At 64.1% G+C, this 65,769-nt stretch overlaps 2 protein-coding genes across 6 annotated transcripts; both read right to left on the bottom strand.

Moving 5' to 3' along the window:
- Positions 1 to 5,267: 5,267 nt before the first annotated feature.
- CEP170B (centrosomal protein 170B) lies at positions 5,268 to 31,925 on the bottom strand. 5 transcript variants are annotated; one of them, XM_042990715.1, is made up of 19 exons: positions 31,872 to 31,925; positions 28,444 to 28,575; positions 21,782 to 21,871; positions 19,549 to 19,627; positions 18,646 to 18,704; positions 17,429 to 17,567; positions 16,683 to 16,787; positions 16,077 to 16,559; positions 15,118 to 15,839; positions 14,856 to 15,026; positions 14,253 to 14,343; positions 12,375 to 14,057; positions 11,080 to 11,311; positions 8,621 to 8,780; positions 8,176 to 8,319; positions 7,961 to 8,049; positions 7,535 to 7,628; positions 7,359 to 7,410; positions 5,268 to 7,186 (listed from the first exon to the last, which is right to left on the bottom strand). In XM_042990715.1, exons 2-19 carry the CDS (start codon positions 28,546 to 28,548, stop codon positions 6,951 to 6,953), a joined length of 4,734 nt encoding a protein of 1,577 aa, XP_042846649.1. In that variant the 5' UTR covers positions 28,549 to 28,575; positions 31,872 to 31,925; the 3' UTR covers positions 5,268 to 6,950. The 5 variants fall into 5 exon arrangements, 3 of the variants coding, with proteins under 3 accessions (XP_042846649.1, XP_042846650.1, XP_042846651.1); XM_042990716.1 differs by lacking the exon at positions 31,872 to 31,925 and adding an exon at positions 31,091 to 31,156; XR_006219139.1 differs by having other exon boundaries at positions 7,152 to 7,186; positions 7,535 to 7,615.
- A 26,264-nt stretch (positions 31,926 to 58,189) lies between these two features.
- ZBTB42 (zinc finger and BTB domain containing 42) lies at positions 58,190 to 61,434 on the bottom strand. Its single transcript, XM_042990714.1, has one exon. It carries the CDS (start codon positions 61,429 to 61,431, stop codon positions 60,211 to 60,213), a length of 1,221 nt encoding a protein of 406 aa, XP_042846648.1. The 5' UTR covers positions 61,432 to 61,434; the 3' UTR covers positions 58,190 to 60,210.
- Between the last annotated feature and the right edge of the window lie 4,335 nt (positions 61,435 to 65,769).

Below are 65,769 nucleotides of genomic sequence, written 5' to 3'. Positions count from 1 at the left end.
TCCAAACACTCCCCACTCGAGAAGTAGAGAGATTTCGTCACGGCAAACCTATATACCAAAACCAAAAATCTCAGTGACGGTCTATTGGAAAATGACCCCAGGTGGAAACATGGAAATGCCAGCTGAAAAGAGGAGTGCAAATATGTCAGTGCCTTTAGGGCATGTTGACTGCAGAAATCAATAAGACAATTCATTGTAGGGTTCATAATATTTGCAGAGTTAAAATGCTTGCTCGTAACAGTACAAAGATGGGAGAGGAAGACGGATTTAAAGAGCTGGAAGGTCTGTATGTGGTCTAGGAAGTAGCAAAACTGCAAACTCACACTGGGTCCTAATAAGTGAAAGATAAATTTTATAAATTAATTTTAGAGTTGTGAATTATTTTGTAATTGCCAGGAAGCAGTGAAAAGAACAATTCACATTAGACCATAATAAGTGAAAGATGGGTTTTATAATTGTTTGGGTACCTACTAAGAGTATAACGAAAGTATTACTAACAAGCAAATGGGAAAACAAGCAAATGAGGAAGAAGAAGAGGAGGAGGAGAAGGGAGGGAGAGGGAGGAGGAGGAGAAGGAGAAGGAAAAGAATACTTGATTAATCCTAACACAAAAAGGGAAGAAAAATGGAATAATAGATATAATATAGCAGATTTAAAGTTAAGTACGTTGGTAATTGCCAGGAATCTACTAAAAACACTCCAACTAAAAAATAGATATTGTCAGACTGAGTTTTGTAAAACAAAATCTACAAAAGTTTAAATAAAAGGATGAAAAAGGATGTTATGATAACACCAACCAGAGAAAAGCAAGATATACGGATATCATACCAAGTAGACTTTAATTAAGGCAAGGAAAATAACCCGGGATAAAGAAGACTTCATGATAATAAAAGGGCTCATCAACCAGGAATATAGCAACTAAATTGTACGCAACTAATAACATAGCTTCAAAACACGTAAAGAAATACTGATGGCACTGAAAGGAGAAATAGATAAATCCACAATCACAACGGCAGACTATAACACAGCCCTTGGAGCAACTGGTGAAATAAGTAGACAAAACATTAATGGATATATTTGAAAATAAAGCTGATCAAACTGGTAAAAGACGGAAAATATATGGAAGTATATATATTCTTTTCAAAGGCACACGAAACATTGATCACAACTGTCCATATTCTGGACGAAAAAGCATACTCTATACCTTTCCAATGATCGAAATAATTCAAAATATATATTCAGACCACAGTGGAAATAGGTTAGAAATCAATTACAAAAGAATAATGGAAAATCCTCAAATGTTTGATAATTTAGCAACACATATCTGAATAACTCACGGGCCAAGGAAGAAATCTTAATGAACACTAAAAATTGTTTCACCCACATGACAATGAAAATACAATATATCCAACTTCATGGGATCAGCTAAAGTTGTCTTTTGAAGGAAATTTGTAGCCTTAAATCCATATATCGGAAAAGAAGGAAAGCTGAAAATCAATGATGATCCATCTCACAAAATAAAGAAAGAAAGGAAAAGGGGAGGAAAGAAAGCTTAAAATAGGGAAGGGGGGGAGACTAACAATAAGCATAAAATACAGAATAAGAGCAAAATTGATGCAACAGAAAACAAATGTATCATAGAGAAAATTGACAAATCCACCCAAGCAGTTGGCTCTACAGAAAGAAAAATAAAGTGGGTAGACCCCAGCAAGACTGAGCAGGAGAGAGAGAAGGTGTGAATCACCACTCTTTGGGGTGAAAATGAAAAAGCACAGAAACAGACCCTCAGACCCTAAAAAGATGACAAGCAAATATTATGAGCAATTTTGTGTCAATACATTCACTTTCCATCATCACTTTTTTGAATCCTTATTGCATTATAAGGTAGCCGTATGGAGGGCATAGATATTCAGGTGCGCGACTCAATGGATTTTTTTGTATACATACATGCACCTGTGTAACCACCACAGAACTCAGGACGGAGGACGTTACCTCAAGCCCTCCTTGGCCAATACCTCCCTCCCAGAGTACTGGTGTTGACTTCCACGGCCATGGCTTAGTTTTCCTTATTTTCAAAACGACGCAGCGCATAGATTTGGCACCTGGCTTCCTTTGTCTTGGTTGTGTGTGCGGATTCATCACAACGTGTGAGGTTCCGTTTCGTCGCAGCGTACTATTCAGCGCGTGAACATACCAGAAGTTACCGATCCATTCCATTCCTGATGGCCACGGAGGTCGCTTTTAGCTGCTTATGAGTGAGGCTGCTGTGGGCGTTCTCATGGTGTCTTTTGGGGATCACCGCACTGTTTCCCTTGGGTGTAGACCCAGGAGAGCTGCTGGGTCATGGGTAGGCATTGGGTAGCTTTAGTAACTAGTGCTGAGCTTTTTCCAAGATTGTCAAGCTGTTCCACTCTCCCCAGCCTTGACAGGGACCCTCGCTTCAGCTCTGCTGGTCGTGCTGTGCTGTCTCATCATGGTTTTACCTTGCGCTTCTCTGATGACAGACGGGGTGGCACCTCTTATCACACAGTTCTCCGACCCCCTGGGCTCCTCACATACAGCACCCGCTCAGCTCTTTTGACCATTTTTTATTGCGTTGTCTGTCTTGTTCTCTCTACTTATAGGACCCATGTATTTTGGATATGGATTACTTGCTGAATCTAGTTATAGGTAATATCGTTCCTTTTCACACTCTTAGAGGGATCTTTGGATGAATAAGTGTTCTTAGCCGAGCTAGCCCAGTTTAAGAAAAACTTCCCTTGGGGGGTGGCGCCTGGGGGGCTTAGTCAGGTAAGTGTCTGACTCTTGATTTCTGCTCAGGTCATGGTCTCACGGTTCATGGGATCGAGCCCTACGTTAGGCTTTGCGCTGACAGAGCAGAACCTGCTTAGGACTCTCTCTCTCTCTCCGTCTCCCTCTCTGCCCCTCTGCTGCTTGCGCTGTCTCTCAAAACTAATAAATAAGTATTTTTTTAAAAACTTCCTGTAGCTACTGATTCTTGTGTCCTATTTAAGAAATCTTTGGGGGCGCCTGGGTGGCTCAGTCGGTTAAGCGTCCGACTTCAGCTCAGGTCACGATCTCGCGGTCCGTGAGTTCGAGCCCCGCGTCGGGCTCTGGGTTGATGGCTCGGAGCCTGGAGCCTGCTTCTGATTCTGTGTCTCCCTCTCTCTCTGCCCCTCCCCCGTTCATGCTCTGTCTCTCTCTGTCTCAAAAATAAATAAACGTTTAAAAAAAAAATCTTTGTAACCCCAAAGTCACAATTTTATTTCACCTTCTAGATGTTATGTTGTACCTTTGACATTTGGATTAGAAGTCTGATGACATCCTTATCTTTGTTCCTCTACATGTAATACATCTTTTTTTAACTGATTTTAAGTTTGTTTTTTTAGAGAGAGACAAAGTGGGGGTGGGGGGAGGGACGGAGGGAGGGAGAGAGAGAATCCTGAGAAGGCTCTGCGCCGTCCTCCCAGAGCCCAATTCGGGGCTCGAACCCACGAACCATGAGATCATGACCTGAACCGAAGACGGACGCTTAACTGACTGAGCCCCCCGAGTGCCCCTGTAATAAATCTCTTAAAATTTAATTTTTTATTAAGACTTTACTTCTTTGAGCAGTGTTAGGCTCACGGTAAAACAGTGGGGAGAGGACAGTGATTTCCCACCTGCACTACGCAAGCCCCCTGTGCCGTCGGCGTCCCCACCACAGTGGGACGTGAGTGCCCTGGAGGAAGCTACGGTGACCTGTCATCATCGCCGGGGCCTGTGTTTACAGGAGGGCTCAGTCCGCGCGCACGCTCTGGGTCTGGGCCAGGGGACGACATGCACCCATCTGCTATCAGGGCCCGCACTGGCCGCGCCCGGTCCCTCCCTTCGCAGCGCCAGCCCCCGGAAACCACGGAGCCTCTTACTGTCTTCGTAGTCCTGCCTTTCCGGAACGAGTCACTGCCTGCTTTTCAGTCCTTCCCTGTCACTGAGTCTCAGCTGTTGACTTGCGATGCGCTTTGCTGATCACCTTCGTTTGCCCCTGCCTTGGGGTTCTCATCACATCCATCAATCTATAGCTTGTATCCAGTCTAGGCATCTTTTGCTGTCATTTCTTTGGACATTTTCTTCTCCACACTTTTTCTGGGACCCCAACTACATGTGTTGGACTTCTTGATATTGTGCCATTTATCAGTGCTGCTGTTTATTTTTTTAACGTAATTTTTTCATTTTTGTTAAAGCCTTTTCTCTGTGCTTCATTTTGGGTAATTTCTCCTGTTTATATTTTCTAGATGAACAGTCTTTTCTTCTGCAGTGTCTCCCGGCTATTAATACCATTCAATGTATTATTCATTTCAGATCTGTGTGGGGAACAGAGCTGGTGGGGGGAACAGAGCTAACGTGGGGAACAGAGCTGGTGTGGGAACAGAGCTAATGTGGGGAAGAGAGCTGGTGGGGGGAACAGAGCTGTGTGGGGAACAGAGCTGGTGTGGGAACAGAGCTAATGTGGGGAAGAGAGCTGGTGGGGGGAACAGAGCTGTGTGGGGAACAGAGCTGGTGTGGGAACAGAGCTAACGTGGGGAGCAGGGCTGGTGGGGGGAACAGAGCTGTGCGGGGAACAGAGCTGGTGTGGGGAACAGAGCTAATAGGGGAACAGAGCTGACGCGGGGAACAGCGCTGGTGGGGGAGCAGTGGGGTACAAGTGGTTCCTGTGCCGTGGTCGAGCGACCTGGTGATCGGTCTCTGTTGCAGCCAGCAGTGTGGGCTGACAGCAGGCTGGACGCTCTCCAGCCCAACTGCCCATCTCCTCTGGGTCCACCCTGCGGCAGAGTTGGGGGATGTGATCCCCCGGGTGGGCAGACCCAGGGCTCCAGGCACCGGGTGGCACGACACCACCACAGCTGCAGCGTGAGGTCAGCGATCGCTCCAAAGCCACAGAAAGGGTGAAGGAATTGGGAGAAACCGAGGCTCAGTACTCAGCGCCGTGCCCCTCCTGCTACTTGTCCACAGCAGGACTATTTTAGAGCGCTACTGGTCCACCAGTCCTTCAACGGCTGGGATAAAATTAGAACTCTTCTCTCCAGGAGCAAACGCGACATTTCTAGGCTTTGCTTTCTCGCCTACACCGCCCCCTGCTGGCAATGTCTCTGCCCTGCCGCATCCCTGGTCTTGGGGGTCAAATGGGATTTTCGGGCCAATGAAGGGAGACCCCTGGGGCCAGGCATCCCCAGGCCAGACTCCAACGGCGGAGAGAGGAGGCCGAGGCAAGGGACGCCGGGACCTCGCCATGTGATAGAATGATTTATTAGAACAAATTCCATGACAACTCATATAAAATAATCGTTTTCCGAAAGACAGCCATAAGACCACCTGAGGACAGACAGACAGAAGTACCTCCGAGAAGCCAGACAAATAAGTTACCGATCCCGAGTCGAAGGCTGGAAGGGGGAGGAACAGGAATTTGTGAATAAAAAAAAGTGTACAACGATCACTGAGGGTGGGTGTGGATGGAGAACGGCCACTGTTTGCTTCCAGGGGACGGGCTGCGGGCGACTGTGTGGGGCATGCAGGAGACAGCGGGCCGGCACCTCCTCCATGTGGACCAGCAGGCTCGAGGGGCGGGGTCCTGGCAGGGACCCCGCCACCACTCGCACACAGAAACGGGGGGGGGGGGGCGTACAGGACCCATGCACACGAGTCCACATCAGCTAAATGTAAACACAGACACACACGTCACCCATGGGGCCCGGACTCACACCCACTGGCCTCCGGGCCCCGTCCCGCAACCGCCACTCACACAGGCGCCAGGCAGGGTGCACGGCGACCCCGCGCCACCACGGCGGCCAGGGTGGGCCAGCCCCGCCCCCACCTGCCACAGCCCGCGGGCTCTTTGGCTTAGAGGCTCCAGAAACGGGCCCCCCTGGGGGGGCGTGCTCTGCCCCCCCTCCCCCGGCGTGTTCCCAGCTGAAAGAACCCTGAGAAGGCAAACTGTCCCGGGGGGGGGGGGGGGTCTCTCCCTGCTCTCCCCGCCCCGCCCCTGCACCGGGACCGGAGCACAGCAGCCTTGGGGGCCCCGAGCCAGACACCCAGGTAATGCCCACAGCATCAGGGAGGACGGGGGTGAGGGTGGGGGAGGGCATGCGGCCCAGGGAGGCTCTGGTTTCCAGCCACTTGGGTCTAGTGCTCACCACCCACCCCCCCGGCCCCACCCCGGCCTAGAACCGCAGGAAGCCGAGTGCGGCCAGCGTCCCGAGCTGGGACCTATCGCCCTGCAGTGTGGACACGTGCCTGGGCTGGCCGGGAGCGCGGGCGCGTGTCTGGCATGCGTGTGTGCCCGTGTGCACGGCCGGCGTGGCAGCAGCCACACACTCGGTGGGCTTGGCAGTTGCGTTGGCACCAAAGAAGTGGGGTTCCCGCCCCGAACGTCTCCGCGGGCCACGTCCCCACCCCAGGCCACCGGGCCGCCCGTGAGGGCCCCGGCCGGGTGCGCCCCGGCCTCCGGTCCCGGGGCACCGCCGGCCCCTCCCGGCTCTGTGTTTGGCACTGAATGGCACCCCCCCGGCCCAGCCGCGGCCGGCGCCCGGGGCCTCCGACAGAACAGCAGCCCCCGGCGCCAGAGGCGGGGGAGGGGCCTCCCGGGCCCAGGGAGCCGCGGCGATGGCACAGACGACTCTTTCCTCAAAAGCTAAAGACGAAAAGGACAGCGTGGAGAGGAGGCAGGGGACACACCTGTGACGCGGGCCGCGGCGGTGGCCGCAACGGGAGCCGGGCCAGGCCGGCCCGTCCAGCTGGGGTGCTGCTGGGAGCTAGGGAGGGGCCCGGGGAACCGAGGCCCCTGCCCAGGGGTTATGGCACGTGCGGGGGGCTCCGCGTGAACCGTCCGCAGCCGGGAAGGGCGGCAGTGGCGGATAAGGGGGGCTGGCGGCGCCGGCCCCGGGGCACAGGGGGACCGCCGCGGCCCCCACCGCCTAGATCAGGAACCTCTCCGCGTCAGGGAGGAAGTCGGGGAGGAAGGCGGGGTCCGGGAGGCCGGGGGACCCGCAGTTCGCCCGCGGCGGGCAGCTCCTCAGAGGCAGGGCCAAGGGGGGCGACGCTGGGCTCTGGGCGGCCGGCCGGCCTTTCCCAAGCTGGGCCGAGCCCGCAGCGCCCCGGTTTCCGGTCAGCAGGTCCAGATTCCCGCTGGGGTCCACGATGGCGTTGATGACTGCGGGGGCGGGAGCGTTAGGCCAGCCCGAGGGACCCACCCCGGGGCCTCCCAGCCGGCTAACGGTGGGCAATGCATCTGGTCTCCCACCAAGGACCCTGCGTGGGGGTGGGGGGCAGCAGCACCAGTGTGGGTCCCCCCCCACCGCCCGCCCGCGTCTGGCCACACCCACCTTCCAGCTGCTTCTGTACCCGCCTCAGTTCTTTCAGGATGGAGCTGATTTCCTGGAAGCGAGCGAGCAGGGGGAGATGGGACAGGACCGCCAAGGGGTCACCTCTCCCCCAGGTCTGTGGCCAGAGCCCCCCACTCCCTGGAGCCAGGTGGCTGGGGGACGGGGCCGGCGCCCACCTTGTTGGACGTCTTCAGGATGGGCACCTCGTTCTCTGAGTTGATCCTGGCTTCCAGCTCCTCCCAGGCACGCCCTGTGTTCTGAAAAAGGATCCTGCCGCCCAGGGGTGGGAGCGGGACGGGCAGAGGACAGTGAGGACCGAGGCCTAGTCCCACAGGCTCCCAGGCCACCCCACCCACCACGCCCCTCCCGTGCCCGAGGGGAAACTGAGGCCCGGAGGAGGGCCTGGGCCTGGCTGGTGCCAGAGCCCCCGTCCCCGCCTCACGTAGGGAGGGCTGGGGGTCACCCTGGGGGCTCTGGCTGCCACAAGCTCGGGGCCTGGCGGCCGGGTGTGTGTGTGTGTGTGTGTGTGGCCCCGGCAGGCCCTGGCTGACACGTGCGTGTGTGTGTCCGAGGGGCCTGTGGAGCCCGCTGGCCCTACTCACTTCATCTTCTCGGCGAGGTGCTCCGTGTTCTCTCGGATGGCGTGGGACAGCTGGGACACGGGGTTGAGCATCAGGTTGTCAAAGATCACCTGCGAGGACCAGGTGTCAGTGCGGCGCCCGGGAGCCCTGGGCACACCCCACCCCTGGCCAGAGGGACCCCTGTGTGCAGCCAGGCCAGCTGTCTGCAGGGGAGGGAGGGGGGGGGGGGCGCCTGCCTCCTCACGGTTCCAAGGCCGCATCTTGTTGGCGAGGGGGTCCTCACAGCGGTCGTTCATATTCTGGTCCAAGTCCCGAGAGCTCAGGGGGCCAGGTGGCACCTTCTGGAAGTTGAGGCTGGCCTCAGGGATTCGTTGCACCAGCTGCAGACAGGGCAGGGCTGCGTCAGCGCACCTCGGGGGCCGCCCGCCAGCAGGTGCGGGCACCCACGCCCCGCTGCTACGACAGCGAGGAGACAGCCGACCCCACGCCCTGGGCGCTCAGGACTCCTGGACGCCCCTGCCCCCAAGGCAGCTGTTCGGGGAGCCGAGCGGAGGACGCACAGCCTTGGTGCCTGTCCGCCCTCTGCCAAGGTGTGCCAGAAGCTGCCGCAGGGCGGGGGGAGGCCAGACACGGCCTGACCGGACCTCACGGCTCGGGGAGTGGGGGCGGGGCTGGGCTCACCTCCTCACGGGCGGAGATGGTTGAGGCAGGGGTGCTGGGCACGTTGCTGAGGGAGGGGCTACAGGTGGGCCCCGGTGAGCCCAACGAGTCGCCGTCCCCGGCCACGTCATGGATCTCCCGGGCCAGGATGGCCACGTCCTTCACTAGCGTCTGGCTCAGCCTGCGGGAGCAGGGAAGAAGGCAGGTGCCGTGGGGTCCGCCGGGCTGGGGCCGGTGTTGGCAGGTCGGAGAGCAGGAGGCTGACAGAACCCGGTGCCCGTCCCCAGGCAGACCTCCCCCTCTCAGGTGCAGGCAGGAGCCCCTCCCAAGGGACAAGTGCCGGTGAGGGGCAGGCGGCCCGCAGCCTGGCCCAGACTGTGCCCCAGCGGCCGTCGGCAACGTCAGAGCTGGCAGGGCCCCGTCCGGAGGCTCAAGGCCCCAGTGCCCCCTGAGGGGTGGCCGGAGCTGGACCGGGCAGGGCCAGGTGGGAAGGGCTCCAGAACGAGCCACACACACCCTCTCCTCCTCCGGCCACCAGGGCCGGGCATCAGGGCTGCCACAGAACGTGTGGCCACACGAGCCCTCCTCCGCAGGCAGGGACACCAAGGTGGGGGAGGGGTCACAGACCACGATCAGAATCAGGCAAAGGCTGACAGAGGCAGGCAGAGACCGGGCACCTGCCCGCAGGGGAGGCGGGGAGGCTGAGGGAGGCTAAGCCCCCAGCATCAGCCTGGCCTCACCCGCGCCCTGCACAGGCGATGACGTGCGTCCCCTCGAGCCCCCGAGGACCGGGGACGGCTTCTGCCCCTACTGCCTGCGAGGTCCCCGGGCCCAGCCTGCAGCCTCTGTTCCCTGTCCCCGAAGCTCATCGGGTTCCACAGCCAGCAGATCCTGTGCCACCGGAGCCCCCTGCCCAGGCTTGAGGCACTGGAGCCCCTTGTCACTGTCCGCCACCATCCCCCCTCACCGCAGGGGCACGAGGCCCACCCCGCCCAGCTTCCTCCCGTCAACGCCTGCGGTCGCCCCAGGGACGGGGACAGAGCTTCCAAGGCCACCGAGGACCAGGTCTCTGCCCTCGGCAGTCTCAGCACCACCCAGGGCACCTCCCAGCCGGCCCCCAGGGCCCATCCACTCCCAGCGGTACCGCAGCCCCTGCCTGGCGGGGCCACCGGAGCCCAGCCCCCAGAAATGCTAGTCACAGCTGGAGGAAACCATCCTGGCCGGCCCCTCCCTCCCTGGCAAGGCTGACCTAGGTCCCCTCAAGATGAGGCTCCCCCACTGGGCCCCACCCTCCCTACGTCCAGAAAACACAGAAGAAGCCCCTCAAATTCACAACAGCACCAAACCAGCCTGTGCCCCTGCCTCAGTGCCCGACTTCCCCCCCCACCCCACGTGCCCCTGCCTCAGTGCCTGCGGCCCCCCCCACCCCGCATGCCCCTACCTCAGGGCCCGACCCTCCCCCCCGCGCTGTGTGTCCCTACCTCAGGGCCCGACTCCCCCCCCCCCCGCCCCACATGCCCCTGCCTCAGTGCCTGCGGCCACCCCCCACCCCACGTGCCCCTGCCTCAGTGCCCGACTCCCCCCCCCCGCCCCACGTGCCCCTGCCTCAGTGCCTGCGGCTCCACCCACCCCACATGCCCCTGCCTCAGGGCCCGACACCCCCCCCCCACGCTGCATGTCCCTGCCTCAGTCCCCGACTCCCCCCGCCCTGCATGCCCGACTCAGTGCCCGCAGCCCCCTGCCCCAGACCCGTCTCCTCTCTCTGGCCCCCAGCATATCAGATGCTCAAGCTTGCTCACTCTGGAAGCAGAGGCCTCCAAAGCCCCCAGGGGCCCTCCACTCCCCGTCCTCTCTCCTCTGCACCCTGCTCACCTCCCTCCTCCGGGTGAAGTATCTCCTTCCAAAACCCTCACTCACCACCCCAGCGCACAGGCACCGCCCCCTCCCCCAGTGTCTTGGGAGCTCAGTTCCTGGTCCCCTTCTCTCCATGCCTGGCAGGTCCTCTCTGCTCCACCTCGAGTCTCCACGGCCTCCGTCACCAGCCCTGTGTCTCCACGCCCACACGGGCTGTTCTCCGGGGAACCACCTGCCTCTGGTCACTTCTTTCTAGGAGCCTCACGGGCTCAAGCTTAGCATCCTCAGCACCGAACACTCACCATTAGCCCAGGCCCAGGCTCCTGCCCTGCCGTGAGCCCTGCAGTGCTCAGCCAACGGCCGCTCCCCAGCACCCCCCACCCCATGTCTGCACTGTCCTTCCCAGCACCCGGCCAGAGGTGACCCAGCAAATGACCACACAAGAGAGTTCATCTTTAACAACCACAGCAGAGTCCTTTCTCAGCCCGGAGGTCCCACACCCACCCACCCGTGAACCATCCGTCCGACAAGCGTCCACGGAGCCCGTCTGGGAAGAGAACCCGAAGCCCAGGCCTGCCCTGCCCTGCCCTGCCAGGGCGGGGGCGCCCTCTGGATGGACGGCTCACCTGGCAATCTCCGCGATCTCTGCCGTCTGCACAATGAAACCGTAGGGGTCGGGATCCTCCTCCTCGTCGTCCGTGTCCCGGAGGCCGGGGACCCGGGGTCGGGTCCGGCCGGAGCTGCCGGCCCGTGGGGTCTGCGTGGCTGCCGAGGTGCGGGCGCGTGCGTGTTTGGGGGAGCCGTACTCCTCCTCGGACGTGGACGTGCAGTCTGAGCCCTGCTGCCGCCGGCGTGTGCCTGGGCGCGTGCATTCGTTCCAGGAGCAAGAACAGAACAGAGCAGCACTCAGCACGCTGCAGCAGCCCAGGCCCCTCTGGGCGAGGGCCCGGCACCGCGGGACAGGCCACCGCCGGCCGAGAAGCCGACAGCGGGGCGGGCAGCCCGGCGCCTCCACGGCTGGAGCTGATCGGCCCCGGGCAGCCACACGTCCCGTGGGGAGGTCAGCGCCCTTAGCGGCAGGAAATGGGACCCACAGAGACCCCAAATCAGGGCGAAACTCTCCACGTGGATCAGCCCCAGCCCCTCCCTGGTCTCAGACCTGACTCCTCACAGCGGCGGCAAACACACTCAGAGGGAAAACACGAGGACGGGCAGTGGGTCCCCGACCCCGGACCACACTGCCCCTGCTTTGTCCTCCAGTGGAGCCCGGACCTCGGCACCCCTTGCCCCCAGCGGGGGTGGAGGCCCCCATGGCCGCCGCCCCCTCCCCCCCCCCCCCCCCAGGACCAGAAAGCAGGGGCGCCCTGCTTCTGCAGTTGCGGGAGGCACAGGCCAGAGAGCCCACCCTTCAGTTCGCTCGGGGGACGGGCTCCCCAGCGGGCAAGACATCGGGCCACCCCCGGACAGGAGACCGGCGCCAGCCGCCACGGCCCCGTCTGTCCTCGCCGTGCGTGTGCACAGACCGCGGGCGGCCCGGGGCCTCTGCCCAGGGGTGCGTGGGAGACGGACACGGCCCTCCCCCACCGCGGGCTTTGTGGGCGTCCAGGGAAGACACCCTCCCCGGGCCCCAGGGCACGGCTCGGGCCTCTGCCTGTACCTCGTGAGCTGGATGCCAGCCCAGAGCGCCAGGGAAGAGTGTGCAGCCCGGCCCGCTGTCCGCAGCCACGTGGGTCCCCCCCTGGGGTCAGCGAGAGCCCCGCCCCCCTGCGGCCTGGGCCTCCCGCGGCACTTGCGCGTGCCTGTGGAGACACGCCTGCTTGCGGGAGCGGGGGCTCCCCGCGGGCTGGAACCGGGACCCCGCAGCCCTGCGCCAGGCCAGCACAGGAACCCACCGCCCAGGCTGGCTGCCCCCGGCACTCACTGGGCGAGGAGTATCGGGCGCTGCCCGGGCGGGCCCTGCTGAAGGGCTGGCGGGGCACCGTGGTGGAACTGGCGGCCTTCCTGGCAGCGGCCCGCGCCTCGGCCATGACGGGCTTGCGGCCAGCGCAGTACAGCTCGACGCTGCGGCCGGAGAAGCCGGCCCGGGCGGGGGCCGCCTCCGAGTCGCCGGGCCCCGTGAAGGACCCGGCCCGCTTCCGCGGCATGGCCAGGATGTCCAGGCGTGACAACTTCTTGGCCTGCTCGGCAGCCGGCCGGCCCACCGGCTCCAGGTTGGCTGGGGGTCCCCGTTCCCCGTCTGCAGCCTCCGTGTCCGAGGCATCCCCCAGCCGGGCCCGCCTCAGCCGGGAGGCCCGCGTGGGCCGGGGGGTGGACAGGCTGTTGGAGCGGGTCAGCACCTGCTGTGCCTTCTGGGAGCCCGTGGGGCCTCGGCCCGGCTCCTCCCGGGTGGCTGGAGACGGCGGTGGGGCCGCAGGCTTCCGGCGAGGCCCTGGCCGCCCTGCCCCGCTGGCCGCGGGGGGCTCGTGGTCACAGGTGACCGTGTCCGTGCCAGGCGGGTGGGCCGGGCCCGAGCCTCGTTCTTCATCAGGCCAGTCCGAGGGCACCCGGGGCCCAGGGCCACGCCGCGCAGCCACGCGCCTCGCGTCGGTAGGGCCCGGTGGGCGACGCTTCTCTGACAGCCGGTCCCGGGCGCTGTTCAAGGAGACGGTCCCCGGGTCCTGTGTTGCCGGCGGGGATGGCGGCTTGTCCTTCTGCAGCCCCGTGGGCTGGGTGCCGGTCGGGCTGGGCCCGTTCTTACCGCTGAGCAAGCTCACAGTGCTAGCCGTGTCCACGTCAGAGTCCCCGGACAGGGAGTCGTCCGGCGGCCCGGGGGCACTGCCCATCTGGCCCTCAGTCTCATCCGTGGGCTTGGAGAGCAGTCGGGCCTCCAGGGCTGCCAGGGCCGTCTCCGTCTCCTTCAGAATCAGGTGGGTGTCCTGAGGGTGGAGGTCCGTGCGTGAGGCCCGGGCCGCAGCCAGGTCCTGCAGGAGGGGGTGGCTGGAGATGTGTGGAAGCTGGCCAGGCGCCGGGGGGCCAGTGGCCGGCTCCTTGCTGAAGCTCTCCTGCCGCACCAAGGCCGGGGCAGAGCCCTCGGGCTCCGGGGACCGCCCTGTCCGCAGCTGGATGACCATCCTCCCGCTGGTGCTCACGTAGACGCCGTCCCTCACCGGGGGGCTGGCCTGGGCCACCCGTCCTGGGCCCTCCGCCTCCCCCGGAGCCACAGACGGTTTCCTAGGGAAGGCCGCCTCCCCGTTCTGGTCCCCAATGAAGAAAGAGGTGGGGGCTGGCTCCCCGGGGGCCCTTGGCGAGCGCCGGCCCTTCGTCCACGCCGGTCCCTCCCGGGGGCTCCTGCGTCTCTCCTCACGCGGGGCCCCGCCCAGCTCGGAGCCCCGCCCACCATCTGACCCACTGGCATCGCTGAGGCTGTCGGGCTCCAAGTCCTCCTGGCCCAAGAGGCAGCTGGCCTGCTCACTGCCCGGCTCCGGAGGCCCGGGGCCGCTCCTCCTGGTGGCCTCAAGGCCCCCAGGGCTGTCTGCCCTGTCGCCGGGCAGCTGTGGGAGTAGCCGTCGCTGGCGCACGGGCAGAGCCCCCTCGAGCTCCCCGGCTCTGCGCCCAGGGCCCTCTTCTGCAAAGACAGGGGCGACCTGGTTGGAGCGGCCACAGGCCTGTAGGCCCTCAGGCAGGCCGGAAGCCCGGCCTTCCTCCAGACAGCCGGCGCACACGCGCACCCGAGTGTCCAGCGCGAGGGCCTGAGGCCACCCCTTCCCCCCTCCCCCTCCCCCTCAGTCCCCCACCCCTCTGCCGGGCCGGAACCACTTACCTGCCAGGCCTGGGTCTGAGTAGCTATCAGCCAGGCTGGCCCAGCGGGACACCCACTTCTGACCCCCGGGGGAGCCCGGCACCGTGAGGCCCTGCGGAGCGAAGGGCAAGCCGTGTCTGCGGCAAGGAGGGGCGGGGGCAGCAGGGCAGCTCCCCCCACACCTGGCCCAAACGCGCCATCCCTGCACCTGCGGCACACCCCTCCGTCAGAGGCAGCCAGGCGACCCCTCGCGCTCCCCTGGGCTTGCGGGAGCCCCACGCAACTGCCAACGTAACTACCTGGTCCGAGCCCAGTTTGGCGGCCCGGAGGTCAGCAGCTGTGACTCAGGCCAGCCCCGCCCGTGGGCACAGGCGTACCCGGGGGCCCCACCCGACTCAGAGCCCCAGGGCCTGCCCTTGAGCCCTCCACACAGGGGCCCCCACCCAGCCGCCAGGCGGGCACGCTACTCACGGAAGGTTCCACGCGGCCTCGCAGAGGGGCTGGAACGCCGCGCAGGCCAGGCCACAACCCTCGAGTGCGTACAGGACCCGAGGGCGGGGCCCCGGCCTGGCTGCCGTCCTCCCTCGCCCGGCCCCTCCCCGGAGCAGTGTGTGTCCCACATACCTGGAGCCCCCCTTGGGGGTCTATGCCCACTGGCCGGGAGGCAAACTCCTGCAGGAGGGCCATGCGCTGGGCCACCCCGTCACCGGCCGCGTCTCTGTCCCCTCGGATGACCGGACGAAAGGTGGCCGAGGACACCCTGGAGAGCTCGGGAGACTCAAGTACCCCAAAGACCTGCCGGGAGGGATGGCCAGGCCCGGGTCAGCGCCAACCCACCGACCGCGCCCCCCTCCCGGCCGGGCCCCCACGCCCCTGCCACGCAGACCTGGTCGATCATCTGGCGGGCCTCCTCCACCTCCGGATCCTGCACGTCCGTCTCGATGGTGTAAGTCCCCGCGTCGCTCAGGCTGTCGTCCTCGTCCTGCTTCCGAGCCTTGGTCAGCTGGGGGTCAGCGGGGGGTGGCGGCGGGGTCGCAGGGGCCACGGGGCTGGCCCCACGGGGGGTCTCAGGGGCAGGCGACTCCGGGGATGCCTTGTCAGGGCCGGGCCGGGCGGCAGGGGAGCCGTCCCACGGGCACTGAGCCATGAAGTCCTGGGCCAGACGGGAACGGCGCCCCACACTGCCAAAGGGCCGCGGGGAGGCCCGGGGGGCGGGCGAGGACCCCCCCAGCCGCTCCTCTGTCCTCTCCCGCTTGAGCGAGCTGGCCCGCTGTGGCCCCGAGCTGCCGCCCGTCCCCCGCGCCGGGGCCGGGGCCAGGGCGCCGGGGCGGTCCCTGTCGGCCGGCCCGGGGCCTCGGCGCTTGTCGGCCTTGGGGTCCCCGGCAGGGGTGTGCGTGAAAGACTGGGAGCGCTTCTTGCGGGGCGCGTCCTGGTCGAAGAACTCGATGACAAAGGCCTGCTGGTTGTGCAGCAGCTCCTGGGGGTCCCGCTTCAGCTGCCTCTGCAGCCGCACCTGCGCCCCGCCGCCCTCCGCGGGGACCCCGGCCGCCGCCGCCTTGGCCGTGGGGTCCTCCGAGTCGCTCTGTGTGCCGTCCTCGTGCTTGTGGCCTGGGAGTGGGGGATCCCCAGCTGTCACAGGTGCTTGGGGACACAGCGCCCCACACCCCGCCCCACACGGCCGAGACGGGCAGCCGAAACGCGCTGGATGGCCCCGAGTGCGAGGCGAGTCCAGAACAATCGCCTGCACACGGGACATCAACCAACCTGACCGGGGCGCCGCCAGGGAGGCGAGGGGGCCGCGGGGCAGTCCCGGGGCCCGTGGTGGGCCAGCCGGTCGGCACTCACCCTTGAGGGTGCGGGTGTGCACGGGCAGGTCACTCTTGGTGCTGTGGCGGTCGTCACCGGGGCCGGCCCGGCACAGCAGGCTGGGGTCATTGTGCACCAGCCAGTCGGCCACCTTGGTCTCCGCAGAGACGGCCTCCGCAGGCGTGGCCTCCCTGCCGGGCGGCCTCCTCTGGCGCAGGGAGAACTTGGTGACGTGGTCCTTGATCTTAACCTTGCCGGGGCTGCCGTCGTCAAACTCGATAGTGAAGGAGGCGTGGCTCTGTACCACGGGGGCTGCACCGGCCACGCCGGGCTCCACGTCCTTGGTGGGGGCCTCCTGCACCGGCGCCTCGGGGGGCCGTGGCGGCGGGGCCTCCTTCGTGGGGATCTCGAAGTAACTGGGCTCCCGCCTGAACGCGTAGCTGGGAGGCTCCGCTGCAGCCCGGAAGCCGGCCATTGTCCCGGCCAGCTCCCTGTCCTGCTGCGACGGCTCCTTGGGCCGCTCTACGTCGGTGGGGGGAGAAAACACGTCCTTGGGGCTGCAGGGTAGCACCCTCACCCCACCCGTGTCTGCCAAGACCGCCGTCTCCCCCAGCGCAGGCACCTCCGGGGGTTCTGGGGACCCACCTGGGTCGGGCTCCTCTGGGCGCCGGTCCTCACACGGACTGTCGCCCTCATCCTCGCCCCACCAGGAGGGCTGTCCGTACAGAGGGGTCCGGTAGGCTGCTGCCTCTGCAGAGGGAGGACAGTCCCACCCCGAGTCACTGTGGCACCGACACAGACAAGGAGGGAGACCCGGAGCCGGGGGAGACACTGGCCTCTGGAGGGGTCCCAGCATCAGCTCCCGTCTCAGACCTGCGGCTGCCCAGGACCCTGCCTTAACTGCTTCAACGTGACCGCTCTGAGCCCTGTTCTGCATCCGCAGTGGGGGACGGTCGCAGGGAGTCCAGGACACTGGCTTCCCCCAGCCCCGCCCGGGCCTCCCTGAGGGGCAGGCACCCCCTCCGGCCCAGCCCCGGGCTCCCCAGGGCCTGCCTGTCAGAAGGTCAGGAGGACAGGAGTCCATACCCAGGGACAGTCTCTCCGAGGCTCTGGAAGTGACTCAGGCCACAAAGGGGGCCCTGAAGGCTGGGCCCACTACAGACTGACCGGACCACACGGGGCACGGGGGGTGCAGTGTACCCAGGTGGGCGCGGGTGGGGGACACACAGGTGCCTGAGCTCACACAGAGCAGGACTGTGCCATGGCTGCTGCTGGTGGAGTGGGCCCAGGAGGCTGGGAGATGGGGCAAGGGTCCGTGCTGGTAGGAGAGAGTCATCTAGATGGGGCAGACCCGTGGGGGGGCCGGCCTGTGCGCCTTGGGGCTGCCCTACCTGCTCCCGGCCTCCGGTCCGCCCTCTCCGGCCTGGGGCTCGAGGACTCGCAGTAGGGGGTGTGCTGGGGCAGTGCCTCGCCCTTCCTGGGTGCCGGGCTCTTGACGCTCACCTGCAGCTGGCTAGTGTACTTCTCGTGCTGCGGGCAGCGAGGCAGGGATGATGGGATGAGGGGGGGAGGGGGGGAGGGTGGGGTCCAGCTCTGGAGACGCCCAGGGCAGCCTGCCTTCCTCTCAGTCCAGAGGGGGCAGGAACTGGCCCCACGAACCAGCTCTCCTTACCGACCCCCATGGAGTTGACAGCCTGAGGTGGAAACCGGGGGTCCTTGCCCAAGTCTGGGGGGTCCTCGAGACCAGGAAGCTTTCGGGAAGGGGGTGGGGGAGGCAGGGGCGGGCGGCAATCATCAGAGGTGACACCCCGCCCAGGACCCACCAGAGAGAGGGGAGGGATGGGCCCCAGGGCACGGGAGGTGGGGAGCAGCGGTCTACCCCAAGAGACCGTGCACGTGAATGTTGGTTTGCACGCGTGCGTCTGTGTATGTCTGTGTGAGTGCGTGTGTGCGTGCCGGGCTCCCCTGGTCGAGCCCTGCGGTTGTAGAAGTCGGCCTCACGCTGGCCAGTGACTCCAGGCAGACTGCCCACAGGCCCGGTGCTGCCCACAGCTCACTCCAAAGATGGGGCTAGGGCTAGTCTCCCCCACACGGAGCTCCTGGGTAAAGCTATGGGCAGGGTCCCCCAAGTCAGGGCTCCAAGACTCCCACACAAACGAGCAAGGGGAGAGGACATGGCCGTCCTGCCAGGGCCCCCCCACCCGGGCCCCTCAAGCCCTGACCGAGAGTACCCCAGGACCCCCTACAGGGCTGTCCCCAAATACTGACCGCTCCTGCCTGTTCCTGGCCACCACCTGCGGTAGACCGCTTGGGGTCCTCCTTGGTACCCAGGATGCCTCTCTGCGCCCCCACCCCCCCAGCTGGTACAGGCACACAGCAGCCCCTTCTCCGTGCCCAGCACCCGCGGCTGCATCAGCCTCGGGGGAGTGACCGTCTTCCCCACCCGCTAGACTGGCCAGTCTGGCAGGACAGGCCCCACCAGGCTGGGCTGACTCATGGCACCAGCACCAGGCCACGGGAGCCAAGAGGCTGAGGGTGCTGGCCCGGGAGGGCTGTGGGGCGCAGGGGCCTCGTGGGGGGAGCCCCTGGGCTGCGCGCCGGCACTGACCCTGAGCGCCTCCTCGGGGACCCGGTGCTGCACACGCTCCAGCACGTACATGTTGGAATGTGGCAGCGAGTTAAGGCAAACCCAGAGCAGAGGAGCCAGGATAAGGGCGCAGGGCAGCGGGGGAGCAGACGGCCCAGAGGAGAGGCGTGTGCTGCCCCCCAACAGCCGCTTGTGCACCAGGCCCGTGCCCACGCTGCACCAACGGCCTGCGTGCCAGGCTGCCCAACTCAGAGACGCAGGACACAGCCCGTTCCAGAACCCAGCACACCCCTCTCCCCGCCCACCACTAGGGCCATGAACATGCCCTCTACACGCCCCCCACAAGGGCAGGGCGGGCAGGTGATGCGCCCAGGAGCCAGGCCACACAGTTAGCTCCTGGCTCCCATCCCAGACCACCCCTCGGCCCTGGCCTCCCTATGTTCTAGAGGTGGGGAGGGGAGGGCTCAGCCAGGGGCTGTGTCCATACCCCCTGGGGGGTATGCCCACACAAGTGCAGGCTGCGGTGGGCAGAGGAGAAGACAGGGTGAGCTCCAGCTGCGTGCGGGTCCCCAGAGCAACCAGGCTGCTCAGGGCGGAGGCCCAGCCCTCACTCACACATGCTCTGAGCACAGAACGCCACGCCTGGGCAGCCCCCGGCTCGCCCCTGGGTCCCAGGTCGGCGCACTGGTTCCTGGAGCCCTGTGTCAGCTCAGACCAGGAGGTGGGAAGCAGTTCCCTGAGACTGGGGCCTCCGTCTGGGGAAGAGCGGGTACAGGTCAGGCCGGAGCCCAGGCTAATGGCCGTGGGCCGTGAGCACAGAGCAGCTGTGCCCACTGGGGCCCCTACCACCGCCAGGACAACCTGGGCCAGGACAACCTAGGGCGACCTGGGCCAGAAAGAGGGGGCACGGCCCGGAAAGGATATCATAGCCGAACCGGATGACGTCATGGAGCTTCAGCGTGACGTACTTCTGGTCCGGGATGCGCACATCATTCACGAACGTCTGCAGAGGAAGCAGGTGGCGGGGCCCGGTCGGCAGCAAGCAGGACAACAACTCAGGAGTCCACTCCTTCCGCACTGCTCTGGGCCAGGCAGTGTGCTGCCCCCCAACAGCCGCTTGTGCACCAGGCCCGTGCCCACGCTGCACCAACGACCTGCGTGCCTGTGACACATGTGCACCCAGCCTCAACCCTGAAGGGACCCCAGGACAGGCAGCCGCTGAAGGACCGGCGTCACCTGGACTCCCAGGACCCTCAGGTAGCCCCACAGTGTCCTTGGCAGTGGCCACGTGGCGAGGCTGGTCTGGTTGTGCAAAGCCACCCGCTCCCCGGAACCCTCTTCCCCCACCCAGGGACTTCTAATTGTCTGGTCGCCGGATACCGCGCTGTGGCCAGATGGGTGGGAGAGCCCCGCACACCCTGAGGGCCCCTGGGTGACAGAGGGACAACAGACGTGGGGGCCAGAGTCTGGTAGGAGCAACACGAGGCCTGGAGGACGTGGTACAGGGCGGAGGCGGGCAGAGCAGGCCCGAGAGGGCTCCATGCGCACACTTTGTATGCAGGGGAGGAGTCCTCGGCCCCGAGCAGGGAGCGGAGGACGCAGGGCTGGCAGGGGGGCAGCCGGGAGGCTCTGCAGACACGCCCTGCCCGCCCGTGTCCTTGGCTGCGCTCGGTGTCACGCGGGCAGGCAAGAGCTGACCCCAGCTACACGGACATCCCAGGCCTCTGAGGATGGGGGAGCACCAACCAGGCCAGCGGCCCCAGGGACCCTCTCAGCACCGCATGGTCCGGGGGTCGGCGTCTCGGTGCGGCCCACACAGGCGGAGGGAGCGCTCTCCCCCCTTGCAGCCCCATCCGGTAGGGCCAAGAGAGGAGGGGTTCGGGGGCCCGAGAGCCCTGGACGGAAGTGCTGGGTGGGAGGCGGTCCGGGGTGCCCAGCACTCGCCAGCCGGAGGCTACTGTGGGACCCCTGACTCAGGGTGGAGGGCAGGCTGCACGAGCCGGAGGGACAGGGTGAGAGGCCCCTGGGGCAGGCAGAAACAACACACCCAGGCGGACACTGGACCCAGACGGACACTGGACCCTGGACAGAGCCTTCACCGGACCCCTCCCTGCTGCGCCCTGCTCACGAGAGGCCACGTGGCCCCCGGGACAGGGTGTCCTGAGCAGACCCACTTCCAGCCTGCAGGTGGTCCAAGGCCTCCACTGCCCACACTAGGGCTCCTTTCCCCAGAACGGCCCTGCCCAGGGGAGGAGGCCAAGGGGCCACGGCACCTGCGGGTGGCTTCCTCCCCACAGGAGCAGGAGTTTCAGGAGGAGGCCAGGTGGGAACAGAGCAGAGGGATGTGGTCACCGAGGGGAAGTGACCACAAGGGGTGGCAGGGGGGGTGGGCTGAGGGTGGTGGGGTGAGGCCAGGGGAGAGGGGCGGGGCCAACACAGGGGGAGGTCACGAAGAGCCAAGGCTGAGGGATAGGCCATGATGGGGGGCGGGGTGGGTAAGAGGGGTGCTGCCACCAGGAGGAGGGGTCATGAGAGGGGGTGATCATCACAAAGGGAGGGTGGGGCCAGCAGAGGTAGGGGTCCTGAAGAGGGGTGGGGCCAGCAGTCAGAGGGGGTGGAGCCAACACAGGAGGAGGGGTCATGAAGAGGTGGGGGGGCAGCACTGACAGAGGGGTCCTGAAGGGGGAAGGGCCAGCACAGAAGAAAGGGTCATGAAGAAGGGCGGAGCCAGCACAGAGGGAGGGGTCATGAAGGGGGAGGGGAGGGGGCAGCTCAGAGGGAGGGGTCATGAAGGGGGAGGGGTGATGGCAGCTCAGAGGGAGGGGTCGTGAAGGGGGCGGGGCGGGCAGCTCAGAGGGAGGAGTCGTGAAGGGGGAGGGGTGGTCAGCTCAGAGGGAGGGGTCGTGAAGGGGGAGGGGTGGTCAGCTCAGAGGGAGGGGTCGTGAAGGGGGAGGGGTCGTGAAGGGGGAGGGGTGAGGGCAGCTCAGAGGGAGGGGTTGTGAAGGGGGAGGGGTGGGCAGCTCAGAGGGAGGGGTCGTGAAGGGGGAGGGGTGGGCAGCTCAGAGGGAGGAGTTGTGAAGGGGGAGGGGCGGGCAGCTCAGAGGGAGGGGTCTTGAAGGGGGAGGGGCGGGGCAGCTCAGAGGCCCCTAGCACTCACCCCGTTCAGGCTGCCCAAGTCCTTCACCCAGTGTTCGTCCCTGTCCTGGTCGTAGTTGATGACGGCATGCTGCTTGTCCACGCTGCGGGACTGGGGACACACAGACTGCCCTCAGCCCACCTTCCCGGTTAGGTGTGGGCCGCGGAGGCAGAGGAACCCCCAGTGGGAGCCCCATCCTCTCCAACCACCCCCCCCCCACCACCACCAGACCAACACCAGCCACCTGGGCCTGGGAGCCCCCGAGGCCCCACCCACACCCCCATCTTGAGTGCGTGTGTCCCAGAAAGCCCACCCGGCCTGACTCCACTAGCTGTGCCAGCCACGGGAGCGGGCCACAGGGAATTGGCGAGGTGCCAAGGCCGGGTCCTCCCGCCCCCTGCTGCCCCCCCACCCCCTGGGGCCCTCCCCCCATCCCCGAGGCTGCCCCTGCTCAGCCGGGGGGAGGGCTGGGAACCCCCTGGTCATCTGGCACATGCTGCTGTCCACCCCCAAGGGCAGTTGGGGGCAGGCAGAGCCCACAGAGAGGATGGACGGGCGGGGGGGCTCAGGGAGAGGCCTCCCCCCCACTCCCAGTCAGCCCCACAGGGGCCCGCGCAGCCTCTGCCAATGACGGCCACACACAGACACGGTGCGTCTATGTGCCCTCACACACGGGGCTCACACCCGGCCACACAGGTGCACACGTACATCAGTGCTCCCACACCGAGCGCTTCTAACCTTTCCCTGGTCGCCACCCCCTCAGGACCCCTCCGAGGATGGTCACCCAACCCCTCCCCCAGCCACGAGGCCGGCGGTCCCGGCACAAGGCACACGGCCACTGCCCACCCCACCCCCACCCTGCTGGAGGCCCTGGGCGGCCAGGCGGCCCCTGCATCCCTCTCTGAGGGATGCATCTCTGCATCTCCACCTGAGGAGACCCAGGCCTGGGACCAGCCCCCGGAGAGGCCAGCAGAACCGGCCAACCTAGGAGGTGTCCAGACCCACCTGGATGGCAATATATGGCCCCGTGCACCTGCCGGGCAGTGCCTCCACAAGACACCCGGACCTATCTGCAAGGGCCCGGGATGGTCCCTGGCCCAGGACCCGAGTGCCCGTGTGACTATGCCACTCGAGGGTCGTCAGCTCTCACAGGTGAGTGCCCAGACCTTCCCTCCCCGAGACAGCCGGACCCACAGAGCCCACTTCCTCTCCGATACTCTCCACCTGCTCAGCCCCTCTGGCACCACCAGGCTAGGGCCCAGCACCTCCCACAGACTAGAAGCCCCTAGGGCAGGGCCTCCTGCCTCACCCAGAGACCCAAGGGCACAGCAAGGTGCGGGTGGGGGTGGACACGGGTTCTGGCCCCGCTCTGCCCTGCCCAGGTCACTCTGCTCGGCAGATGGGCCGAATGCTCTGGAGAACAGACCATAGTGGGTGGGCAGGGCCCCAGCAGCAGCCTCCAGCCCTGCCTGCCCATCAGAGGCCCCATGCGGCCAGACCCACAAGGCTGCTGCTGCAGTGGGGGGCCTGGGGGGAGAGGCATTAGGAGGGGAGGGGGCGCAGGCCACAGGCCTCCGGTCCTCTGGAAGGAAGCAGGGCTGCAGGGGCGATCCAGAGGGCAGAGCAGCCTGTGGGGCCGTCCCAGCACTGTCGAGGGGGCCAGGGAGGCAGGGGTCAGCCCTGCTGCGAGCATGTGCCCTGGTCAGCCCCCAGGACCGAGACTGCTGAGGCTCCCGGTGCCAACACATCTGCCTCCCAGAGCAGCAGGCCTCTGACCGGGTGAGTCTCACCTTGAAACCCACGCCTCACCCCCCAGGCCTCACCTCTGCCCCCATCCTGGATCCCTCATCCAAAGTGGGCACCCACGCCAGCCAGGTCCTGGCCACCCTGGCCGCAGCCTCCTCCCTGGATGCTGGGCACCACCTCCTCCATCAGACTCTCCTGCTGGTCCCCGAGGCAGGCCCGCCCAGCACTCACCCACCCCCACAGCCGGCCCTAGTGACCCTCCACGGCAGCCCCCCACTGGCCCTGGCCTGGGCCGCCCCCACCTGGCACGGGGCTTGCTGGGGGACACTGGCGCTCCCTCACCTGGGCCTCAGGCCCCTGGCTGCGGGTGGGGTTGACAAGGACAGCAGCTCTCTGGGGGACCTGAGTGCTCAGCCCGCCTCACCTCGGGCCGGGTAACCGTCCCTTGCGAGTCTGCTGTCACAGTGCCGAGAGCCCAGCCTGATGGCGGAGAGGGCTAGTGCTGCTGTGGGTCTGGGGGCTTGCCTCCACCCGCACCCTCTCCCAAGCTCGGCCCAGGGCTCCAGGACAGGCCAGCCGCCCGCCTCAGCCCTGCCCGACACTTTGGGTGCCAAAGGAAACCCCCGCCTGTGGAAGGTGAGCCTGGAGCCGGGCCTCGCCCTCTTTGCAGCCGGGTAGCAGATTTTGGCGGGGGGCAGCTGCAGGCCCGGGGAAGAGCCCTGGGAAGGGGCATGCCACGGGGCTCTTGCCAGCTCCATCTCAGGAGCTGGTGCCACACGGGGCTGGCCCGAGGCAGCAGCAAGGGCATGCTGTCCCTCAGGGTTGGAGACCCCCTTTGCCAAGGAATAACCCCGCTGGAGGGGCTTCTGGGCTGAAGCCTGAACAACTCTCTTCCCTCCCCAAGCCTCACACCCCCACTCCTAGACACGTCCCTGGCTACCTTCTGGGCGGCTCAAGCCCAAACCTGACTCCTCCCTCCCTGCCCACGGCCCCACAGCCTCCCCCAGGAACGCCACCAGCTGAGGGTCCACCTGTTCCCGCCCTACCTGTTCCCGCCATACCCTCTTGCCCCCAGGCACCCACTGGCCTTCCTCCCCAACCCGTCCCCTCCACAGCCACCTTCCTCCTATCCTCTCAGCCCCCATCGGTCCTGCCGTCTTTCTTCTGCAGAAACTTCCCGGGGCTCCCGACCAGCCGGAGAGGAAAGGCTGGTCTTGTCCCGTGAGCCGAAGGCCCCGGAGGCCTCTCTGAACCTTCCTCTCCCTGCCCTGCCCCGGCCAGACCTCTGGCTCCTTGCTTGCCACAGTGCCCTCATCTGCACCCATGGCCAGGGCTGCCCCATCCAGTCCCCAGGCCCGCCCTCCACTCCCAGCCAGGGCTCTGGCACCAGGACCAATGGGGAGCAGGCGGAGAGGGACCTCCGGAAGGCTCCCTCCCAGCCCTGACACCCCAAGCCCGAAGCAGACCCCAATTCTACCACGCTCAGGTGCTCAGAGGCTGGGCGTCCACCATGGGAGGGGGAGGCAGCCCCTTGACCCCCCCCCAGCCGCCCCGTGGAAAGCAGCCTCGGCACGCACTAGCAAAACGGCCCTGAGAAGCTCCAAACGTTTCGAGCTTTGGGAAAAGGTCTAGCGACACTTACTTTAAAAGAAATAAAGACGTGCTTCCAGACTGTGTCTGACTCCCGCACGGGAGGAAGCCCCGCCCGGCCAGGCTGACCCTGGCAGCGGCCAAACCCCAGGGCTCCGGACACACCCTCCTGCCAGCCCACAAGCGCCCACAGCGGACGGCCTCAGCCTGTCCGCCCGCCCGGGGCTGTGGTTTCCGAGGAAGGATCTGAGCGGACAAATCCCAACAGGCTCTGACCGGACAAACTGGGCAGAAGCGGAGACGACACCTATCCACGGGCACACGCGTGCCTGTTACGTCCACGGGTGCACCCGCACAGGCCCCCGCGAGTGTGCCCGGCCCCCCTGGGGGCAGGAGCCTCGGCAGCCTGACCTGGGCCCGCGTCCACACTCACGTCTGTGTTACTTAACACACCCTGGAGGGGCACCAGCTCTGGGCCAGGCTTGCATGGCATGGACACGGTGGCGAGCCGCCCGCGGGGCTGCTGGAGGACACGGGGTGGCACGTGGCCAGGTGGCCGTCTCTGCCTCCGGAACGCTCTCTCCCCACGTCCTCTGCCCCCGAGGGCCAAGCCACAGCCCCTCCTGCCTGGTCTGTGGCACAAGCCTCCCGGACAGCCCCGTGCTCCCCGGCCTCCTCCCTCTGCCCCGTACAGCGGCCCCAGCGGCCTGGCACCCCTGCCAGCCCTCCACGCCTCTCCTCCTCCTGGGTGTTCAGCTCCACGGTCCCCATCCTGTCCCCAGGGCCACCTCTTTTGGGCCTCTCCCCTGGGGACTCACCTGGTCCCGCTTACATGTGTGTGGCCGGCCCCACCCCTGGAGCGCTGACCCGGGCGGGGCAGGGGGGGGTGGGGGGGGAGAGGCGGGCGGGGTCTCTGCGTGGCCGTCCCAGCGCCAGGACAGGACGGTGCTCCATCACAACTGTTGAGCCACAAATGTGGGAACGACGACGAGGACAGTGCAGAGGGAAAGCCCGGGCCCTCCGGGAGCATGAGGCAGGGAGCGGGTGAGGAGGGGCTGGCTGGTGAGGATAAGCAGGTGAGGGCACCCGAGGAGAGGTCCCGGACAGCCAGGGCAGGTGTAGGGTGAGGCTGGGCCCGGCGTGCCTGTCCCTGAACCTGGGTGAAGTGGCAGTGGCACCTGCGGTGGCCCAAAGCACAGGTGAGAGAGGGAAGGTCAGGGCTGGTCCCTGGACCACAGACAGGGACCCTGGCTGGGACCCCGGTGGAGGGGAGGATGGTGGGTTTGCTCAGTAGCACACAGCTTGGGCTGCCTCTGTGATGTCCAAGCAGGCTATGAACACAGGGGGCTCAAGGCTGGGGGCGGGACACATCGGGACACCACGTGAATCATCTGAGCATGGGTGTGGACAGGACCCCAGGGAGGTACAAGCTGTGGCCATCCCAGCATGCTCAGGGTCCGGGCAGAGAGGGAGGCTGCAGGGGCGGACGGCATCCCCGCACCCCCTCTATGCCTGCGTGAGCTCCTGGAGCCTCAGTTTCCCCATGTGCCGGAGGACAGCCGGGGGAGAAACACAGGAACAGCCAGGCCGGGGGCCGGCCCCCACGAATGGCTGAGAAGCCCTCACTGCTCCTGGCCCACTCAGGGCTCCACCACGGACTCACCAGAACTAGGCACTGGACCCCAAACCCTGCGATTAGCCTGACCCCCTCCCCGTGACCCAGAAGCCTCTCCACCAACACCTGGGGAGAGAAGCAAGCAGAGTGAGGGTCCGATGCAGGGGGGACAGAGCCAGGCAGTGGGCAGAAAGAACGCCCACAGAGGCCCCCTGTCAGGCACTGCCTCCTCCAAGAGGCCCTCCTGGCCACCCTAGGGAGACCGGCAGAACCATCCACACACTACACAGGCGCACAGCACCTTGCCAGGGGTCAGGGACAAACGCGGTGACCCCGAAGCCAGCACACGTTCGGATCTGCCTCCCATGACAGAGAGCAGGGGTCACATCCCACGATACCACCCAGGGGGAGCAGCAGCCACGTCCAGACCCACGCGGGCCATCCCGGAGGCCCGGACGCACCCACAGCTGCTGCCTGCCTCGTGGGGACCCAGTGCCGCGAGTGCTCTTTATACTTGTAGGCAGTTTTTAAAGGTCAAGACCCCTTCGTGACCTGTGGGAACCATACGAGATTGATGCTTCAATGCCCATAAGGAACGTCCTCCTGGTCCAGCCGCGTCAGCTGGATCACCGCCGCCAGGCTGCCGCATCCGGATCCCGGCAAAGCGGAGTGGCTGCCGTGGGGACGTGCGGCCCAGAAGGCCCCCAACAGACACCCAGGGCTTTACAGAAGACACGTGCCCACCCTGTACAGAGTCACCGACTCGGTCCCTCCGGCATCCATAGGCGTGAAGAGAAATATGGAGACGGACTGTTCCGGATTAAAGACGCTTAAGAGGCCCAGCAACCAGACACGATGTGGGAACTTTGCTGGCCTGCGGTCAGGCAAGTCAGAGGACCTTGGGGAGAAGCCCGGGTGTCCAGACCGGGATGGGCTCTGCCCTCGGGAGAGGGAGACACACATGTGCTGCCCACGTGAATGTGCACGTGGCTGGGAGCCCCGGCCCCACGCGTCCTGGGGAACGGGTAGCAGCAGCCAGGTTTGCACAAGGAACCAGGGCCGTGCGGGCAGTGCACCACACCCAGGACACCTCTCCTTCCGAGAGTCCCACAGCGGGTGGCATGGGGCTTGAGGGGCTGGGGGGCAGGGGCCCATGGGCCACAAGGGGCCGGGGCCGCGGGGAGCCTGACTCCGTCGCACCCATGAGGGCAGGGAAAAGGACCCCCGAACTAGGGTGAACCCTACAGGGTCGTCCACCTCCCTTCCCTCCTCGTTCCCAAATAGCCAGATGCGTGAGCCCCACAGAAGCCAAACTCGGACTCTGAAACCCAGGGCCCGAGAAATTCCTCACTGTCAAGTGCCCGGTACCCTGACTCCACCGGCCTCTTCTATCCCAGAAAGGCCCCTTCCCCACCCCAGGGTGCCTCAACGGGCTGCCCTGGACAGCTCTCATGCTCAGAGCTGGCCCCGCGGCTCCCCACTCGGCTCATGGCCCAGGTGGGGCCCCCGGACAAGAATATGGACATGTCCACTCTGCGGCACCTTCCAAAGGTGGGGTCCCTGACACCTTGAGAGCCTGACAGAAGCCTAAGCAACTTCCGGTCAGAAAGCTCCAATGCGCAGGCGCAGGAACCGGCCCTGTGCACACACTCAGGCCCTGCTGCTCCCAGCGATGTGCGTGGTGCCCTCCGGACCCGCCCCCCGGCCCCGCCCCTCGGGCGCCCCGACTCACCTGCAGCATAAGCTCACACTCATCACGCCCCACGAAGATGAGCTCTCGCGGGAGCCGGTGGCGGGTGCCACCGCTGCTCACCAGGAACCAGGAGGTGACGCTCATCTTGGCGAAGGCAAGGCCCGTCTGGCCCTGAGGGGAAGGAGTCATTAGGGCAGGCGTCCCTCCCTGCACCCCCGCTCCAGGGCACGCGCTCTGAACCAGGGGATCAGCTTCCCCGGCTGAGGGCAGGAGGGCCCGGGGGGAGACAGCTGAAGACAAGAGTCCTGAGCCGTCAATACACCTATCACCTCGAGGAGACCGAACACTTTGGGGGCAGAGGCCTCCACGCAGGCCAGCGCCAGGTGGCCAAGGAATCAGGTGACCCCTCCAGTGCCCAGGAGGGGGGTGCTTTGGTGCCCAAGGTCCTGGGGGCATCGGTGGAGGATGGGTGTGAGGGGCTGGTATGGTCAAGATGAGCAGGGAAGCGAAGGCAGGTGGACGGGCACAGTGGGGACAACCTGAGTGGCAACAAGGGCCAGTGTCACCCGGAGACCAGGCCCTGGGGCAGCCGGAGGCCCCCATGCAGCCAGCATGCACACGCTGTCACACAGAGCCCGCTCGCGCGGAGCCCCAGAGCCGAGCTGCGCCATCACGGCAGCATAGGCACTTGGGCCCCAAACACACACACGCTCATGGGACACACGTGTGCACATGGGCCACACCACACCTGGAGCACCGCCTACGAGCGCTCTGGCCCCTTTTCTCTGCACAGACACTGCTGAAGCGCACACACACACACACACACACACACTGGGGCAAGTCGCATCATGAGGGCCACCGTGTGCCGAGCGCTGTCCTGGACTGTGAGCAGCTGTGCCCTGCATCGGGGGCTCTCCAGCTGGGCAGGCCGCAGCAAGGCTGAAAGGCTCTGAGGAAGTGTGAGTGTCCCAGAGGAAGGATAGGCGGGGGGGGGGGGGGGTGTCTGGGAAGGCGCCCCGGAAAGCTGACATGTAACACCAGGAGGTGGATGTGCACGTCCCAGGCAGAGGGACAACCAGTGCAGAGACATGGGGTCGTAAGGCCTGCGGCTGGAGCCAAAAGCTGGTTCCAGGACACGCTTCACCTCTGGGGGGCTCAGCGCAAAACCCAAGTGTTGTAGTCTTGTCCAGAAGTCATGAAGGATTTCCAGTTAGAGCAGAGCACGGGCCCGGTTGGCGCCTGTGTGGCCAGCCCTGGAGGTCCCAAGGCCGCGATGTGACTCACAGGACACAGCACGGACGAGAGGTTAGGCAGACTAGGGGGAGGCGACCGGGAAGAGAGAGGAAGGTGCCGCCACCCTGGTGGAAGCAGAGGGGGTCCCCAGGCCCTGTCCCTTTGCTACCCGCACCCAGAAGCTCCCTTCTGGGCAGACAGTGAGCAAGGCCAGTACCAGCACATGCCAGTCCGGGAAGGCCCGAGTGGCCATGTGTCCCAACGCATACCCTCATGACACCTGAGGCAAGCAGGTGGGAAGCCGTGGGAAAATCCAGCCCAGAAGGCAGCTCCAGTCTGCCAGAACCCCCTCCCCGGGGCCTCGGGCGCTCCCCGAGAGTCCAGCCAGAGGGGCAGGAGACAGAGACCAAGGCGGTGGGGACATGTGGAGGCCTCCCTCATTAGGGCAGCTGGGGGAGGGGACAAGGCTTTCTCTGGGAAAGCCCCCGCCCCATCATTGCCCTTCCCAGCCCCCACATCCCACACTCTTGCATCACCTGCTAAGGTCTCCAAAAGGCAGCGACCCCACCCAGAAGAGGCCACAGCCTCGACTTCACAGCAAAGGGAGGCCAGGCCCCCAGAGCCTGGTTTTGCGGCTGTTCCAGAGCCCACCCAACCCTGCCACCACCAGCCCATCCTGAAAGGGCTCAGGCCAGGGGAGCCGTGGATGTTCCCAAACAGCCTGCGGCTGGTTCGGGGCTGGGCTGGCCACCGTTGCTAGGAGGGAGAATAATAAACACCCCAAACTTGTCCCCCCGGCCGCCCCAGCCAGAAAAGCCACCCGCCAGGAGGTGAGGAGGAAGGTGGAGCCGCCCGGGGGCAGGGGCTGGGAGCGGCCGGGGCTGGGAACGGGAAAGGATGGGGGCAGGGGCCGGGAGCCGGCCGGGACTGCGAATGGGAAAGGATGGGGGCAGGGGCCGGGAGCGGCAGGGGCTGGGGCGGGCGGGCGGCTGGAAGGAGCAGACGGAACGGAGGCCGGGGACAGGCCGGGAGAGGAGGCAGGGACCGCGGAGAGACGGCGGCGACACGGGAAACGAGGAGGAGGGAGGGACCGCGGGAGGAGAGACCAGGCCGGGCGGCGGCCGGGCCCGGAGGGGGAGGGACAGGCGCCTTCTGAATCAGCGCTCTCCGGGGCGGCCATGGCCGAGCCGGTGCCTGGGCGGGGACCCCGGCGCCCAGGCCTGCGCGCCCCTCTCCAGGCCGCGTAGACGCGCGCCGGGCGCCGCTCCCGGCCTGGCGCAGCCCTGGGCCGCCTCCGCGGCGGCGGGGACCGGCCCGGCCAGGTGTGCCCGCGGCCGCCGTCCCCACGCCTTTGTCCCGCCGGGAGGGGACCTGCCCCCCGGCCCCCCGCCCCCTTCCATCCCCGCGCGGCGCCGCAGGCGCAGGTGCGGGCGCGGGGAGGCCCCGGGCTTACCTGCGGCTCGGCCCCGGCGCGGCCCCGGCCCTCCCGCCCGCACCTGCCGGCCGAGCGCTGGGCGGGGCCGCCGCCTAGGACATGCCCGGCGCGGCCCGCACGCTCGCGGCAGCCCCGGCCGAGCCCACGGGCGGAGCGGCGGCCCCGCGGCCTGGCGCGCGGGTCCCTGACGTCTGCGGGCGCGCGCCCCGCCCCGCGCCCTGGCCCCGCCCCCTCCCGCCCCGCGCCCGGGCCCCGCCCCGCCCCCGCCCCGCCCCGCCCCCGGAAATCCAGGTTAGGGCGGGCCCCGGTGCCAGGTGAACGCCGCCCTCGCCCCTCGCGCTCTCCCCTCCGCGTCTCCGCGCCCCCCGCAGACCCCTCCCGTCTCCGTCTGCGTCCCGGCCCCCCGCGCCCGCCCACCCCCCACCCCCTCCCACCCTGCCCGCAGACGCCCTCCCCTCCCAGTGTCCGCCCCGCCCCGGCCTCGGCTGGGGGACCTGCCCCCGCGTGCCCGGCGGACCCTGGGGCCCGGAGCAGCCCGCAGTCCTGGCCCTGGGCCCGCGGCTTAACGCTTCACCGCGCTCCGGGAGCCCTCCCGGCCCCTAACCTTTAGCCCCGCCCGCCCAAATGCGGGTGGAGCCTGGGGGGAGGGGGAGGGAGTCCCCGAGGCCCGCCCGGGCCCTCCCGCCCGCGCCCCCGGCGCCCAGGCGCGGGGAGTTCCGGGCTGGGCTGGGGGCGGGGGTCGTGGGCGTCGGCTGGGGGCCGAGGGACGGGTGCGTCCGGGCGCTCGCGAGGTGCTCACCGCTCCCGGGGTCGGGGCCCACGGGCCGCTGGCTCGGTGCTGGGCGTTACCGCAGAGGCGTCGTGGCCCGGGAGCTGGGAGACGGGGGAGGGCGGGGGCAGCGTGGGAGACGCCTCGCGGGGGGCCGGCCCTGCCGGCAGCCTGCCTTGCAGGTGCGGGGAGGGCCTTGAACGAAGGTGAGCCGCCGAAGGCCGGGGCGACGCCGTGGGGGCGCTGCGCTGGGCGGCCTGGGCTGTGGGACGGCCGCAGCCGCTGGGCGTTCACTGTCGCGACGGCGCCCACCCGCCCTGCACCTGTGCCGTCTGCCGCCCTCTTGGTCACCAGGCCCTGACCTGGGCGTGGGAGCGAGAGGAGGGGCACACAGGGTGGAAACCCACCGCAGTGGGCGGGGCTAGGAGGGGGCGGGCGGCCCGCGGCACAGGACCCCTGCGGGGAGCACCGGAGGGGAGAGGTCCGGGGTGAGGGGGAGCAGGCCAGGGGAGGGACCCGCATGTGGGTGGGCAAGGAGTTTGGACTTCATCCCAAGGACAACGTGGCGCCGCACGAGGGTTTGATGCCAGCCGAGACCTGCCCAGATCAGGGTGTTAGAGAACTCTGGGTGCCGAAAGGAGTGGGTGGGGAATCGAACCAGAGGCCCCGGGCTGGAGAAGGTGGGGAAGGAGGAGAGGAAAGAGGTTGGACAGGGTATTCCGGTTTGCCCCCCAGACCTGCCGTCCTCCCGCCGCTCCCCGCCCTGGGCTCCGGACTACATCAGTGGCCCCATCCCCCACGCCCTCTGGCTTCCGGGTGAGTTTGGCCCCCGGCCCAGAGGTTGGGGAATTTCCCCAGCTCCTTGCTGGGCACAGACCTGCTCTCTCCCTGAGGCCCCAGCCCCTGCCCAGGGTCGCTTTTCCTTCCCTCTCAGGGCTCTGGGAGGAGCCCCTACCCAGAGCTTCACCTGCCCCTTGTACACACCTTGGGAAATGGCCCTTCATAAAAGTCCTTTTCTCTCTTTGTGTCTGTCTCCTCCCAGGATCCTGACTTCCTCCAAGGTGAGGGAGGGGGGAGGCAAGGGTGGTTCCCAGCGGTCACCTGGCCAGCCTGGGACCAGACGTGCAGGGGTCAGCCCTTGAGAGAGTGACACAGGGGTGCAGAGCCTAGAGGACAAGCAGGTGAGCTGTGCGGCAGCATTTGGGAGTTGAGGACTGAGCTAGAGGGTGGTTTTAGGCACCATCAGGTATGGGAGTACTTGGAGCCACAGGGAGGGGGTGGAAAGAATGAGGTACACGGAGCCAGGAACCCAGAGGAGAGCGGAGAAAGAAAGCAGGGTGAGCGGGGCCACAGTCCCACCCAAACTGATGTGTACATCGAATACAACTCAGCAAAAGCAGCCACAAGATGTTGTTTTAAAGCTACATCAACCAGTTCTAAAGTCCAGGTAGGGAATAAAGATGCAAGAATAATAGCCTGGAAGTGCTGAACAGACGTGTCCCCAAAGAAGGTGCTCAGCGTCGTTAGTCACAGGGCAGGGCAGGGCACGTCACAACTCACAAGACGCCACCTCTGGTTGAAGCTACTATCGGAAAAGATCGGCAGACAGATAAAATGAGTGCTGACCAGGACGTGAAGGAATTGGAACCCTGTGCACTCTTGGGGGGAATGTGAAATGGTGTAGCTGCTGTGGGAAACATTATGGCCTCGAAACCTTAAATCCAGAATGTTTGTATGATCCAGGATTTCCCCTTCTGAGCAAACACCCGAACAGCCGTGTTAAGTCTCCACTCACAGCAGCGTTACTCACAGTAGCCAAAAGGTGGCAGCACTCAAACGTCCTCTGATGGCCGAATGGCTGAGCCCGCGGAGTATTACTTGGCCTTAAAAAGGAAGGCCTGGCTCCAGCTTCAAGAGGACATTGAGCGACATAAGCCAGTCACAAAAGGACAAACACTGGGAGTCCACGTCCATGAGGTCCCTGGAGGGCTCAGACCACAGGGAAGGAAAGCAGGATTGTGGGTGCTGGGGAGGGGGAGGGGTGTTTAAGGGGTGCAGAATTTCAGTTTGGGAAAATGAAAACGGTTCAGGAAATAGGTGGTGGTGATAGCTTCACAAAGACGCGAATGTACTGATGCCCCCAGAAGGTAGCCTTAAAAATGGTTAAAACGGTAAAATTTTATGTTATATGTACTTCACCACAATAAAAAAGAAAGAAAGATGACTAAGCAGAAGGTTCTGGAAAGTTCTGGAACAGAAGGCTCTAGTCCTCCCAGAGGGCAGACCATCAGAGAACCAACCGGAACGTTTTGTTATGGGCAGTTCACCACACACACAGATCAGAGGTTTCTGTCATCATTCAGCATACGATTATTTGGCATTCAAAAGCCACGAGGAAAAGGGCATTATTTACTTAAGGGTTTGGGACAACTGGCAGCCATCTGCAAACAACCAAAACAAAACAAAATATCGGACTCCTACCTCCACAATAAATTTCTTCTGGCCCAGAATCATGACTGCAAAAAAATCACAACCACAAAAGCATTCCAAGAAAACAGGAGACTTCAATAGTCTCAAGATGAGGAAGGCTTTTCTCAGCGTGATACAAAAGCAGAAACCAGTTAAGAAAAGAGTTTATCACTCTAATTAAATTACAAACTGTGACATTTTGCATAGAAATAGCCTTTAAAAAATTTTTTTTGATATTTATTCATTTTAAAGGGACAGAGAGAGAGAGAATCCGAAGCAGGCTCCAGGCTCTGGGCTGTCAGCACAGAGCCCAGCGCGGGGCTCGAACCCATGAGCTGTGAGATCGTGACCTGAGCTGAAGTAGGACGCTTAACCGACTGAGCCACTCAGGTGCCCCGAAATAGCCTTTTAAGTCAAGGATGTGTGACAAACTGGGGACGACTTTGTAACTCACATGCCCACCACTGGGCTGCCCCCCTCCCCGCCAAGGAAGCACTCTCATGAGTTAGTAAGGCCCAGGCCGCAACCTCCTAGAAGCGGGTCAGGCAGTCTGGGCGTTTGCCAAAGGAAGCAGGAATGGCTGTCTGCGGAAAGATGCTGAAGTCCACCCGTAATCAGAGAAGTGAGGGTACACGCCGCCCAGAGATAGTACTTTCCCCCTGGGGAAGCTAGGCAGTTTGGAAAAGGGTCAGGAGGGGACGGGCAGAGAGACAGGCACCCGCTTACCCCAGAATGGGAGTTTGCAGTTTGGGGTGGGGAGTGCCTGTCAGCCTTATAAAGGCTTGTGTCCCGCCAGCCCGTGTCCTTCCTGGGATCCGTCCTGTGGGAACGTCCACATGGGTGACCGTGCACGGCCTGATTTCCATCGCTGCCCTGCTCCTAAGGGCAAAGCTAGAAACAGCCTGAACGTGGGTCCACGCAAGGGCACCCCGGAGTGAAGCTGGACCGTCTGCAGCCTCAGGCACAATGTGGCAGCGTCCTGGGCTGGCGCAGGGACATCTCCGTGATATTCAAAGTGAACTCACAGCCCCTCCGACTCCCCCACACTGTGCGGTCTCCATGGTGGCCTCTGCATATGGGAACTGGGGGCGGGGAGACCTTGATCCCACCATCTGCCCTTGGCTCTGCTTGAAATGTTTTAAACCAGGAAGCCGTATTAAGGATGACAAAATTTGCTGTATCTCTTAGGGAGGGGAGAGGAACGGGGCGAGAGTCCCCCTGAGGAATGTGTCAGGTCTAGGGAGCGTCCAGCGGGTCGGGTGGGCTTGGGCCAGGGACACACGGCTTCAGGGCCAGGCAGGGCCTGATTTGGTGCCTACCGCTTTAGATGGAGTTTGCAGACCCCTCCAGGGGTGGAGTGGAGACAGGGGACCAGTCAGAGAGAGAAAACGGGGGTTGTCTGTCCCCAGCCCCAGGGTCCTGTGGCCCTTTGAAGCCATTGGACTCAGCAGCCTCCAGGCGGGGTCGGGGCTGGGCCCGGCCTCCTCCTGGGCCTCACAGCCCACTCTCCAGAGTTCGGGCCCAGAATCTCTGGTGGAGCCCAGCCGCCTCGCCTTCCGCGGGGAACTCTTACTGTCCCCTTGCCTTGGGACTTTTGCATTCAGTCGCTGGTGTCACGGCATTAAAAGCTTCGAGTCTGAGCACTGGGCATAGTGCAGCGAGCAAAAGGCACCTTCGGGGCTGGCACGCAACTTGTGACGCCGGGGCGTCCCTCACACAGCCGGCGAAGGGACCGCACACGTCCTTCCCTTCCCAGCGGTCAGTCTGGGCCTCGCACAGCCCTGCTGGTGACCAGAAGCCAGGGACCAGCTGCAGCCAGGCGCCAGGCCTTCCTGGAGGCCAGGCCAGGTGACATCTGTTGTGTCTGCGTGGGCCTGTCCAGCCCCGGAGAGGAACCGTTGTCTGTCTGCAGGCCCTAATCCCGCCAGCCTGCAGCTCGGGAGCCCTCTGTGGGGCTTGTCCGGGCAGCTGGGGCAGGGGCCGTGCTCAGGGACTGGAGACGGTGGCCTCGCTCCCCTTCAGAGGCATGGAGAGCCCCCGGCCGCTCTCCCAGGCTCGCTGGCTTCCTGGAGACCCGTCCCCGAGACTCAGCCTGATGGCCAGGGTCATTATCTGCAGGCAGCAGGAGGGCAGAGCCCACAAACACCACCACCCCCCAAGCAGCACTGAGTCTGCGCTCAGTTATTCGCTCCAGCTGAGACCCAGGCACAGGAGGAGGATGCCGTCGTCTCTGGGACCGGGGCATCCGTCCTTCCAGGGCCTGGCTTGGGAGCAGCAGGGCACTGGGCTGGGGCAGACCTGGCATGAGCCCCAGGACGGGTGAACCTGAGGGCTAAGGCATGGGGGGGGGGGGAGTGGCTGCGAGCCCGCGCCCCCTCAGATCCTCTCTGAGCTTCCCTCCTCAGGGAGTTAGCATCTGCCTGCACCCTCCTGGAAGTGATCCCTGCACAAGGGCCCACGAGCAGGGAAGACAGCACCCCACTGCAGGGAAGACAGCACCCCACTGCCCTCCACGTTTCCACCCCCGCCCCGTGCTTCCCCCACATATCCAAGCCCCTCCCCCACCCATACTGGCCCTCCTCCTACTCTCTTGCCCCCTCTGCCCCGTCCCCCCACATCCATGTCCCCACCGCTATGGGGCAGAGAAGGACGGTGAGGAGCCAGAAGGTCTCTTGCACACTCAGCCAGAACACAGAACCCATCTCTGCTGAGCGCCAGGCTCATCACACCTGCCCACACCCCTGCGGCCCCCCTGGTGGACAAGGCAGGTGATGAAGGGCTGTGGGAGTTATCCCCCCACCCACGGGGTCTTCTCTCAGGGTGGCCCTCAGACAGGAGGGGGTGTTTTGCTCACCTTCCACAGCTCACAGCCTCAGTCTCTCCCGGCTGTGGCAGGTGCTGGTGCATGGGGGTTGGGGGAGGGGCAGGTGGGTGGGGGCGCAGGTGCATGGGGGGGCAGGTGCGCAGGGGGAGCAGGTGCATGGGGGGGCAGGTGCGTGGGGGGGCCAGGTGCAGGTGCATGGGGGGGCAGGTGCACGGGGGGGGGAGGGGGGGGCCGGTGTAGGTGGGGGTGGAGGCTGATGGCCTAAAGTACATCCCATCTACAGTCAGTAAGACTGAACCTGGCCTTTCACTGAAGGGTGGCAGAAAAGCCTTCTGCTATAGCTCTAATCAAAGACTTCTTGAGATATTGAAATATCACTTTTTATTAACCAAGATGCTTTTTATTTTGAGTCGCATGATGGAATTTTTTGTTTTATGTCTCAGATTTGTATTTTATTTTTATATATTTCTATTTATTTTGACACTCTACATTCATGTCCTTTGTGTATTTTGACTCATGCACATAGGCTCTTTGTACAGTTTTAAAATTTTACTGAAAGTCAACATATTTTTAAAATGTGTTACCACAGCATTTACAGATATTATTTTAGGCGTGACCTACCTGTGAGTCCCACCCCGCAGCCAGGGCCTGGAGCCCGGCACCCACTCTGACCCCTGTCCATTGCCCCAAATCAGGGACCTTGCTTTACAACTTCAACACGTGTCACACGGCCCTTCCGTGTTCGTGGCATACCAGACCCGTACGCTGCACCGACTGTTCCGTGGCTCAAAGAGGGGAGTGCTGAAAATGTAGCAAGGTTTTGTGGCCTCAAGCTGGACCCAATTCAAATGAGGCAGAAATCCGAGTTCTTCCAATACAGATAAGTGGTTGCAGCCTCCCAGAGGAGGGCAGAACCCAAAGAGCCAGCTCCCAAGCGTGGGAACAAGGCGTGCATGTGCTCGCTGCTTCCTTTGTGGTCGATACACTGCGGCTCGCAGACTGTTCCGGAATTGCACTAGCGCCGAGCTGAGCGTAAGGTTCCCACCAGAAGCCACGTGCCAGGAAAATCAGACGGTCTTGATTCAAGGTTTTTCTCTCAGGTCAAATTTTATGAGGAGGAAAAGAAAAGAAAATGCTCTATCTTGGTATGTTTTCTTTCTTAATTTTTTAAATGTTTATTTTTAAGAGAGACAGAGACAGCGTGAGCGGGGGAGGGGCAGAGAGAGAGGGAGACACAGGATCTGAAACAGGCTCCGGGCTCCCAGCTGTCAGCACAGAGCCTGACGCGGGGCTCGAACTCACGGACGGTGAGATCATGACCTGAGCCGAAGTCGGACGCTTAACCGACTGAGCCACCCAGGCGTCCCTGTTTTCTTTCTTAATGTATGTTTCTTACTAAAATAAATGCAACCTTCTTTCTTTCATTATTCTGTTATACAATTAAAATGCACACAAAGGTATATAACTCTAACACTTACATCACAGCATCCGGTAGATGAATCTTATCATGTACCCACCAAATCTACAGCACTCATTATGGTTTATTAGACCACTTAATTTTTAATCACATTCACAAGACTCCGTGCACCCAAAAGTAAAGTCTCAGCACAAAGCAAAAACCTCTGCTTCGAGCTATGAAGGATAGCAAATATCAGACAAAACCCTGCACCAAAAAACAACTCTGAACGTTCGACTGAAAAGCACAAAGCAGATCGCAGCTAGCAGTGAGCCCTGAGGAAGCCAGGACCTGAGGGGTGGAGGTCCTTCCAGAGGGATTCACACTGAGGGGAGCCCTCACCATCAGCCCCTTCCCGCTGGGGAAATGTGCTCGTTTGTGGCTGCTAATGGGCCTGGAGGCCACGCAGGATGCAGCTCAAGGTTTCCAGTGTTCCCACAGGCCTGGGGAGACCGAACTACACCCAGCCTGCTGCTCCTCCTTTCCCCTCAAGGTATGTGATCGTTTCTAGGCTAGTTGGGGTGGGGGGCTAGGAAGCGAGGGGAGAGAGCGCCACCTAAATGCCAGGCAGGATGGCTAGTGGTCTGCTGACCCTGCAGACGGAGGCTGGAGCGCTGGCCTTCCGGACGAGGCCTCCGGACGCGAGGCTGTAGCCAACTAGGATCAAACATTGTCCCCAGGGGCGCCCGGGGGGCTCAGTCGGTTGAGCGTCGGACTTCGGCTCAGGTCATGATCTCACGTTTGTGGGTTGGAGCCCCGGGTCGGGCTCTGTGCTAAGAGCTCAGAGCCTGGAACCTGCTTCAGATTCTGTGTCTCCCTCTCTCTCTGCCCCTCCCCTGCTCATCTCTCTCTCTCTCTCTCTCTCTCTCTCTCTCTCAAAAGTAAATAAATAAACATTAAAAAAAATTTAAAAACAAACATTGTCTCCACCTTGGACAGCTTTCCTACACAATGTCTAACATTCACTCAGAAATGACCAGGCATGCCAGGGAACCGGAACAAAAGACAAATAAAAAAGAAAGAGAGAGAGAGAGAGAGAGAGAGAGAGAGAGAGAGAGAATGCAAGAAACAGATTCACAGGTGACCAGATATTGGTGCTATCAGACACGGATTTTTAAATAGCTGTGATTAAAACATTCAAGAAATAAATGACAGGATGGAGAATTCTACCAGAGGCCTGGAAGCTCTGAAAAAAAGGAGATGGAAATTCTAGAATTAAAAATAAAATAACTGAAATTAAGAACTTGGTGGATGGAAGTCTCATAGCTGATGAGCCCTGGAAGACGGGGTGAGGAGAAGCTGGCGCCCCGTGGCCCCTGCGCCTGGGGGGGGGGGGGCTGGCTCCTAGCTCTGTCCCACAGCCTGCTGGTGGAGAGGCCTCCTGTGCACACCGTGGCTGCCACCCACCGCCTCTCACTCATCTACTCCCTTCTCACCGTTCACTTTCTCCTCGTCTCAGGGTCTGCTGACCAGGAGTGCCCACAGGTCGGGGAGTCCCCGCTCCGGGTAGGGTGGGCTGAAGTCTGCAGGTACAGTGGGAACACCAGGGTCTGGACAGGCCCCGCTTGTGGGAGTGGAGGCCGCTTTGGGAAGAGGGGGAGTCGCTGGGGCGGAGGAGGGGAAACCCGCCTTCTCCGGAGGCCCGCGGCCTCCCCTTCTCCGGGGTCAGAGCCACCTCCCCGGAGACCAGTGCAGAGGACAGCAGCCATTCCCTCGGCCAGGCCGGCACATGGCAGTGGGGCCTGGCCTCCTTCACCCCTTTTTCCTGACCTGTGATGTGCCTCCTGTCCCCGCCCAGCACAAGCGGGCTCCCTGGGGCCCCCAGGGCCGAGCGGCCAGCCTGCGCCTGCAGGAGGCCCGCTGACCCAGCCTCTCCCCTCCGACCCCATCACCAGCCTCAAGCTGGGGGCCACCCCCTCCGGGACTCGGGCTTTTGCACACGCTATCGGCTGCTGCCCCCTCCCCTTTGTCCGGCTTGACGGTCTCTTCCCCCAGGAGCACCTGCCGGCCCCACCCTCTCTCTGCCCTGCTGTTTGTCCCTGCAGCCCCTCGACGTGGCCCGCCGGCACGCATTTGTCCCACTTCACCTACCCAGACCGTGTGCGTGGCCGCGTGTGGAGGCGACGGCCGGCGGGCAGCTGAAGGAAACCCCGAGGCACCCGGGCCTGGCCTGCAGGTGGCCCGGCCATGGTCTCGTCTTCCTACCCAGACTCCAGGCGCTAGGGAAGGCCCCCTCCGCACCCGCTCTGTTCCCTTCGCCACAGTGACGCAGAAATAGAAAACACTTGAAGGGGCCCCCAAGGAAGGCCGGGACCGAAACGAAGAAAGCCATGCAGCCTTACAGAACAGGGCTGAGCGAGAGCTGAGCGAGGGAAGCGGTTAGCGCCTCAGGGGTCTTTCAGCGGTGTGTGTATGGGGGGGGGGGGCGCCCGGCGGGCTCGGGCGGTGGGCATCTGGCTCGATCTCGGCTCAGGTCATGATCTCAGGGCTCGTGGGCTCCCGCCCCTGCATCGGGCTCCGGGCTGACGGTGCGGAGCCTGGTCGGGATTCTCTCTCTCCCTCTCTCTGCCCCTTCCACACTCCCTCTGTCTCTCTCTCTGTGTCAAAATTAAAAAAAAAACAAAACCTTAAAAAATAAGAAAGAAGATACCACTCCCCTCCTACCAGAACGGCTATCAGCCAAGAGACGCCCACTAACAAGTGTTGGCGAGGACGCGGAGAGACCGGGACCCTCGCGCCCTACCGCTGGGAGCGGAAATGACGTAGGCATTCCGGCTACAGCCCGACTCTTCTCCAGCAGTTTAAACGGAGCCACCACGTGAGCCAGAAATCCGGCTTCCGGATGATTCATCGAGAGAATGAAAAACGCACGTCCACGCAAAACGTGGACGCGCGTCGCCCCGGCAGCGCTGTTCGTAAGAGAAACGGCCCAAATGTCCATCCGCAGACGACCGGAAGCACGAAGTGCGGTCTGTCCGTCCCGCGGGAAACCCTCCGTCCGAATAAGGAGTGCGGTAGCGCCACGGGCCGCCACGCGGGTGACCCCGAATCGTTCCGCCAGGCGGAAGCAGCCGGTCACAAAAGGCCGTACGTTGAGTGACTCGTTTCCGTGGAGCTTCCGGAACAGGCGAATCCATGGGGACAGAAAGCTGAGCGGCGGTTGCCAGTGTGGAGAGGGGAGGCACTGCTCACGGGGACGGGGGGTCTTTGAGGGGTGTGGGCCACGACTGGGTCACGGTGACGGACGGCGTCTGCACAGCTCTGGGAATAATACTAAAAGCCACCGAACTGTAGATTTTAAAGGGGTGAGTCTTACGGTCTGTGAATTACTACTAAAATTTTTTAATGTTGGGGCGCCTGGGTGGCTCAGTCGGTTAAGCGTCTGACTTCAGCTCAGGTCACGATCTCGCGGTCCGTGAGTTTGAGCCCCGCGTCGGGCTCTGGGCTGATGGGGCTCGGAGCCTGGAGCCTGCTTCCGATTCTGTGTGTCTCCCTCTCTCTCTGCCCCTCCCCCGTTCATGCTCTGTCTCTCTCTGTCTCAAAAATAAGTAAACGTTAAAAAAATTTTTTTTAATTTTTTAATGTTTATTTATTTATTTTTTTTTTTGAGAGAGAGAGCACGAGCAGGGAAGGGGCAGCGAGAGACGGAGACACGGAATCCGAAACAGGCTCCAGGCTCCGAGCCGCCAGCACAGAGCCTGACGCGGGGCTCGAACTCACCAAGTGTGAGATCATGACCTGAGCCGAAGTCGGACGCTTAACTGACTGAGCCACCCAGGCGCCCCTATGGTATGTGAGTTATATCTCAATTTTTTAAGTTTTTAAAAAGAACAAAAAGCAGGTAAGAGGCTTTGCATATAAACAATATCTTACAAATATCTGGCAGGAACGATCTGCGCCTTCATTAGATGCAAATTATACTTCGAAAAAAGTGAAGGAGAAACACAATCAGGGCCTGCTTATATCCACCAGAAATAGACAAAACAGAGTGGCTTTACTGCTAACCACCCCAAACCGGAAACGGCCCACGTGCCCACGGCCAGGAGGGTGGGCGGTGGCCTGTCCGTAGGACACGGGACGAATCCCAGGGACACATTACCCATTGAGAGAAAGCTGAAGCCGAAAGCCAGGCAGAGCTGACGTGTGAGTGAAGGTCAGAGGCTGGTGGGGGGGGAGGGGGGGGGGGCTCCACACCCGTGACGTCATCTCACCGCACACTTAAGATTTGGGCTCCCGCACACCTCAAGGAACACATGTTCCGTAAAGACCCAGCATGATTTTTAACACACTGTCATTCTTGTAAGTTTAAAACACACACGTGAAGTAAGCTTAAATAATCTTTCAAACAAACACAAACACGTTATCCAGCCAAGGCCAGGAAGGACCCGGAGACAGTCCGGGTGAGGCCGTGGGGAGGCTCTCCGCTTGCCTGCCCTCCCCCGCCAAACCAGCCACGTCCCCCACTCACAGAGGCCCCGGGGCCCCAAACCTCTGGGGACCGGTGAGCCGTGTTACCGGCTGCCCCTCTGCGGCCGGCCACCTCGTGGGGGTCCCCCAGGGAAGATGCAGGCCATTTTCCCCAGGACGACTCTGACAGCACCTGAGGGCACCCTGGACAGTGCCTGGGGCACGTAGGCTGGGTGGCCACAGAGAACACCCTCCGGAGACCCCAGATGGAGCCGCTTTTGGGGAGAGGCTGCAGGGACTGTTTGGGAGAGAATCGAGCAGATGGAGCGGAGGAAGGGGCAGAGGGCAGGCTGAGTGTGGGCACCGGCGTCTTCCTTGAGGGACCCCCCCCCCGGCAGTCCTGGGGGTACAGGAGCGCCTCCAGCCCTTCCCCCCACCATGCTGGCCCCAAACTGCCCAGAGACCCCTGCTGGGTCCCCATCTGAACGGTGCCCGCCCTCCGCCCCGCCCCCGCAGGGACGCGGCTACCTCTCCAGCCCCCCACCCCCACCCCCGTGTTCTCCGACCCCGGTACCAGACCTGGGGTCCCCCTCCCGGCGCCCCCCAGCCCTCCCCGTCCGGCAGATCCCGGCCCTGGGCACCTGCCTCGCCGCCCCCCCCTCCACACCCGGCCGCCAGCGAGGCCTTTCCCGCTTACCTGGTCCTCGCCCCCTCCTCTCCGCACGCGGCCCCCGTGCGTCCCCCCTTCTCCTGGGAGCCCCCGCGACCAGCCCTCGCTCCCCTCCGCCGCTCCCCCGGGTCCCCCAGGGCCGCCGCCGCGACCCCGCCCCGCACACACCCCCTGGCCCGCGCGCTCCGGGAGGGTCTCCCAGGTCTTCGCTCCCCACCCCCCGGCGGGACCCCAGATTCCACCCGCTCCGGCTGCACTCAGGGGCGGCACCTTCCCGCAGCCCCGCGCTCGGGGTGCGCGGGGGGTCTGCCCCGAGGAGCCCCCGGCGCGGCCCCAAGAGAGGAGGGTCCTGCGCGGGGTGCTTGGCGGCGCAGGGCCGCCAGGTGGCGCGCTGATCGCGGGGACGAGGACTCCAGAGAGGCCCCCAGGGTGCTGAGAGCTCTCCCCACCCCCATGCTGAGCGGATGCTGAGAGCCCCCGCCCCGTGCGGAGAACCCCTATGCTGAGGACCCTTGGGATGCTGAGAGGGTCCCTCGGGATACCGAGCGCCCCTCGATGCCCAGAGCCCCCCTCCTCCGCATGCAAAGATTCCCCAGGGTTGGGTGCCCCAGTTTGCTAAGAACATCCGGGAGGCCCAGCACCCCTGAACTCCAGGAGGAAGAGGGCCTTTCCATGCAGACACCTGGTTTCAAGCTGCTGCAGAGCAAGAGTCCGGGGCTGGCCTCTGTGGGACCCCTGTCCCCCACCCCTCCCCCACCCCTCCCCCACGTCCCAGCCCGCAGAGCTTCCCAGATGGACCAAACCTTTCCCCCGCGAGCCCTCATCTAGGAACTTTAAAGTGCTTGATTTCCCCCGGGGGCCCGGCTGAGCGAGCTGTGGTCCACCGTCCCAGGGGCAGTGCCCCCCCCCCAGCCTGAGCATAAGGACCAAGGTCCCCCCGCCTCAGCGGGACCCCAGTCCTCCCAGCCTCCCCCCAGCCCTCCCCCTGCACTACTCTCTTGCACAGTTGCGGCACCGCCCGACCTTCCGGATCCTTCCGCTTTTGCGTGTGTGCTCGACACGCGGCAGCCAGGAAGATGTGGTGGGAATCCAAGTCTGACCCTGTCGCTCGGGGGATCCAACCCCCCAGGGGTTCCCACTCACTCAAGGTGAAAGAAAGTGAAAGAGAGTCAAAGGCTCTACAATGGCCACAGACCTGTGCTCTCCCCTGTCCCCTCTACCCTCCCTCCTTCAGCTCCAGACTGGCTGCCCTCCCGGGCGCCAGCGAGCCCTGTCTGAATCCTCTCCAGCCTCTGCCCCAGCCAGCCAGGCCATCACTGCCACCACCTCACCCCCGTCAGCATCTGGCGTCCCCAGTATTTACTTTCCCATTTGCATGTGGGGCCACAGGAATCTGCTGCCTGCTGTTAATCACACCCAGAAGGGCCCTGGGGCCTTCTAGCATCATCTGGAGTCCCCAGGTGAGCTTCTCCAGCAGCCCCCAGACCATGCCCCAGAGCATACCTGCACCCCGTTCCCACCTGTGCCTCCACACCTCTGCCCCACATCGGCCACTGCCCCCGACCTCGGCCAGAATTCCTGCATTCTGAGCACACACAACGGGGCACTGGGTCAGGTTGTCGCTGCCACAGGCACAGGGTCGGCAGGGCAGACGTCATGGCAAAGCAATCCACTGGAGGACGTGATCCGTTTCCAAACCATCTGCAGTTCTCAGGCCACATCCCTGCTGATCCCCCGTCCGTCCAATCATCTTCTATGCATCCACCCCCGAGCCGTTGTCCACGCGCCACCGCTGATCACCTGTCTGTGCGTCCAGGCCCAAACGTCTATCCACGGATCCGTCCTTTCCTTGTCCGCCCATCTGTTCATCCGATCTTGACCCATCCAGTCACCCACCACCCATCCGCCATCCGTTCTCAAGCCATCCCGCCATCCACCGGTACCTGTCGTTTGGAAGCATCTCGGCTCATTCAGGGGTAAACCCCTGGTGCTCTGTCCAGCCCCACCTGTGCCCCCTGTGATTACCTCTCAGGCTCAGGCAGAGTCCACAGGGTCAGGCCTCAGAATAACCTGGTTCGTTAAAAATACTCATCTCATAGCCGGTGTAAGCACCATCATCCTCCGCTAATCCCTCATTGCTGGCCATACCTGTGACTCAAGGGACCTAAGTTGTGGCAGGGGTGCGGTCCGCTCATTCGCTCAGCACCTGGGACTGGGAAGGAGCGCGGTTGGGGGCTGCCTCTGGGACGAGCCTTTACCTCCTTCTCCCGGGTCTTGTGCCCTCTTGGCTCAGGGTGCAGGAGGGTCCGGCATGGGCCGGGCAGTGTGGGCACTTCCATTCGTGCCCTAGTCCAGCGCTCAGCCAATGCTAGGGTGAGTGTGGTAGCGGCGACGCGTTTCTAAGGTTCACTGAACCCGGCCTTTTTTGGTTTGTTCGGATCCTCTCCTTCCCTCTGCTTCCTACAAAGAGGATTAGTAGTGGCTGCCACCACAGGACAGAGCTGGGTTGGAAGTATGGCCACGCTGACTTTCCTCTGTGACTTCATTTCTTTCTTCTTGGGTATGAGGGTTACACGCAAGTGAAGGACAGGTGTGGACGCCGAGCCGCAAGGTGTGAGCTGTACTGGTCTGTTCTCCCCCGACCCCCGCCCCCAGGCCACCGGCTCAGAACGACACATCCTCTGGCTCCCTGGCCAGCTGGGTTCCCACAGGGAGTGGGAGCCACTGGCAGGAGCCTGGGAGGGGGCGGGAAGACGTTTGGGGCAGTCCTTGCCCCCCACCCCCATCCCTGCCCTGGCGCGCCCCCCACGGCCAAATCCCCACACCTGCAGCGCTCCAGGGTTTAGCGCCCCCTGGGGTCCAGACACGGGCAACCGCAGGTTCGTCCGGCCTGAAATACACACTTGGGAGCTCCTCCTCTTCAAGGAGAAAATAAATGAAAAGCTTACGCACATACGGATCTGTATTTACATATCTATTCACAGACAGTCACACATATACCTAGTGTACACATAGTTATAGGCATGAGCTGAATCGTGTGCTCCTGGAGTTTAAAAATGTATTGTTGGGAGGGCACCTGGGTGGCTCAGTCCCGTAAGCGTCTGACTCCTGATTTCGGCTCAGGTCCCGATCTTGCCGCTCGTGGAATCCAGCCCCAGGTCGGGCTCTGTGCTGACGGCGCAGAAGCTGCTTGGGATTCTCTCCCTCTCTCTGCCCCTCCCCCTCTCTGGGCCCCTCCCTCTCTGCCCCCGCCCCACGCTTGCATTCTCTCTCTCTCTCTCTCTCAAAATAGATACAGAAACTTGATTTTTTTTTTACTGTGGAAGCCTTAGTCCCCAGCACCTTAGGCTGTGATCTCACTTGGAAATAGGGTCTTCACAAAGGTGATCAAGTTGAGATGAGGTCATCAGGGTGGGCCCTGACCCAGTGTGACTGGTGTCCTTAAAAGAAAAGGAGATTGGGACGCAGACACGCACAGAGACACAGTCTATAGCGCTGTTTTGGCGGCCGACGCGTGTGTATGTGCGTGTGTATGTGTATATACATGTGTACATATATGCACATGTGCACGCACATCACACTTTCATATATTTCTATACCTTCATGTGCTCATAGTTTATGTTTTATCTTCTGTACAACTGTTACACATTTTCAAAAACACATGACTATGTGCAGGCACTTCTGGGGTCCCCCCACCGCCCAGGGCCCGGGAAGGGCTGATGGGGGTAGGCTCCTAAGCTGCCGCTCAGCCAGCATCAGCACCCCTGCCCCTGACCTGACGGCGGGAGCCCCACGCCCTCCCCGCCCCTCTGTAAACACCCTAAACGCCCCCTCACCCAGGTCTTCCTCTGAGAGGCCCTCCCCCTCCAAGCCACGACACTGGGCACCTCTCAGCACCCGTGCCTCCCACAGGGAAGCCCCCCAGGGAGAGTGTGCAGCCCAACTCAGGGAGGGTGAATCCAGCCCCCGGGGACCAAGGACGAGGGTCCCTCCAGGAAGGCTGGGGGGGTGGGATTCCCAGCCCACAGGTGTTTCAGACCCTCTTTCTTGGAGTGGAGCCCTCCATCACCTGGCTCCCAAGGGGCTGGGCGGTGGAATCCACCCATCCCGCTGTGAACACGGTGCTCCCGTGAGGCCAAGGACTCCCCCGGGCCTCCCCTCCTCCCCGCCCCTTTGCACAGGTAGGCAGGACAGTGGGGGGAGGGTGCCTGAGGGCAGCTGCTAGGTAGGGGAGTTCTGTTGCTCCTTTGAAAGCACAGGCAGAAAACTCTGGGCTAATCACTGGGAGTTAAGGGTGCGGGAGCCTCATCACTAAGCAAACTCCACCCCCTGGCACTTGGTTACCCGTCCACCCGCCCCACCTTTCCCTTCCCCCCCTCCTGCCTGTGACACTGTGGTTTGAGGGGCCGCTCGGTTCTTGGTTGCTGCGGGAGTTCGCTGGGCTGCGGAACTAGAGACCACACACTGGGGGCCCTAGAACAGCAGAAGTTTCCCCTCTCACTTTCTGGAGGCCGGGTCCGGAATCCAGGAGTCGGCAGGACGGTGCTCCCTCCGGAGCCTCCCCGCCACCCTCCTAGCTGCTGGTGTGGCCGTCAGTCCTGGCCCTCCGGGGCTCACAGCTGCACCACTCGAGTCCGCCTCTCCCCTCCTGTGTCTGCATCCAAGTGTCCCTCTTCCTGCAGACACACGGGTCATGTTGGATTAAGGCCCACCCTGATCACCTCTTCTCAGCTGATTACGTCTGTGAAGACCGTTTCCAAATGAAGTCACATTCACAGGTCCTGGGGATTAGGACTTCAACATCACGTTTGAGGGGACACGGGTGCAGGCCCCAGAACCCACTTGTTAAGCAGATACGGATTTAGAAGGAGCCGTAAGGTGGCTTGAGGATCAGGCTAAGCTTCCAAGAACAGAACACGGACCCACCGCCAGAGCCGGTCTGCGTAAGGGATCTGCCGCCTCCACCGAGCCCAGAACTGCCAGAACTGCGGGGTCCAGCAGCAGCAGGAAGCAGCCCCCCCACCCACAAATGCCAAGTCGGACATCTGCCCCTAGTGGCAAGGGGACAAGGGGATGCATACCCCGGGGGAAGGGGGAGCTCCGAATTCTGAGCGGGAAGGAAGACGAGACTCACAATGTGGGAGCCATCAAAGACACTGGACAGCCACGGTGACAGATGTTCCCCCCCCCCCCCAGCCACTAACCCCACTCTCTTCTCTTTTACTATGAACAGTCCCCAACTGTGCTCCAGGAGTATTGTCATGTGACACAGTTCTGGCCAGTGCCGTAGCCAGAAGCCTACCGGGGAGCATCTGGGAACGGTTTCCATGATAAAAGAGACAGACATCTCTGTCGCTATCCTTTTCCACCTTCCTCCAGCCTGGAACATGGAGCTATGGCAACCCTCTGTGACCATGAGGAAAAGGCCAACAGGATTACAGAGATTGTTCATCTGTGGGCTGCTGAACTCACAGAAGCCTTCCTGCCTCCAGGCTTCCCGTTATGGGAGAAAAACAAAGCCCCAATGGTTCAAATGACTGCACTTGTCAGTATTTGTTACTTGAAGCCAAAAATGCATCAATTCATACAGCAGTGATCCATTCATCCGACCATCCCTCCATCCAAGCTAAGGTTAAGAAAGCTTTTTTTTTTTTTCCCCCAATTTATTTTTGAGAGAGAGAGAGAAGAGAACAAGCGGGGGGAGGGCAGAGAGAGAGAGAGAGAGAGAGAGAGAGGGAGACACGGAATCTAAAGCAGGGTCCTGACGTGGGGCTTGAACCCACAAACTGTGAGATCACGACCTGAGCCGAAGTCGGATGTTTAACCCACTAGGCCACTCAGGCGCCCCAGGTTAGCAAAGCTTTTAAGCAAATGAGTGGCGTCCGTTTAAACTTACTTCAGGAAGTTTCCGCAGTAAATTAAGCTTGCTTTTACAAAGGCTGGGAGAAAAGAGAGGCACACAGACCGCCTGGAGGCAGAGGCGGGGGGTGGGGATGGAGTTTATTCCGAAGTCATCTGTGGAAGGTGGCGCACTGTCGGAGGAAGGCTTGGGGAAAGCCTCTCAGGACTCCCAGATTTGCAGCAAACCAGCTGTCCGGCGAGGACGGCACCTGCACTAGCGCCCTCCAGGGTAGCAGAGCTCCGGATCTCGGCCTCTGCACACGGGGTGGGAATTCTCCATTCCACGGCTGGCTCCAAACCTTTCCTCCACCTGATCTGCACGCCACCCGGCTGCGTGCGCGTCGTCCCGCCCGGCCGGGGCCCGGCCAGGGGCAAGACCAGGATCGTCCTCCCAAAGCCGGGCCCAGCCGGGCCGCGGAGAGTCCCCACCGAGAGGTTTGCAGGCGCTCGGCAGGAAAGGCAGGCTGCCTTGGGCAGCGCGGAGGATCGGACCCTGAGCACCCCTGGCCCTCCCACCCAGCGCCAGCAAGGCCCAGGCCCCGCGGCGGCCACCCGTCTGCAGGGCTGCGGCCGCACGGGAGAAGCCGGAGGGCTCGGCAGGGGCTGAGGCCCGAACACAGCCAGCCGGTAGCCGCGCGCGGGTGCGCGCTCTGCGTCTCTCCCCAGGCGCCCGGGGCCCCTCGGCCAGGTCCCGCCGGCGCAGCGAGGACGACGCGGGGTCCCCGTCCCCCTGCCCACGCGTCCGGCGTCGTCCCCGCGCGTCCCGTCCTCCGCGAGCGCACCCGTCGGCGGACTCAGCCCCGCGCGGCGCCGCCGGGCGGAACCCGAGGCCCCGCGGCTCGCGTTTCCCGGGGGCCTTCCGGGAGCGCCGGCGCGCCGTCCCACGTGACGGGGGAGCGCGCGGGAGGCGGGGCGAGCATGCGCGGTCCGGCCGGCACTTCCGGGCGGGCTGGGGGCTGCGGGTCGAGGGCCGAGCCGTCCGTGTCGGTGGCTCTGCGCCCCGCGCCCCTCGGCCGCTCTCCTCGCCACCCGCCAGCTCGGGGAGGGCGGGGCGTGACGATTGTCCCCTCGAGAACCTCCCCGGGCGGCATCAAAGACCGGCGGCCGGTGGGAATAGAGTGAGGAGGAGGCGTGTAACCTGGGACCGGAGGGGCGAGGAGCTGGAGTCCCGGCCTCTCGGACCCCGGACCCTCGGCCGCCAGACTCCCCGGGCCCCCCGGTGCCCCCGGGCCTCTGGCGGGGGCCCCAGACCTCCGGCCGCCCCTCACCAGGCTGGGCAGGAAAGCACACAGCGCGCTGTGGGACGGGGTCCGCGGCTGGTGACCCCAAACCTTAGAAAAGGCCCAGGACAGGGTGCTGGGAGGCGAGGTCGGAGGGAAAGAAGGGGCAGGATCTCCCTGCGGGCGGGACGAGGAGCGCACACCCGCGGGGATTCCACACCCGCACCTGATCTCGGGGGTGCCTCGGAAGACCGCCGCGGTATCCGTGGACCACGATTGTGATTTGGACTAGGGTGTTGCCAGTGGGGGCGGACAGGCCCAAGATAGGTTGTGCAGACAGGAGCCCAGAACTTTCTGTGGAACCTGGGGAGTGAGAAGAAGGAGCTCCCAGGCTCCCAGCTTGAAGGACGAGCTCATCGGGGCTCTCATTTGCTGGAAGGGGGGCAGCTGGGAGAGAACCGGTTTGTGGGGGGATCCGGGCTTCATCCCGCGCTCCTGGAAGGCACTCAGGAGGCGTGTGGAGGCGTCGCATCTGGGACTGGACGCAGAGGGGAGCTGGCGGCAGGCAATGCCCGCTCAGGGGGCACCAACAGGAGATGGCATCTGTCGAAACGGAAAGGGCGAGGCTCCCTAAGGAACGGGCGCTGGTGGAGAAGCCCGGCGGGGGGCCGAGTGCCGGCGTGTGCGGAGACGGAGGTGGACGAAGCCAGTGGGGTAGAAAGGACCTGGGAGAGCAGCGAGTGAAGCGGGGAGTGGTTAGCGGAGCAAGATGCTGTTGAGACGGAGGCCACGTGACGGGAAGGCAGCGTGGAGGTGGCTGGTTTCGCGAGCGGTGTGGGGGGAGTCGTGGGGAAGGGGCTGTATTGGCGGGGATTGCGGAGTAAACAGCTTTTCCCTCTGAACTAGAGGAACCGGTTCTAGAGTTCACCTGAAACACGAATAAGCAAAAATAGTAAAGGAAAAAAACCCAAACCGAAAAGGCAGGAATGAGCAGCTACCCTGCTGCAGAATGGTGCAGCAGCCTTTTTGGGTGACACTGGGGACAAAGAATATCCACATTTACGGGAACATTGGAGAATCCCCAAGAAACGAGTCCTAGTGGGAGCCCAAAGGCAGGGACAAACGGGGTGGGAGGGGGCCCCAGCCAGAGGGAGCGGGTCCACTGTGTCCGTTTTAATGCCAGAATGAAGATGAAAACGCAACACTTAGGGAAGGAAGGAAGGAACCCACACACAGAATTGAGCCGTCCTGAGCAGGAGCAGAGGAGGGAGGGGTGAGGGGTAAAGGGCGGGGTTTCAGGTGGAACCTAATTCACGTAGGTTGGCAACTAATGCCCAGTAACCCGATCCAAAATAAAGCCAGGTCTCCCCACTTCTCCCCGTCCTGCAGGGACCAAGTCCCCTCCCCATGAGGGACCAGAATTCCCGAGTTACCGATTATTCTCTTCAACATCTTTCCAAGAATGTCTTGTTAACTGTGCAAACGCATATTCACGTGCTTACAAGTTCCGCTCTCCGTGGCGGGAGGGTGGCACGCTGCCACCCGTGTGCTCTGTGACTCCCACTCGGTGGGGGCTTCTGGAGGCCGTGCGGTGCCACGCAGGCACCTTTGCGGCCGTGGTGTCCCGTTTAATACCGCGGCTTGGCGAGTCCCCTGCCGCCGGTGCTCCAGCCTTCGGCGATGCCCGGCCGGGTGGAACAGGGCTCCGCCACCCGGCCTCGCACGCCGTTCTGCACACGTCCGAGCTTATCTGAAGACAGATCCCCGGAACTCCGGGGTCGAAGCGCTCGCGTCGCCGTGATGTGGGCAGCAGCTCCGAACTCGGCCCGGAATCAGGTGTTAGCCGACTTCGCGCCTGCCAGGCGTCTGTCACAGCGCCGCTGCCCCGCGGCCCCACCAGGGACCGAGGTGACGGAGCCGTCGTCATCGCCAGTCTGATGCCAAATGGTGTCTCTAAGCATTTGGTTTGGTTTGGTTTGAACTTTTTTATATGTTTATTTTTGAGAGAAGGACAAGAGTGTGAGTTGGGGAGGGACGGAGAGAGGGAGGCACAGAATCCGAGGCAGGCTCCAGACTCCGAGCCGTCGGCACAGAGCCCCACGGGGGGCTTGAACCCGGGAACCATGCGATCATGACCTGAGCTGAAGTCGGACACTTAACCGACTGGGCCACCCAGGCGCCCCTAGTGTTTCTAAGCATTTTGTTAAGGCAAGTTTTTTAAGAGAGTATTTATTTTTTGAGAGACAGAGACAGAGCGTGAGCAGGGAGGGGGCAGAGAGAGAGAGAGACACACACACACACAGAATCCGAAGCAGGCTCCGGGCTCTGAGCCGTCAGCACACAGACCGATGCAGGGCTTGAACCCATGAACCCCGAGATCGTGACTTGAGCTGAAGTCGGAGCCTTAACGGGCCGAGCCCCCGGGGCGCCTCGCGCATGCAAGTGTTTGAGGTACAGTAATCCCCCTGCCTGTGTCATCGGTCTCAACAGCTGCCCTCTTCCCGCTTTCTAGCTGCTTCTACGCCTCTGTTCTTGCCCTTTCGCAACTATCTTTATCATTTTTTTAAACGTGCACGCTTCAGAATGCGCCAGTCTTCACTGTCAATCTTCCCCACTCTGACAGCTACATAGCACTCCGCCCTGTAAAACTCAGGAACGGCCCATCACCCCAGAAAAGCTCGCAGGTGCCCCCGGCCGATGCTCGTCCCCCCCACGGAGGCTAAAGTCTGATTGCTCTGCTGGCCGTGACTTCGCTCTAGAAACTCACGCCAAGGAGACTGTACGGCAGGCGCCCTTCCTGCCCGCCTTCTCTCCCTCAGAACAGGGACACTGGCCCACGCCGTGGTGGCCTGCCAGCCACCCCTCCTCATTGCTACGCGCTGTCCCGTGGGGAGAGGACCGTGCAAGTGGTCTGCCCGGTCTGTGGGGGATGGGCTTTCGGGTGGCTTCTGGCCTTTGGTGCTGCGAACACTTGAGGAAGGTCCCTCTGGGGGACACGTGTTTCATTCCCGCTGGATGGTCCCCACGGCAGAAGTGCCGGGTCAAGTGGCAGGTGCACGGCTGACCTCCTGAGGGGCTGGCCCTCCCCTGCCGAGGGGCCGGCTGTCCCCCCGCCCCCCGCCTCCCCGGGGCTGGTGTCGCCTTCGGGCTGCGGACAGGCGTTCTGGGATCTCGCCGTGGTTTTCATCGACACCCCCGCCCCGTGATGAGTGGCGCTGAGCACCCTTCCGCGAACGTGCTAAGTTCTTTCGAGAAATGTCCGCCCGGCCCGCCGCCGCACACACCTCCCGGCCGCACCGGGCGCTTCTCGTGTGGACACCTGTCTGCGTGCTGCCGCCTGCCTCGCCCCCCGGCGCCTTCAAGTCGTCTTCTGAAACGCGGATGCTCTTGTCCACAATGTCTCGTCCTCTGTGGTGGGGGCTTGGCCCAGCCAAGCCGGGCCTCACTGGCCCCTGGGAGCCACTGGTTCTGCAGTCCCTTTTTTTTTTTTTTTTAATGTTAATTTATTTATTTTGAGAGGGAGAGAGAGAGAACATGGGTGGCGGAGGGGCAGAGAGTGAGAGACAGAATCCCAAGCAGGCTCACAGAGCCCCACGTGGGGCTCGACCCCACGACCCGTGAGATCATGACCTGAGCCGAGTTGAAGAGTCGGACGCTCAACCGACTGAGCCCCCCAGGCCCCCCTGCAGCCCTTTCAGGACGCTGTCGGAACGGGGTCAGCAGCCCTCCTGAGCCTCCCCTCTGCGGGCTGTGCAGTGAGGGGAGGGCTGCGTGCATCTGGGCCTGCCAAGGACCAGGACAGAAGGAGACAGGCAGAGGCTCCCGGTGAGGACCGGGGAGCTGAAGGAAGGGGGGGGGGGCAGACGGTGAGGAGGTGGCCACGGCAGTGTTCCGTGTCGCAGAAGCTGCTTGGTCGGACGGGGACGCGGCTGGTGCTGTGCTGGGGGATCTGGAGTCGAGGTTCCAGAAGGGGCGCTGCTGTTGGGCAAGTGGGGGCGCGGGGGCAGGGGAAGAGGCCGCCGAGCGCAGCGAAGGGTGCTGGATGCGTTTGGCCGCAGGCCGTTGGACGCCAAAAGCCTTGGCCTCGGAGACGGGCCGCGGAGACGGAGCGGCGTGTGGAGCTAGAGCCCCCTGTGAACACAGGGACCTCGGGTGCGGAGCCCAGCAGAGAGAGGGTGGGGTCTTGGGAGAGGCGGGGCGGGGGGCACAGACGCCCCCGCCTCCCTTCCTGGCCCCGGCTGGGGGGCAGATGGAAGAAACTGGGTGTACCCGACACTCTGCAGGGGACAGAGTCTGGAGGACAGCCGGCTGCGGCCGAGGGGCCGAGCCCTGGGCCGCAGCCGGCGCGGGGTGAGGCTCAGGTGTGGAGGCTGTGGGCAGGGCGGGGTCCTCCCCGAGCTGAGGCCCTGAACGCCGAGCAGAGGCAGGCAGCTGTGCCCCACGGCCCGTGGGCAGGGTGGGGTCAGAGCCCATGGGGTGCCCGGCACATCGGAGGACAGAATGGGACCTCAGCAAACCTACGGGAGCACGGCAGCGGCTCGCTCAGACGGGGCCTCCGCACTCTTCTGGAACACCGCTGGCTAGGGGTTGAATCGCGTCGCTCCAAAATCCCTCTCCAAAAACCCGAACGCCTGGCCCCTCAGAAGGTGGCGGTATTTGGAAATGGGCTCTTTACAAAGGCGTTCAGGTTACAACGAGGTTCCCGGGGTGACCCCAGAGCAATTGTACCGATGCCCTTCGAAGAGGAGGCCATCAGGACACAGGCATGCACAGAGGGGTGGCCTCGTGAGGGCACGGGGAGAGGACGCACCTACACGCCCAGGGCAGAGGCCTCGAGAGCCACCGGCCCTGTGACAGCTGATCTCACACTTCCAGCCCCCAGAACTCCGAGGAGATAAACGAGTGCCCTCGGAGCCGCCCGGTGCGCACTGCTGTGTCCGGGTGGCCTGAGCTCGCCATGAGGTGGCGGACAAGCCAGCGACAGGAAGGCACGGCTGGGTCTCTGCACACAGGCTTTTGTTCAAATTGCTGGAAACGTCATCTGGTCCCGATCAGGGAGGTGAGTCCCTGCCCCCCCCCCCCGAGATTTCCGGGGATGCCCCAGATCCACTGACGTCTCTGCAGGGCCAGCTGCCAGCGAGGCTGGGGCTGGGCTGGGTGGGCGCCTGGGCGCCGTGAGCCCGGCTGGTCTGGTCCCGGAGCTGCCTCCTGCCCGCCTGCCCGCCTCGGGCCCGGAGCAGATCAGCTCCCAGGCCCGCAGCCTGGAGCCGCCCCAGGCCCCAGACGGCTGTCCCCATCCTCCTCCCACGGCCTGGGGGCTCCGCCAGGGACACCTGCAGGGGCACGCAGCAGGGAGGGTGAGGGCCGGGGGCGGGTGGCTCCGTGACAAGGCTCGGGGCCCACAGCGCCGGTCCCCAAACTGCAAACTGCTGTCACCTGCAACCCGGCACAGCTCGGCCGGCTCTGCGGTGCCCTCTGTCCTGGGTGCCTTCTGACCTGGGCACCGCCCCGGGGAGGCGGCCCGCACTTGGTGGCCGCTGCCCGTGCGCCTGCCGGGCCTGACCCCCTTTTCCCCTCCAAAGCTGTGCGCCCCGCCCTTGTTCCCATTGTGCACTGAGCAGCCGGGCAGAAGAGCCCTGGGGGCAAGGATGAGGGCCGGTGGCCCTGCCCGGAAGGACTCTGACAGGCAGAGGGCTGCCTTCCCTGCTGCCGTGGGGGAGGTCAGGTGGGGTGGTCGGGAGATGCACAGACCCGTTCTGCCCCGAGTACGGACAGAGGGGGTGCGGCGGGACCCGGGGAACAGCCTGGAAGTGAGGGCTGCAGGGAAAGGAGGGACGGGGACCGGAGCTCGCCCCCGTCTGCTACAGGTCGCCAGCGCGCAGATGGCCAGCACTGCGCCCTCCGCCTGGAAGTTGGTCCAGACTTCAGGGGTCCGTTTGCTGGAGGGGACGATGGAGGAGGCGCCAGACCCTTCCACGTGCCTCGGTTTACCATCCAGCCAGTGGGTCAGGCCGGGTGGCTCCAGCCTGCGAGGAACGGAGCTGGCAGCCTGGGTGACAGACCGGGCAGCGGGCTGGGTGTGGACACAGCTTGGCAGCGCTGGGCCGGCGGGAAGGACCCTGGAAGCCCGGGCCCTGGTCGGCCCCTCCCCCACCCTCCTCCCCTGCCTGGTTAGCATGGCAACAGCCTCCTCCCTGGTGCTGAGAGGGCCGCTGAGTCACGGGCCCAACTGGGAACATGACAGGGTCCCCCTGCAGGACAGTGGCTCCGGTCCAGGAGGAAGGCTCAGTGGGAGGCAGGCTGCGTGGGGGAGGGGAGGCACCAGGCACCACCTCCGAGAGGCGACCAGCTGCGGTTGGGACCGGGGCGGGCCGGGCCTCAAAGTCTAGCCACAAACACAGCAGGCTTTTCAGCACCAGCTCAGCTGAGCACCACCTCTGGGGACCCCTTGGTCCCTGCCCTGCCCCTGGGTCTGTCTGCTTCCACTCTTCCTGAAGGACACTTTGGCCAGAGCGAGGCTTGGCCCGCACGTGAGGCCGTGTGCTCCTCTGCCCCGGGCCCAGGGACGTGCTGAGAGCCTCCAGCTTCCTGCTCCCACGCGAGGGCCGGGCAAGGGCTGGGGCACCCACCCGAGCCCACCTGCCAGCTCTGATCTGGCTCAGGGCTCCAGAGCTCCCCCAGCCCCCTCCACCCCTGGGGCCAGGCCCACCAGCACTGCCCAGATCCAGGCCTCTGAGGGCCCAGCCCCACCCTGAGGGAGGTGGGAGGCACCCGGGTTACGGTGGGAGGACAGAGGGCAAAGGGCATGTGGGGGGGCACACGGGAGTCGGGGTGGCCTCTGAAAGGCGGGTGGACGGGAAGACCCAAGACCAGAGCGTCGGGAGGAGCTTCAGACCCAAGCTCCAGGGCCTGTGGCTGCCCAGCAGGGGCCCCCTTGGACACGCCCTCCCCCCCGAAGAAGTTTGAGGCCTCTGACCGGGTCCCAGGCTGCATCCTGTTCCCCTCACTCAGAGCAGTGGAGGCGACCCATCCACAGCCCTGCCCTGGCCCACGCCCCCCACGGGGCACAGCAGGTGATGCCACCTGAGACAGGGCCCCCCAGAGTGGCCGCTGCCCACCGGGGCCCTCCCCACCCCCCCCACCCAGACCAGCAGCGCCCACACCTCACACACACACCCGGAGACGCGCACACCCCGGTCCCCAGGAATAATCCTGCCCATCTCCCCCTGGGGCGGACTTTATTACCACGGTCATCATCAAGACGATCATGTGAACACAGGAAGACAGCGCCGGTTTCCAGACTGTCGTGGCAGGCGGGTGCCTGCAAAGGAAACCTCCCGCCAAACGCTAAGCACAAACAACTGTCCTCTGGGTCACCGGGAGCCGTCACCGCAGGGGCAGAGCAGCACGAGGCCGTGAGGAGGAGGCTGGACCAGCCTGCGAGGACCCCACCCGGCAGGCTCCCCTCGAAGTGCACCTGCTCGCGCCTCTAATACACGTTCCCACACAATCAGGGCGTTAAATATATAGAGATTTCGTCGGAACCGCGTTGGTTAACAAATAAACTCACCACCTCTCTTTACATTAACTTCACAGTAACTGTTTGCAGAAGACGATGAATCCAGTGTTGAGAACTCAGGGGAGGAAAGTCAGTTTCTTCCCCGTGGCAACCCCTGGGGAGAACCCATTCTCCCTGCTGCCCACTGGGCTATGGGCGTGGCTTGGGGACACAGACACACACACACACACACACACACACACACGGAACCCTGACTCGGTACAGGACACTGAGTGTGAGGTACCACCAGCCCTTCCGGGATACCCACAAGCAGGGGGTCCCCTTCCCCAGCTCTCTCTCAGTCTGCAGCCAGTCCAGGGCCTCGGAACCCCAAGCACCAATGGGGAGGGGGCCCCCCCGCACGGCACGGTGGGCGGCACACACACCAGGAGAGCCGGGAGCCTGTGGGGGGAGACGGCCCCTTCGGTCCACCTGCTGTGAAGGTCACCGGTCATGTCACTCCAGACCAGACAGATGAATAAATAGGACATCAAGTGTTGCCAGGAGACGGGAGAATAACTTAAACTTGGCTGGACTCTGTCCTCAGTGCCTCCAGTCAGTGGGAACCTGGAGTCCCGGGGGTCTGCCACCTGCAGGGCCCCCGGGAGCTGTGGCAGGCCTCCCTCTGGCCTCTCTCCTTGCCGTCAGCGAGGACATTCCGGCAGCAAGATTTGCTGAGTGAGTAGGCGGGCTAGGCGGGGTGGTGACCCCTCCAAACGCACACTCAGAGGTGTGCCCATTCTAGGAGCTGTGGACGACAGTGGGGGCTGTGACCCCAGCCCATCAGGGGCTTGCCCCCCCACCCCGTGCCCTCTCCGTCCGATGGAACTTTCGCCCAGGCCCCACTGGAGGGAAGGGAAGGCCTGCAAACATTGCCCCCGATCAGAGAGAGCAGCTTCGGGCCCCCAGATCACGGCTCTGGAAATGACCGGCAGCTCCAGGGAGACCCTGAGCAGGCAGTGACCTCAGGGCGAGGCCCACAGCAGCCCAGGGGCAACCTGCGGCCACGCCGGTGGGCGGCTCCCTTCCCAGGCCCTTCCCGGCCCCACCCGAGGGATGCGCAGAGGCACCCTGGACCCTGTGCTCAGGCAGGGAAGAGCACGGCCCATCGCCCACGGGAAGACAGCTGGCAGCCTCAGGGAGGCTCCTTCCGCGTCTAAAGAGAATCCTTTCCAAGTTCCGATTCCCTCCCTCCGCCGGAGTTCCCGTGTGGTCGGGATCACGAGCTCTGGGGGACCCACCTCCCACCCCGGCACCTGGAACCCCGGAGCCACTCAGCTTCTGGCAGGTTCTGCAGAACCCTGATTTGCCCTGCCCGCGCTCCCTGTGCCCGGGGCCTCCCGAAGAAGCTCCTACTGCCACCCGCCGGGGCGGCCTGTTCCGTCCAAGTGCCCTTTTTGGGACACGCTGACAGCTTCTGACGCGCTTTGGGACACGCTGACAGTCCCTTTTTGGGACACGCTCTGCCAGCGCGCCAGCGCGGGTGCTCAGGAGGGCCCTTGGAGGGGGACACACGTGCCTCCTGGAGCCAAGGAGCCTGGGCCGGAGGTCGGGGCAAAGGAGACACTGGCTGGAGGGGAAAGGAGGGCAAGACAGTGTTTAAGATCAGGGCACGGGCTGGGGGCAGACGGGAGTCGGAGGAAGGGAGCAGGGGCCGGGCGTGGAAGAGGGCTGCCCAAGCCACGCTGAGTCACCCCCAGTCTGAGGTCCCCGCCAGGGGCAGCAGTGGTCTTCCACCGCGGGGAGCTCTGACCCCGGGGCTCCCCCCAACCCCGTCGCAGCTCCAGCCCAGTGTCCCAGCCGGGAGGTCCCTCCCCTCCCTTTTCCAGCCCACCCCCACCCCCTCGCGCCGCGCAAACACGAGTCACACCAGCAGGGACTTGACCAGCCCACAGTGGAATTTTCGGACGTGGCGGTAGAGGTCCCCCGACTGCGTGAAGCGGCGCTCGCACCAGCGGCAGGCGTGCGGCTTCTCGCGCGTGTGCACCACCGCGTGGCGGCTCAGGTTGTGCGAGTACTGGAAGCTCTTGCCGCACTGCGCGCACGTGTAGGGCTTCTCGCCCGAGTGGGTCCGCTCGTGCCTCTTCAGCGTGTACGTGCACGAGAAGGTCTTCCCGCAGAGCGGGCAGGTGGGCACCGTGCCGTCGGGCGAGAGGCGCGCCCGGCCGCCGTCCCGCTCCCGGAAGTGGGCGCTCAGGTGCAGCTGCAGCACGTGGGCCCCGGGGAACGGCTTGCCGCACAGCGGGCACACGCACGGGCGCGCGCCGGGGCCCAGCTCGTCCCCGCGGGCCCCCAGCTCCGCGTCCGGCTCCGGCTCCGGCTCCGGCTCCGGCTCCCGGCCTCCCGCCGACGGCTCGGCTGCAGGGGCGCAGGGTGGCTGCGGGGGGCCGTGGGCGCCGCCGTCCCGTTCCGACGGCGAGTCCCGCGAGTCCCGCACTGGTGGCTGCGCGCCTTGTTGCGTCTGGACGCGGGGGGTTGTGTGAAGGACACGCGGTGCGTGCGCTGGCTCCCGCCTGCGGCCCGGCTTCAGCGACAGGTCCAGGGCCCGCTCGGCGTCTCCTGGGGCCTGCCAGGGAGGGGGCCCCGGGGCTCGCGGGGGGAGCGCGCGGAGCCCGGAGCGGGGCGGCCCGGCCTTCTCCGGGGCCCGGGCGGGCTGGGTGCGCGGCGGCGGCCCGAGCGGCTCTGCCCGGGCGGCGGGGGGCCCCCGGGGCAGCGCGCGGCCCCTGTCCCTCAGCCTGCCCTTGCAGACCTTGACGACGTCGTACATGTGCAGGTAGCTGGCGGCGGCCAGCACGTCCTCCACCGGCAGGCTGCGCAGGTCCAGGCGGCCCCCGTACATGAAGTCCAGCAGGCGGCCGAAGGCGGGCGCCGTGACCACGTCGCCGTTGAGCCGCACGGCGTCGCGGCCGCCCGCGGGCCGGTCCCTGTAGAAGAGATGGAAGTAGACGCTGCAGGCGGCCAGCACGGCGCGGTGGGCCGGGAAGCGCGCGGCGCCCACCAGCACGGTGCAGTCGCACAGGAAGCCCTGCTCCCGCTGCTGCCGCAGGCGGCCCAGCAGCCGCGCGCCGTGCTCCGGGAACTCCATGCGGCCGCCGGCCTCCGTGGGCGCAGACGGGGCGCCCCCGCGCGCCCCCGCACCTGCCCCGGGCGGGCCCGGCTCGCCCGCGAGTAAAACAGAAGCCGCCGGCCGCGGGGCGGGTCTCGGGGCGCGAACCTGCGCGCGTCCCGGCCGGGCCGCCCCCGAACTTCTCCGCGGGGCGCCGCGTCCCCCGACGCCCGCGTCCCCGCCCGCCGCCCGGCCCTCCGCCGCCGCCGCCGCCGCCGCCGCCGCCGCCGCCGCGGGCCCCATTTATGGCAGCGCGGCCGTGGGGAGCGGGCCGGCGGGCGGGGCGGGCGGAGCCGGCGCCCGCCCCCCGCGCTCACCTCCGCCGCCCCGCGCCGCTCTCCGGCCGCCGCCCGCGCCGCGCGCCCTCCCCGGTGCGGCCCCGGTGCGCGGGGCTCCGGGCGGCGTGCCCCGGCGGGGAGGGCGCCGGGCGGGGCGCGCTCCAACTTGGCCGGCCAGGCAGCGGCCGCCGTCGCCCCGCCCCGGAGAGAGCGAAACTCGGGGCGGGGGCTGGAGGGGGCGGGCCGAGGCGACTTCCCGGAGCGGCGGAACCGCTGAGGTCACCCTCGCCGCCCCTTCCCGGCCCGCCCCGCCTCGCCCAGCCGGGCCCCCGGCGCGCCGCCAGCTGGGGCACCGGGGTGGGAGGGGATGAGGGGCGCGGCGGGGGAGGGGGCTCTCTCGCGATATTTGCCGCCTACGCCTCCGTGTCCCCAATCCTCTCCCCCCCCCCCCCACGGTGGGGTCCCCACTGCGCCCCTCGGCTGAGGAACCCCTTCCGAAGACCGGATCCCCTCCGGCCCCGCGTGGGGCTGTCACCCGAGGGCGCACCTCGAGGGGCGCTGGCCCTGGGACGAAGCAGGGGACACGCGGAGGGGGTCGTAAATTTTGAAAAGATGACACCCCTTCTTCGTGGAAAGCCTCTTTCTGAGGTTGCAGTGAATTTGGCTGGTACCCTCTTCCAAACACTCAAGCAGAACCTTGTTGACCGCGGAGTCTGGGACGGGGGAGGGGGGGGGTGGGCGGGGGGAGGCGGGGGGGTCCCACCCGCTCAGCGGAGCTCGGTACAACCCGTGCTGGGGGCCCAGAGTCCCGAGCTGGGTGTCCCAGAGCCTCACGGACAGGGCGCGCCTCCGCAGACACGGTGGATAGGGCCACAAACGCCTCGTCGGAGGGAGGGAGGCCCAGGCGCCCCAGAGTCCAGAGGAAAAGTGTTTAGGGACGGGGAGACCCTGTGGAGGGGAGGAGTTGGCATCCGGGGGGCCCGGTGCAAGAGCCGGAGGGGCTGCTGGGAGACGGAAGTAGCCTGAGTGCAACAGAGCGATGCGGGCGCCTGGGAGGCTTGGTGGGTTAAAGCCTCCGACTTTGGCTCAGGTCATGATCTCCCAACTTGTGAGTTCGAACCCCCCCTTAGAGCTGTCTGCTAGGAGCCTGGAGCCTGCTTGGGATTCTGTGTCTCCCTCGCTCTCTGCCCCTCCTCCTCCCCCATGCACGCGCTGTCTCTGTCTCAAAAATAAATACAAATTAAAAATAAGTTAAAAAGAAATAGAAAGCGATGATTTTGGAGCAGTTGGGGCCCCAGGGGCGGGGGTGGGGGTACTGTTGGCTGGGAGTCTCCCTGGGGCAATGGTCTAAAGGGGCTGCCCTTAACTGAGCAGGGTTGAGGCACTGACCACTGCTCGGCTTACCTTCACAGGAACCCGTTACTTGGGCACTCATATTATTACACCCGCTTGATGGGGGAGGTTTTTAGGTAAGGGGCCCAGGGCCACACAGCAGGCATTAAGTCCCTGAACCAGGATTCGAACCTGAACAGTCTCCTGAATTCCCACCGGCACTGCCGGCTGCCCAGGAGTCGAGGTGGGGCTGGGGAGGAGGAGTCTCAACCAGGGGCCTGATGGGGTGGGGGGGGGGGGGAGGCGGGCTGCTGGGGAGGGGCTGGACTACAAAGGAAGGGACCTCCAGCGCCAGTCGCCAGAGGCCTGTGAGATGCCCCCAGGGGGGTCCTATTCAAGTCCTTATGTTGGAGACCTGAGGACTAGGCCAGCACAGCTGGTATCTAAAGCCTGTGGGAAGGAAGGCCACATTTTTTTTTCAAGTTTATTTATTTTTAAGTTGAGAGAGACACGCAAGCAGGGGAGGGGCAGAGAGAAGGAGAGAGAGAACCCAAGCAGGCTGTGTGCCATCAGTGCTGAGCCCAACTCGGGGCTGGAACTCACAAACTGTGAGATCATGACCTGAGCTGAGATCAAGAGTCAGACGCTTAACCTACCCAGGCGCCCCAGGAAAGCCACATTTTTATTTATTTTTAAAAAAATTTAATGTGTTATTTATTTTTGAGACAGAGAGAGAGCATGAGCGGGGAAGCGGCCTTGACAGAGGGAGACACAGAATCCACAGCAGGCTTCGGGCCCCGAGCTGTCAGCACAGAGCCCGATGATGTGGGGCTCAAACCCACGAACCGTGAGATCATGACCTGAGCCGAAGTCGGACGCTCAACCGACTGAGCCACCCAGGAGCCACATTTTTATACTAAAAACTTATTCCTTATTCATTTGCAACTCAAATCTGACTGGATTTTTATTTTTATTCCCCAAACCGGGCAAGGTTTGGAACCCTTGCAACCCTTTGGAACCCTTGGAAACCTTGGAACCCTGAGCTCACCCTGTACTCAGCCACGGAGACTGCCCCTGGCTCCCAAGCTCCATCCACTCTGGGGGCCCCTCCTCAAGCACGCGCCCCTCCTCCTGGCACCCCCAGCCCAGGCCCCCCCAGGAGGAAGGGAATTCAAGGCAGGTCAGAGAGAACCCGGACAGGACTGCCCCTGGGGTCTTGGGCTTACAGCCCACCGCCTGCCCCCCGCCAACCTCGGGCACAGCCATTCACCTCCTTGAGCCTTAACACTGTCATCTGCAGTGTGGAGTCTTACCTACCGGCCAGGCCCACAGCAAGACCTCCCTCCCAGAGCCCTTCTTCCCCGGCTCCTCCCCCACTAACCCCCGCCCCCCCCCCCGAGAGTGGTCTCCCCTGAGCACCCCGGCTAAGAGCTCCCCCAGGCCATCTTCTCCTTTCTGGGCCTTAGCCTTTTCCAGAGTGCTCCCCATGTCATGTGACCACACTACCTCACGAGGCCAGGAAGTTGGCTGGGCCCGACACAGGGGGTTCAGTAAATGTCTCTTGAATGCATGCGGTGGCTTTGAGGAATGTCTAACCGAATCCCGAGTGCTCCGTGGCGCCTACCTGTCCCGCGTTGCTTCCCCAGGTCTGGCCCCTGAGGCCACGGAGGCAGGGCTGGCCGTCCTGCTGCGGACAGCTCCCCAGCCGGGCCCGAGGGAGGCCCCGGGGCCGGCAGGGTGCCCTGCCCTGCCCTGCCAGGCTGTGGGGACAAAGCGCTCCTTGGGGCCCTGACAGAGGCTGTGGGTGTAGAGAGAGGCCGAAGCAGGTTGGGACACTGCCTATGGGAGCCGGGGAGGCCAGCCCAGGTAGGGATGAGCCACGGAAGACGGGGTGTCCCCTCTGTGAGGGAGCGCAGGCCCCCTCCCCCGTACCTCTTGGGTGGGAAGGTCTGACTCAGGTCCTCCTGTCCCACCCCCGACTCCCAGGAGAGGCTGCCCCGGCTGGCCACCCCAGCCCTCGGATCCCCTCTCCGGCCTGGCGAGGTCTCGGGCACAGGGATGACAGGAGGCCACGGCAGGCGGAGACCCCTGGATGCAGCTGGCCGGGCGGCCACCTGGCCTGGGAGCCACCCTCAGGCCCCGCCCTACAGCTGCTGCTGAGACCGGGCAGCCGGGGCGCGAGTCCTGCCGGATGGCTGGCGGCAGCAGAAGGTGACGGGGCCCGAGGCCCCTGAGCTCCGAAGGCGGCAGGCAGCCACCGTCCTCGTCCTCGGGGCTGCCACAGCAGTTTTTGTGGGGAACATCTGGCGAGGGGCTCCCCAGGGGCCCCAGCACGGGCCAGGGCTGGCTGACAGGACTGGGTCTTCATCTAACTGGGCCGCACAGGGGGCTTCTTGGGGGCAGCAGCTCCGCCTTCCTCCGGGGGAGGGCCCCGCCTGCAGCCGGGACTGGGTGCTGCCCGAGTGGGGCTTGCTTGGGGCTCACACAGGTCTCGGGCCCTCGGCGGGCCCCAGAGCTCCGTGCAGAGCAGGGAGGGAGGCCTCCTGGAGATGGGCCGGGGGCCAATACGGCAGCGGGTTTTGGACCACCGGGACGCAGCCTCCCGGCCGAGACGCCTTTACTCAAATGGCCATCGGGCTCCAGACAGGCTTGGGGAGCCACCACATCTTCCACGAGAGGGCGCCCTCCCAGACCCCCAGGGGCTGCC

The sequence above is a fragment of the Panthera tigris genome, chromosome B3 (assembly GCF_018350195.1).
Source record: "Panthera tigris isolate Pti1 chromosome B3, P.tigris_Pti1_mat1.1, whole genome shotgun sequence".
NCBI lineage: Eukaryota > Metazoa > Chordata > Mammalia > Carnivora > Felidae > Panthera > Panthera tigris.
The sequence above is the reverse complement of the archived record's forward strand: the minus strand, read 5'-3'. Positions and strand labels throughout refer to the sequence as shown.

Excerpts from the sequence above, each read along its gene's own strand:
- CEP170B (XM_042990715.1), bottom strand. The coding sequence starts at position 28,548 with ATGAGCGTCACCTCCTGGTTCCTGGTGAGCAGCGGTGGCACCCGCCAC. Across the intron at positions 11,312-12,374 it reads CGCCCGATACTCCTCGCCCA|GCACACGCCGGCGGCAGCAG; the intron begins GTGAGTGCCGGG and ends GCACGCGCCCAG. Across the intron at positions 8,320-8,620 it reads CCATCTCCGCCCGTGAGGAG|CTGGTGCAACGAATCCCTGA; the intron begins GTGAGCCCAGCC and ends CCCTGTCTGCAG.
- ZBTB42 (XM_042990714.1), bottom strand. The coding sequence starts at position 61,431 with ATGGAGTTCCCGGAGCACGGCGCGCGGCTGCTGGGCCGCCTGCGGCAG.